The sequence below is a fragment of the Solanum dulcamara genome, chromosome 5 (assembly GCF_947179165.1).
Source record: "Solanum dulcamara chromosome 5, daSolDulc1.2, whole genome shotgun sequence".
Lineage (NCBI taxonomy): Eukaryota > Viridiplantae > Streptophyta > Magnoliopsida > Solanales > Solanaceae > Solanum > Solanum dulcamara.
Genome location: NC_077241.1, coordinates 67338775 through 67410863, shown reverse-complemented (window position 1 = coordinate 67410863; position 72089 = coordinate 67338775). Strand labels below are relative to the sequence as shown.

Here is a 72089-nt window from a genome sequence, read left to right as displayed (position 1 = left end):
AATATAGGAGGAGGAAATAATGTGAAAATGCTATTTCCTTCAAGAAAGAGTTTAATGGTTTGACAGTTTGCACATGATAAAAACGTTATATGTGATCAAATCTTTAAATAAGAAAAAAGAAAAGCAAAAAAAAAAAGGCATGGACAGTATTATACTTTCTCTGTTTCTTTTTATTTGTTAAATATTTTTTAATTTAATTTTTATTTTTACTTGTTATTTTTGACAGATTAAGGAAGAACTATTATATCCTTAATTTATTAATATTGAATTTAATATCTTTGAAAAATATAATGAGTAAATATGTTTGAGACCCTATCAATTAATAGAAATAAAATGATAAACTCATGTATCAATCATTATTTTCTTAATTAATATATCAAGTCAAAATTTGACAAGTAAATTGGAGCGAGGGAGTATTAATCAATCAATTACCAGTTAAAACTATAGCTTTGACATCGTTTCGTTCCACGGCCTCTTCATATTGCTCTCTCAAACCACCTATCACTGTTCCCAAAACACACAATGAAAAAAAAACATAGAATATTAATATTTGCACCACTTGCTTTTGACTATATCCTTTAACCTTTAAGAAATAGTTTATTTTAGTATTGTTCAATACTAAAAGAAAAAGGTTTTAAAATAAGAGTGTAATCATTTACAATTTATTGAATATAAATTTGTAGAATGGTTCAATTTATATTAAATTCAAGATATATTAGTCCAAATAAATATTTTGGATTAATAAAATTGGGTCAATTATTTAAGCCCAATAAATGTGGATTTAATTAAAAAAACTAAATCCATTGATTTGGGCTATAAAGATGACTCCACTTTGTTAAGCTCAATATCATCTCATCCTAGAGGCCCATTTTTATGCCACATATCAAAGTTAGGTGGCAATCCAAGTCAAATTAAATAAGCCACTAGAATTATGCCATGTGCCAAAGTTAGGTGGCAATCCAAGTCAAATTAAATAAGCCACTAAAATCATGCCACGTGTCAAAGTTAGGTGGCAATCCAGGTCAAATTAAATAAACCACTAAAATCATGTCACATGTCAAAGTTATGTGGCAATCTAAGTCAAATTAAATGAGCCACTAGAATAATGCCACGTGTCTATGTGACATGTTCTGACCAATCAAATTAAAACTCTTCAACAAAGAAATCTGATTGGTCAGTTCAAACCAACCAATCAAATCACACCCTCATACCACTCCCTACAACTATAAATAGGGGTCCTCATTATTCTGAAAGGAGGGGGGTTTTGGAAGAACAAGAAGCAAGAAGAGAGCTCGTGGATCAAAGGCCGCAAATTCTCTACAAAGCTACAAAGTTCAAGCAATCAAATTCAAGCTCAAGTTCAAGATCAAGAACGAAGACAAATATCAAAAAGTTCGAGATCAAGTTACTTGTTCATATTTATTGTTCGTCATAACCATACAAGTGTTCGTGACGAATAATTCAAATCCAAATTTGAAGACGAAGATTCAAGATCAAGCTATTCAAGCCCTTGACTCTAAATCAAATTCAAGTTCAACGTGTTTCATATTATTTGAAGAATCAGAGGATTATTATAGAGATTGTAACCGCATTACATTTTGAAATCAAATATTACACTTTGTTACTCCAATTTTCCAGTCTTGATTATTTATTTTTTTCGGCTCGAAAATTTGTTGTTTACAAATTTTGGCACGCCCAGTGGGACAATCTCTACCTCTCATCTCTTCACATCGATCATCAAACTTCAAGAACACTTAAATGGCATCTAAGAAGTTTGACTCCAGGACTATTATTGCTAAGGCTACTGATTCCAAGTTTTCCTCTGAGGTGGAGAACATACTGGATGCTACTATGGGAAGTTTGGGACCCATCACTAGGAACATAGCAAACTTGCTAGGACAACAAACACTTCAAGTGTCGTCCGCATCAGTTCCTATTTTTGATCTTCCATCTTCAAAGGGGGGAAGATTCTTTCCGAATGAATTGGAAGAAGGAGAGAATATAGCTGATATTGTTGAAAAGACATTGGCTCGACTTAGTCCTTTTAACAAGAGGAATTGCACTATTCAAGATGAAGATGATGTCTTGATCACTAGATCTGCCTCAGTCACTCCACGTAACTTATTTCAGACAGATTTCAGTTTGAGGGAAAATCCATGCTTTGCTCCATCATCCATAACGGCCATCCAAGCGATGATGACTAACACCTCAACTGTTGAAGAATAACTGGCGAGTTTGACGAAGGCAATTGAAGGTCTAACAAAATATGTGCAAGATCAGGATAATCGAATTGTCAAGTTGACGGACAGAGTTGAGAATGTTATGGAGGGGGACTCAAGTCATGCACCTGGAAAACGTCCGATGATACAAAAAAAGGGAGATTCAGTTACAAAGCAAATAAATGTGGGTGATGAGCTGCAAGTATCTGCTGAATGAGGAATTCCCATTCATCAACTGAAGGACTTCATTATGGGAACTATCAAAGATAAGTATGACGTGTCTTCAAAGTCATCATTCACGTATGCAAAGCCATACACTTCAAGAATCGATGTTTTGAAGATGCCTGCAGGTTATCAACCTCCAAAATTTCAACAATTTGATGGAAAGGGAAATCCAAAACAACACATTGCCCATTTTGTTGAAACCTGCAATAACGCTGGAATATATGGAGATTATCTGGTCAAGCAATTTGTGCGCTCCTTACAAGGAAATGCCTTTGACTGGTATACGGATCTCGAGGCAGGCTCTATTGATAGTTGGGAACAACTTAAGCATGAATTTCTTAATCGCTTCTATAGCACAAGGCGTACTGTGAGCATGGTTGAACTCACAAATACACGTCAATGGGAAGATGAACCCGTCATTGAGTTCATCAACCGATGGAGAAATGCAAGCCTCAATTGTAAGGATAGGCTTAGTGAAACTTCCGGAATAGAAATGTGTATTCAAGGAATGCGTTGGGGACTTCGTTATATCCTACAGGGTATTAAACCCAAATCATTTGAGGAACTAGCCACACGTGCTCATGATATGGAGTTGAGCATGTCTGCAAGCGGGATTGAAGGACCAATTATTTATGGGCCTCGCAAGGGAAAAGACAAGACGGAGGTAAAGAAAGGGGGAAAATCGGCACCTAAGTTTGGAAACAAGGAGTCGATGAGTGTTAATGCCGTACCTTTGAAAGTGGCTACAAATCTAAGCAAGAATCAAAGGGTGAAGACCACAACTTTTCAGAATAACGCTGGTAGAAAGTTGACTTTGAAGGAAATGCAGGCAAAAGAGTATCCTGTCTTGGACTCAGATGTTCCAGCAATTTTCGAAGAGCTTCTGGCGTTAAAACTCTTTGAGCTACCTGAAATGAAGCGTCCAGATGAGGCTGGGAGGACTAATGATCCAAATTACAGCAAATATCACTATTTGATGGGCCATCCTATTGAAAAGTGTTTTATCTTTAAGGAAAAGATTATGGACTTGGCCCGTGAAGGAAAGATATTGCTTGAAGATGAGAAGGAGAGTTCAAATCAAGTCTCTGTCACTTTTGCTTCACTTGACCCCATAGTTCTTTGCAACTTTGTCGAAATACATGATAGTGGTGATGACCTAGCCACATCACCATCAAAGATGATTAAATTTGGTGACTTCAAACCAATAAATGTTAACGTATCATCGCTTGTTTCTTTGATGAATGAAGTAATATGGGAAGATAAATCTCTAGAGGAAAACCAATTTTGCGGTGCTTATACTGATGATGAAGGATGGATTTTAGTGACACGACGAAGACGTCGTAAAATGAGCTTGCAAGGAGAACCAAATAAGCAAGTGACTAGAGCGAAGATAAGAATAAAGTGGTGCCATCCACCTACCCCTAAAACTCAAAGGGTAAAGAAGAATGTGAAGAAGTCAAGAGTCGAGGGAAATTACTATCAAAAGCAACGTCCTCCGGTGACATTAGAGGAATTCTTGCCAAGTTGGTTTCGTGAAAAGATTTCTCATCGTGACACCAAGGCCTCGTGTTGTAACATTGATAAAGAAAAGACGATGGTAGAAAGCTCATCACCATCATTACCTCCATCACATGAAGTCCCTATAAAGCCTCACTCTGAAGAAGTGGACACTTGTGATGCGAAGTTTACATTCACTAATGATGATCTTTTATTGGGTGAAGTATTGCATAATCGTCCTTTATATATGGTAGGTTTTGTGCGTGGACATAAAGTAAATAGGATCATGGTGGATGATGGATCTGGGGTCAATATTCTCCCTATTCGTACTGTGAAAGAACTTGGAATACCGATAAATGAACTGTCTAAAAGTCGTCTGATGATTCAAGGTTTTAACCAAGGGGGGCAGAGAGCCATTGGTGCTGTCAAATTAGATATAACGATGGGGGATATGCGTTCGAGTGCATGGATGCATGTTATTGACTCAAAGACCTCGTATAACATCTTGTTAGGAAGACCATGGATACATGAGAACAAAGTAGTACCGTCCACCTACCATCAATGTTTCAAATACTTTGAAAATGGGGTTCAAAAGAAGGTAGTTGCTGATGATGAACCTTTCACCGAGACAGAGGCGCACTTTGCTGATGCAAAATTCTACTTAAAGAATCATATTTCAAAAGAAGTTAAAGTTGATAACGTGATACCTGTTGATATCACGAAAAGGGTTGATGTAGCACCTGCTAATGCGAGGGTCATGATTGAAAAGGATAAAACGCTTTCAGATATGAGTAAAGTACCTAAGATAAGTGAGGCATCTTCAAGTAAGAGAATGACTCCTATTTCTCACTATGTCCCAAAGACAAACAAAGTCAAGATCCCACCCTCTAAGTTGCAGAGTAGTAAGTTGACATTTCCTATCAAGCAAATTGATGCAATCAAATCACCTTCAAAAATGATACAAGGATTTGTCAGACCATCGAATCATGATTCACATGAGTCACTCCCTAAAAATCGTACAAATGAGGGTTTTGACCCGAATGCATATAAGTTGTTGGTGAAAGCAGGAAACAATCCCAATGAAGCTTCTAAAGTAGGGAAGCTTCCAAATGAAGTTATTGAAAGGGCAAATCATGGCCTAAATCCAACTCAAAGGATGGTGATAGAGAAAGGGTATGATGTCAAGCAATCGCGCGAAGGCCTGGGTTACAAACAACCGTCACCAATCCGAATCTCTATAAAAAGGATGAGCATAAACTACATTACCCTTGTGGAAGAATCGATGATGTTCAACAAAAAGCCTTTTGTATTTGATCGACTTAGTGGCATGACTCCTAACGTTTCTGCATCTGATCGACTGATAGAATCAACTCAAAAAATTTCAGTATTTGATCGATTGGGACCAATGAAGAAGAAATACAAGCGCCAAGGAGATTATAGAACAATGGAAGAACGGGTATATGCTCGGGAGCATAATTCACCCAAGAATTGGCCCAGTTTAATCCCTTCTAGAATGAGGCGAGAAACAAAACTTGTAGTTTCATGTGGAGATGTTCTGAGAGCAAAAACTCATACCATAGTTCACACTAGGGAGCGAGATGAAGATGAAGAAAGTGTGGGATCATCAAATCACATCACAATTTGTGACGAAGAAAGTACTCCACTATATGCAAAAATTGATGATGGGTTTGTTGATATTCATGCATGCCATCACATATCTTTTAATGATGGTGATCCTTAAGAAGATGAGGATGCTGAAGATGCGCCACCTGAACTCGAGGAAGGGATAAAGAATACTATTGATGCATTGAAGGAAGTAAATCTTGGAGTTGATGATGATATAAGGCCTACATATGTGAGTGCTTCGCTGGATGACGATGGAGAGAAGAAATATATTGAGCTGTTTATGGAATTTAGGGATGTATTTGCTTGGAGTTACAAAGAGATGCCAGGGTTAGACCCTAAAGTTGCAGTTCATCGTCTTGCTGTAAAACGAGGTACTCGTCCTGTTAAACAAGCGCAACGTCGCTTTAGACCTGAATTGGTTCCTTTGATCGAAACTGAAGTTAACAAGCTCATTGAAGCAGGTTTTATTCGTGAAGTCAAATATCCTACATGGATTTCAAGCATTGTACCTATAAGAAAGAAGAATGGCCAAATACGAGTTTGTGTTGACTTTAGAGATCTTAATAATACATGCCCTAAGGATGAATTTCCTCTTCCAATCCCTGAGCTTATGATTGATGCTACAACTGGATACGAGGCAATGTCCTTCATGGATGGTTCATTTGGATACAATCAAATTCGCATGGCACCAAAGGATGAAGAACTTACTGCATTTCGCTCTCCTAAAGGTATATATTGCTACAAAGTGATGCCTTTTGGTTTAAAAAATGTTGGAGCCACTTATCAACGAGCCATGTAGAATATTTTTGATGACATGCTTCATAAAAATGTTGAGTGTTATGTCGATGACTTAGTAGTAAAATCAAAGAAGAGTGATGACCACTTGAAAGATTTGAGAATGGTGTTTGAACGGCTTCGAAGATACCAACTCAAAATGAATCCTTTAAAATGTGCCTTTGGAGTTACTTCGGGAAAGTTTCTCGGTTTTATTGTTCGATATCGAGGAATTGAGATTGATCAAGATAAGATAGATGCTATTTTGAAGATGCCTGAGCCAAAAAATATTCATGAGTTGAAAAGCTTACAAGGAAAATTAGCATATCTTAGGAGGTTTATCTCAAATCTTGCTAGGAGATGTCAACCATTCAGTCGCCTTATGAAGAAAGATGTTTCTTTTGAATGGGACCAAGCTTGTACCAATGCTTTTGAGAACATAAAGTCTTATCTAATGAAACCTCCAGTACTTGTAGCTCCTATACCTGGAAAACCATTGATTTTATACATTGCAGCACAAGAAAGGTCAGTAGGAGCACTTCTCGCACAAGAAAATGATGAAGGGAAAGAAAATGCCCTATATTACTTGAGTAGGATGATGACACAAAACGAGATCAAGTATTCACCTATTGAGAAGTTATATCTGGCACTCGTGTTCTCAATTCAGAAGATGAAGCATTACTTTCAGTCTCATATTATACAACTTGTCTCTAAAGCGAATCCTATCAAGTTTGTCATGTCCAAGCCTGTCTTAAGTGATAGGCTAGCAAGGTGGTACCTCCAGTTTCAACAATTTGAGATTGTGTATATATCTCAGAAGGCAGTGAAAGGATAAGTGCTAGCAGATTTCTTGGCCAATCATCCAATTCCGAATGATTGGGAGTTATCTGATGAATTACCTGATGAAGACGCAATGCTAGTAGAAATTCAGCCACCTTGAAAGATGTATTTTGATGGTGCTGCACATCGTGAATGAGCCGGTGTTGGAGTGGTATTTTTCACTTCCCATGGAGAAGTTTTGCCATACTCCTTCACTCTAACACAAAACTGCTCCAATAATGTTGCTGAATATCAAGCACTCTTACTTGGGCTTGAGATGGCCATTGATATGAAACAATTGCAACTACAAGTTTTTGGGGATTCCAAGTTAGTGATCAATCAAGTCTTGGGTAATTATGAAGTAAAGAAGCCTGAGTTAATCCCATACTACAATTACGCTCAAAAGATGATAGGGTGGCTTGGAGAGGTGACTATTCAACATATCCCAAGAAAGGAAAATAAAAAGGTTGATGCATTGGCAGCTTTAGCTTCTGCATTAGTATCTCCTGATGAAATACAAGTTGTGGTTTGCCAAAGATGGATAACTCCACCTCCAAATGAGCATGAAGAAGAATTTCAACAAGTTATCGCCACTTTGGAAGCTGAAATTGACGATTGGCGACAACCAATAATAGATTACTTGTGTTATGGAATATTGCCAGAAAACCTTCGAAAAAGAACAAAATCCGACGACGATCCCCTCGTTTTCTGTATTATAAAAATACACTTTACAGGCGATCGTTCGATGGAGTTCTCTTACGATGTTTGGGGGCAGATGAATCTACTCAAGCTATGCAAGAAGCGCATTCTGGAGTATGTAGAGCGCATCAGTCTGGACCAAAACTTCATTTTCACATAAAAAAAGATGGGATACTACTGGCAAACCATGGTGAAAGATTGCTTGGATTACGTCCGAAGATGTAAAGCTTGCCAATTCCATGCGAATTTTATATATCAACCCCCAGAAGTATTGCACCCAACTATTGCCTCATGGCCATTTGAAGCTTGGGTTTTGGATGTTGTTGGACCATTGCCTAAGTCCTCTGGTGGACATTTTTACATCCTGGCTGCAACTGACTACTTCTCAAAATGGGCAGATGTTGTTTCTCTTAGAGAAGTAAAGAAAGAGAATGTCGCCAACTTCATTCGAGTTAATATTATCTACCGTTTTGGTATTCCTCGATACATATTGACAGATAATGGCAAGCCATTTGATAACAAGTTAATGATGAAGATATGTGATCTTTTTAGCTTCAAGCAACGCAATTCCTCTATGTATTATGCGGCTGCTAATGGTCTCGCTGAAGCATTTAACAAGACACTCTGTAACTTGTTGAAAAAAGTTGTTTTCAAGTCTAAGAGAGATTGGCATGAAAGAATGGAAGAATCTCTTTGGGCATATAGGACTACATATCGCATGCCAACACAAGCGACTCCCTACTCTCTTGTTTATGGAGTTGAAGCAGTTCTTCCACTTGAACGTCAAATACCGTCATTACGCCTTGCCATTCAAGAAGGGCTCACTGATGAAGAAAATGCTCGGTTACGCCTTGAAGAATTTGAGGCTCTTGAGGAAAAACGACTAGAGGCCTAACAAAGTCTGCAATGTTATCAAGCTCGTCTAGCTCTATCTTTTAATAAGAAGGTTCGTCTTAGATGCTTCCAAGTGGGTGATCAAGTTCTTGTTGTAAGAAGACCCATTATTACTTCTCGTCGGTCTGGAAGCAAGTTCTCCGCCAAATGGGATGGACCATATGTGGTACAAGAAGTATACTCAAGTGGCGCTTACAAACTGGTTGACTCAGAAGGATTGCGCATTGGCCCCATTAACGGAAAGTTCATAAAGAGATACTATCCTTGAAGAAAAGAAACTCACTCCTTAAGGTACGAGTATAAACTGCATGATACTCCTGGCCCACAAGAGTATAAACTGTGCACGGCACCCCATAAAAAATGTCCGCTAGGTTGAAAATCTCGAAAGAGGCGGCCTAAGCAAAAGTTAGGACCAAAAAAAAAAATCTCAGAACTACGTTATGACTTGATCCTCTTCACTGAGGTACGTAGGCGCTTAGAATTACATTCTGAGTTCAGTCGCATGAGTATCCAAAGAATTCATAGTCTCTCTTGACCCTCTCCACCATAGTCCGTGAGTTACATCCTAATTTTAGTATCATAAGCTCAAAAGAAATGGGGCACACTATTATTTGAGCATCACAATGTTCTTGTATATTTTCATATATGACGTGTGAATTAAAAAGGGCCAATCAAGACAGAATTTGAATTGACTTCAAAAAAATATTCGTACAAATCCATAAAGCTATTAGCTGTGATTATTGTACATGTTATAGTTTTTTTGGATTCTCTACGCTAAGATACAAATATTTTCTTTTAATAAGATCATGCAAATGTGAACCTGTCAGCTTTTCTGTATGTGAAATTCATTTTTGAAGTTTGCTTAGAACTATCCTGCAGAACTTGAACTATAAATTTTGGATATGTTAAGAAGCTTGGTTTCTGATAAATTGAGCCTATCCTGGCTTGGTGCTCTCATACAATGATATATCTCTTGTACTATCGAAACATAAAAGGTATCGCAACTCTGAAGAAGAGAAAGTCAAATCTCTAAAGTAAATCATGATTCAATCTGTAAAAAATAAAATAAAAAATGTTAGCGCTTAAATTAGTAATTCAATAATCATGGTAATGAATCTCAATAATGGACGATTATATTCTTTGAGCAAAACCTATGTCTGACTCAGACGGTGTAAAGTCTTTGCCACAAATCATGTAAAGTCTTTGCCTCAGACGGTGTAAAGTTTTTAGCTTGGACTATGAAATGCCTCTGACTCAGACGGTGTAAAGTCTTTAGCTTAGACTATGAAATGCCTCTGACTCAGATGGTGTAAAGTCTTTGCCACAAATCATGTAAAGTCTTTGCCTTAGACGGTGTAAAGTCTTTAGCTTGGACTATGGAATGCCTTTGACTCAGACGGTGTAAAGTCTTTGCCATAAATCATATAAATTCTTTGCCTTAGACGGTGTAAAGTCTTTAGCTCGGACTATGGAATGCTTCTGACTCAGACAGTGTAAAGTCTTTGCCACAAAACATGTAAAGTTTTTGCCTTAGACGGTGTAAAGTCTTTAGCTCAGACTATGGAATGCCTTTTCTTTGCCACAAATCATGTAAAGTCTTTGCCTTAGACGGTGTAAAGTCTTTAGCTCAGACTATGGAATGCCTTTTCTTTGCCACAAATCATGTAAAGTCTTTGCCTCAGACGGTGTAAAGTCTTTGCCATAAATCATGTAAAGTCTTTGCCTTAGACGGTGTAAAGTCTTTAGCTCGGACTATGAATTGCCTTTTCCTTGCCACAAATTATGTAAAGTCTTTGTCTCAGACGGTGTAAAGTTTTTGACTTGGACCAATAGAATAAAAGTTTATTGCATATGAAGTAATATTTTCATTTTAAAAAAAAATAATATATATATATATATTTAAAAAAATGTACCTCATATGTTGATGAACTCAAGAGGATGTGCAAAAATGAGTATCAAAACTGTCAATACCAATGATGAAAATAAATAGAAGAAGAGAGTCTATTTATAGACAAATAGTGATGGTAAGAGAGTCCTTCTTCCAAAGTAATTGTAATTACTATTTTTGGTAGAACTCTAGTAAAATGATACAAATTTATTCTCTCCAAATCCTAATTGGATGTGAAATTGTGAAAATTTGGGCTATCCATATTCTAAAAGAAGTGTGTCCTTTCAGAATTCTAATTGGATTTGGAAGACAGAATAAAGGGTAGGCATTTGCAAAAAAAAAAACAAAAAAAAAACGTGAAAAAAAACGTGAAAAAAAAAATAAATAAATTATCTAGAACGGTCATGAAAGTATTAAATTCTCAATTTTGGATATGTTGTAAATCGAGAAGTCTAGTTTCTAGAAAATCACACCGTTCATGATTCTTACGTATCTACAATAAGATATGAATTTTCTACGACAGACAACGTTGTTGAAAATCAAAGAAAAGAAAGAAGAAAGTACCACGGCGCTGATCGTCAAGCCACATTGCTGCAAAACAATGAAGGTCAGATATCTATTTATAGAGGTTTATTAGCACCTATTATAATTAGATTCAAACTTGAATTAGGCTTCTACAAAATTGACTCCTAATCGGATTCCAATTAGTGGTGGAATCTTGCATGACAAGTAAACACCAAAAAAAAAACGTGAAAAAAAAAATGTGAGAAAAAAAAATCATTTTTTTTCTTCTCTTTCCTAATCCTCATTGGATATAACTAATTTGCTACATTCCTACTCCAACAATGATGAAGGGGTGCATCAATATAGTATGAATTCACGGTACATCTCAAAATAAATGGCATGTCATTATCCTACAAGTAATACTTCAAGCCTAGTCTTCAAAAGATAAAATATCTCGACAAGACTTGAAGTAGGGGGCATTTGTAATCATTTACAATTTATTGAATATAAATTTGTAGAATGGTTCAATTTATATTAAATTCAAGATATATTAGTCCAAATAAATATTTTGGATTAATAAAATTGGGTCAATTATTTAAGCCCAATAAATGTGGATTTAATTAAAAAAACTAAATCCATTGATTTGGGCTATAAAGATGACTCCACTTTGTTAAGCCCAATATCATCTCATCCTAGAGGCCCATTTTTATGCCACATATCAAAGTTAGGTGGCAATCCAAGTCAAATTAAATAAGCCACTAGAATTATGCCATGTGCCAAAGTTAGGTGGCAATCCAAGTCAAATTAAATAAGCCACTAAAATCATGCCACGTGTCAAAGTTAGGTGGCAATCCAGGTCAAATTAAATAAACCACTAAAATCATGTCACATGTCAAAGTTATGTGGCAATCTAAGTCAAATTAAATGAGCCACTAGAATAATGCCACGTGTCTATGTGACATGTTCTGACCAATCAAATTAAAACTCTTCAACAAAGAAATCTGATTGGTCAGTTCAAACCAACCAATCAAATCACACCCTCATACCACTCCCTACAACTATAAATAGGGGTCCTCATTATTCTGAAAGGAGGGGGGTTTTGGAAGAACAAGAAGCAAGAAGAGAGCTCGTGGATCAAAGGCCGCAAATTCTCTACAAAGCTACAAAGTTCAAGCAATCAAATTCAAGCTCAAGTTCAAGATCAAGAACGAAGACAAATATCAAAAAGTTCGAGATCAAGTTACTTGTTCATATTTATTGTTCGTCATAACCATACAAGTGTTCGTGACGAATAATTCAAATCCAAATTTGAAGACGAAGATTCAAGATCAAGCTATTCAAGCCCTTGACTCTAAATCAAATTCAAGTTCAACGTGTTTCATATTATTTGAAGAATCAGAGGATTATTATAGAGATTGTAACCGCATTACATTTTGAAATCAAATATTACACTTTGTTACTCCAGTTTTCCGGTCTTGATTATTTATTTTTTTCGGCTCGAAAATTTGTTGTTTACAAAGAGTAACTAAATAAATTATCTTTCTATTTATTATTTTTAAAATAAAGAAGAGAATTAAAATGATCGTTAAAATGAGACAGACACAGAAACGGACAGAGTATGCATGAGTTATATCAAAACTTTTAATCACACTAACATACGAAAGCATCGTTAATTTTTCTTCACTAAAAAAAGAAAAACAAATTATAAAGCATATCATTAACCCTCAACCAAAGTTGGCGTTAATAATATCGGATATATAAAATATAATTTTGGAAGGATTCAAAATCTAATTAAGTTTAAATGCAAATAATAAGAAAATATTAAATTAATTACGTACCTGAAATTGTCAATGCATTAACAGGAGGATTGCAAATTCTGATAATTGCAATTCCATCCTTTCCAATTTCCATGCTCACTAATTGGGAGTTTACAGCCATTTCTGCAAATTCTCAAACTCAAATATATGAATTTTTAATAAATACTACTTTATATATCCAAATAAAAAGACTAACTAATTATTACTATATCACAGAATTAATAATTTATAGGTACAGCTAGCTTGCCTATATTTTGCTAGAAGATAACCAAATGGATAAAATTGATTGTAGGTTTCTAACTTTTAGTAAAAAAAGAGTTTCAATAATAACTTATCTTTCCAAATTAAAAGTACAAACAAATTACCAAAGAATTTACAGCTAAAGCTTTGGTTTTCTTGAAAAGTATAAATTACTAAAATTGAATATATGTTGCTTTTCACGGTACTATTCATAGGGATAATTAGGATATTGCTCAATTTTTTTTAAAAAAAACTTCACTCTCCAGATGCTCTCACTGCACGTTAGTTAATGTGCGTAGAGGGGGTAGCTATGGCGAGGGAAAGAGGTAGAGGAAGAGGACATGGGCGTGGATAGAAAATACCATTACTAACACTAGGAAGCTCAGTGGGAGCGCGAGTTTGTAGAGAGGTGGAAGAAATACAGGCACAATCTAAACCCCCATCAGTAAATGAAGGGGAGATTGATGAAATAGGAACATCATTAAGGTCTGAGGTAGCTAGGAGGTTGAATCTGAATGTGACTCCTCCAACTACTACAGAACCACAAGGGCCTCCATATCCAAATTTGCTTGGAGGTAAGGAAGCTAAAACTAATGGAACAATAACTAGCAGATCTGTAGTAGCTGGAGTTAAACTAGCCAAGAGCGCGATTGAGGAAGAAGATCCTGGAGTTCTATGGCAAAACAAGGGAAAGGAGAAGATCAAGGATGCTGACAACAAGGAGCCTTTGACAAATATGTTCAGGAAAAATCGAGCAGCAAATAATGGTATGAACTTAGCCTATTTTCCTCCACATATTATTGATGGACAGACTATGGTTCAACTGTAAGAGGAGGATGTTCAAAATGAAGAGGAGAAGTGGAAGTGTGCCTTCATTGTGTATGTTGTTGGGGAGTGTCCTCGATACAACACAATGTACAGATACATTACATTGAATTGGACTACTGTGACTAAACCATATGTGTATCTGCATGAAAAGGGGTATTTCATAATAAAATTCCAATCTATTAGTGATATGAAGGATATATTATATACTGGACCATATACTATTAACCACAGTCCTATGATCTTGAAACAGTGGTGTCCTAATTTTGATTTTGGTAATGAATTCCTAGCTGAAATACCTTTGTGGGTGACATTTCCCAAACTCCCTCTTAACTGTTGGGGTGTGGGATCGTTAAGTAGAATAGGGAGTGCAATTGGAGTCCCATTGTTTGCAGATGAATGTACCACTAAGCAAACAAGAATTTCGTATACATGGATGCTTATTGAAGTGAATGTTTCTAAGGACATTCCGCTGCAAATAAATTTATGGATCCTAATGGGAAGATATTTCCCCAAGCAGTAAAGCTTGAATGGAGGCCTCAATACTGTGATAAATGTCAAAAAATTGGTCATTAATGTTCCAATTCTACAATAGCAAGGTAACACAGGCTTGGCAATACAAAGGTCCTATTCAGCCATAGGTGCAACCTATTGAGACTAATATAGAACCTGATCAACCAATTACAAGTCCTAGCCAGCATAATATCAATGAGTCGATAGGGCAACCAGAGAAGGAGAAAGTTGAAGCTGTACACACATCATGGGAGGCAAAGCAGTATAACTTTATACCAAATGCAGGAGGAGCTAGTACAGAATTTAATCTTGCTAATTTTCCTGTATTAATAGCTATCCCAACAAGGAATTGATTTCTAACAATATATTGAAAATTTATGGAAAATAGTAAGCATGCTTTTTAATACCATTATATGCTGAAATATTTATTAAAATGTTACGGGCGCGATTTCAATATAAAATAATATGATAAATAATTATTAAAATCCTATGAACATGATTTCTATGTATATTAACATGTTAAAAATATTAATTAAAATATATGTAGACATGATATATTAAAGTTATAAATCTTATGGGCATAATGCCTATATGAAATGGTACGTTAAAAAGTATTAATTAAAAATATAGACTTAAAATTACAAAATTTCATGGGCATAATGTCTATGTGAGATGATATTCAAAGTTAAATACGATTAAAACATCATAAACAAAATTATTTGATAGATCCTACATATATAATGTCTAAATAGTTAATATGGCAAAATCATTGTTTGAAATTATAAGCATGGTTTCAGTTTCTAAAGACATGCTATAATGTAAGATAGCCATCAAAACAATCACTCCAATGAGGTTTTTAAAAAAAAGATAGCACATATAAAATAGGCAAATTATTTTTAAACGTATATGATGATAAACGATATTTAATCAATTAACCTTAGATTTATTTTATTTTATTTTTATTAAAGCAAACATGTTGTAAAAAATAAAATACTTATATTGTGAATAAATAAGCATAAGCATGTGGATATGAGTATTATAGACAGGGTCAAGTAGACATGCTTTCCAATCATACATATAGATATCGATAAAATAAATAAAATAAACAAGTAGCAAGTATGTCCCCTCCCCCCTATATTTTCCCCTTTTTTATTATATACGAAGTTCATTATTACATGTCAAAAGTTAACTAAAAAAAAATTAATAGACAAATAGAAATAATAAAACAAGAATTATTTCAAAATCGTGCACCAAATCAAGCGTCTCGAACTACAGGTGACCTAAATTCTCATGTAACCTCAGATATGTAGGAGACTCGATACCAGAGTTCGGCCATATTTCTCAAAGTCCGTACCAAACCTCCTTTCAGAAAGAGGAAGATGTGGTCGGTCTAAAATTTGACGTGTCAATTTTCTTTGTCCAAGATCTTTTTCATCGATACTACTCAAAGAAAAGGACAGTTGTTGACATCCAATTTTGACCAACCCATAACTACTTTTCGAATTACTATCTTAATAAATAGACATTTTTTAAAATTATTTTTTATTAAATAAATAAATTTATATTTAGTTTACCCAATAAATCGTATATTTTGACATTCATAATTTATAATATTTTGCTATTTATTAATATTATTACTATTATCTTTATTATTTTTATTTTATAAATAATAAGCTTAATACATTTAAATATTCTTACGTATCGATTTAGTATATATTATGTATGTGTGAGTATTTTCTTTATATAAAAAATATTTCTTAACTAAGTTTATTTTATAATTTACTTATTCATATTAACATGCACATATTACATATCTATTTTAATACGTCCTATATACATGTGTTTATAAAGTTATTACTTAATTAAGTTTATTATATATTTTGGTTAACTATATTAATTATAGCTCTATTTTAGTACGTACTATATACATACGTACATTATATATACACACATATATTTACATAGTATATACATAATTAGCTACTTTATGTATAAAAATATTACTACTGGATAAAGTTTATGATTTTGCTTATTTAATATATATATTATGGTTATTAATTAGATAGCAATTTATTCAATTTTTCTCCATTTTATTTTTAAGCATAGTCTTTTTCATTCAATTCATTTTAATTTTAGACTAGATTAAATTCAATATGATCCAAATTCAAATCTTAAATCCGTATTTTAATCACACCCATCCATCTCATCTTTATCAAATATCAAGATCCAATCCCAACCACTCATCAAAAATGATGAACGGCTAAGATTACAACTCCTATTTCTAACTACCCACATCCTAAACATAAAAGGATTTTTTTTCCTTTTTTCATTTTCTAGTCATCTTCTCCAAAGGAGAAGAACAAGATCCGCCGCCTCTCTTTCAATCTCTCTCCTTTACCGTCAAAACCAACCACCAACTTGCCGTTCTTCATCTCCACACGAGCTGCTGTCCGGAGAAGACAGCAGCAACCACCGGAAAAACCTCTAGCACACCCTCACCTCTCTCGCCAGAAAACAAAACAAGCAGTCACCACCGAACGACCCCTCGAGCCGCTGCTGCCCCACCTCCCAGCCACCACGCACCTCTCTTCTCCTCCATTTGAATTGCTCCTCCTCTCTGCTGCCCCGCGAACAGCCGCATCAACAGCTGCAAAGGCGGACAGCAGCTCCTCTGCAGCAACATCACCAACAGCTGCAGCAACGAGACAGCCACCAGCAGCAACATCGACGGCAGCAGCTCTTCAACTGACAGCAACCACCAACTGCAGCCTCTCTCCATCAGCAGCTCCGGACAGTGATGAAGGTGAGGCGCAGACCATCGAACTCCAGTCCGAAGCAACAGTGAGGACGATCTCCTTTGATACAGCTAGATCGATTGGAAACTATAGAGGTCAACTATATTGTTTATCAAAGACGGATCTGTTCAAGATCCGTCTGGGTACGTTCTAATTCAAACTCTAAGTCTATATTTCAACTCTTTGTTCTCTGCTAGATGTGTTGTTGGTTTGATTTTGTAAGAATTTTGATCAATACTTATCCATTAATGTTCTTCTAAGCTTAGCCTTCCTTTGTTAATTGAGTTACATGCTTAGTATTTTCCTACCAAGTTTAAGCTTTGTGCCTATACATCTCTATTGTCAACACATCATACACTTTTGCTTTTAAATCATGTTTTCTTTTAAGGCAATTGATCAAGTTAATATCTTAATAATTTCGATTAACCTATTTCACTCCTTATATGATTTCATCATGTTATTTATGATAAGACTGAAACATTTTGTCTAGCTCAGTCCCTTGAATTTAGATTGTGACAGCCCTTGTGAGTTATTTCATAGCTTGATATGTTGTAAAGGCCTTAGTATTTGAATATTTTCCCAAAATTTTCCTTTTTCTCTTATTTTGTGGCAGCTTTGTTACTTGTTTGTTATGGTAAGTTTTACACTAATTATGGTATACGGTTAAAATAACAACTTGCAGTATCCTTGAGGGTGAAAAATTTTGGTATTCTCATATTTATGGTAATCTGATTCTTTTCCATTTTTAGTTTGATTTGTATAAATTAAGTTGCATAATTTTTCTACAATTATTGGCAATGGGTCTCTCTTAGCATGATTTTTGGTCTTTGTTAACTGTTTTTCTGACTTTTTTCACCAAATTTTGAAATAATGCTTGATCAAATTTGACCAAATCACAATAATTGATTTGGTTGTTGAATCTGTCATTGTTGAAATATTATTTGATTTTGTTGTTGAAATTTGGTAACCCTTTTTGAAATATTGGCTCATTTATTTGAATTATTGGAGAAAAAGTCTAACTAAGAATAGTGGTCAGTCACTTTTGTTGATTTTCTTTTTTTTGCTTGCTTGTCTTTCACCACTATAAGAAGAGTCGCCACTTAATTTTTTTAAAAAATTAAGAAAAGTTGATTTAAAAGACCTTAACAAATTTAAATCATAAAAATTCAGAGAAAAGGGTATGATGTTCTTATTACTATTTTAAGAAGGTTAAAGCACTTAAAATAGCTGTTAACATGCAGTTGCCCGACAATTTGAAAATTATTTGACTAACTTTGAAAAAATGTGTTTTAACAATAATCGAAGCATTAAACATTTTGAAAGAAATATAAATTTAAAGCATTTAGGATAATTTATAAGAGTAATAGACATGGTATAAAATGATTCAATAAAAGAGAGATAATTTAAATAAATTATTTAAATGAAACAAACGATCATAAAAAAAAATATTTCTCTTCAAGGGATTTAATTAAGTTAAACTAAACAATTAATATTTGAATTAATACAGGATAAATAAATATTATTAACTAATTAAATAAGAGTAAAGGCAATAGAAATTAGTGATGCCTACAAGAAAATATTTAAGTTTTTAACGTTAAACTACCCCAAATATATACAAACTAAAAAAATATTTTAAAATAGACGGGATAAAAATATTCATGTATTCATATTTTTCGGATCAGCGTCGGCTTATTAATCCGAAGACAAAAATATAGTATTTTATCATTTTTCTGTTCCGGTCGATTTCCATCATTTCCGAAGGACCTATATACCCCTACCCCTCTTAAGTTTATTTATTTTTATAATCTTAAAGCGATCTAAAAGAAATAATAAAAACTAACGTCCTAAAAGGTGTCTAACGTCCAACTTATTATCCAAGAGGCACTGGACATACTATTAGGGTAGGTGTTAAACTAAAGAAAATATAGGTATCCTAATTAGACACATCGTCAAACAAAACAAATAAGATGATATTTAGCACGTAAAACCTCAAGTAAGCCTCTAGATTAATTAATTAACATGCTTGAAAGGAAGTCATAAAAATTACCATATGTACGTACACAATTAGTCGTATGTATCATAAATATAGAACTTGAATAACATGGAGGCAAATTTAATTATTTAAACATATGAGGGTAATTTCGATTACTAAGGTGATTGTAATAAAAGAAGGCATGCTTGATAATTTTAATTATTAACTAATAATAAATGAATTTCGCAATAAAGGAGGTCTTTATTTAAATCAAAATAAATACAAATTTTGGCCATGACCGTGGGTTAATCTGCCTTTTTTCAAACATCACAAAGGTAATTTAAAGTATAACCAAATAGAAACAACATAAAGGGTAGGTCTCGGGCCTGCTCTAGACTACCGCCGATTTAAAAGTAAGTAGATAATATGTCTTTATCTACCAAGACGAGTGAGGGACTAAGAGCGGTGTGGACGTTCAACTAGTTAATTGCTCTTCTAGCTCAGCATCACGGATGACTGATGTCCCCGTTTCTTCCTCCGAGATTGTGTCAACTTCCTTAAAAAGATTCCAGATTCCTTCCCCAAGACCGCCATCGTTCACATATTTTCGCACGGAAAATGACAGATACAAGTGAGGTATTGGCCTAGCCAACACCCGATCAATACTCCTGTTTGTCACATCTATCTCATCGTCTTCTATGGGGACATATCTCAAACCATACTTCAATCCTCTATCGGGAATCTGAATAGGCTCGATGAATCCTTGGAAATGCTTCCCCAATTCGAATCCTGGCTCAAAACCGCTTCGAAGCATGACAGCGGCTATTATTTTATGGACAGAAGGCATAGGAGGCTGTGAAGCCAAATCATTGCCAGTGGCATTTACCAGCTCCACTGTGTAGAAGTCGGTATCTCTAGTAATATCATCAACATTTTGCGTGCAACCGTTTGAATGACTTCCTTCACCATAAATGACCACATCACGGTCATTCTTCACGAACTTTATCATCTGTTGGAGAATAGAGGGCACGGCTCTAGCCATATGGATCCATGATCTTCCTAATAGCAGGTTGTAGCTAGTGGATGTCTATCACCTGGCACTCTACAACGAAATCAGCAGGACATACATGAATACCCAAGTTCACAGCCCTTAATGCATCTCTTTGACCCCCATCGAAAGCTCTAAACCATAATTTGTGATTTTGACACCTAAAAAAGTTGTTTCTTTGGTACCGAGAGAAATTCCTAACCAAAAGAAGTTTGTGATCAAGACTGCAACAACTCAGGGAATGACAAGGTCTGGTAGGTGTTATACCCTAGAAGAATTGGCTCAAGGATGGCATAAGAGAGACCAACAAAAGAGACCGATTAGTGAAGCTGAGGCTGAAGAGTTTTGGCGAAAAATGTAGCCAAAAGAGTATTCTATAATGAAACATCTGGAGAAAATACCTGCCCAAATCTTAGTGTAGGCATTGTTGATGAGCTCGCAGCAGCACAGACATGCTTTGATGAAAGCTTTGGATGACACTTACGTACCCGTAGGTACAGATGGAGATAATTTGGCTGCTATGGTGAGTCCAGTTGTTCAAGGACACTGCATCAGTTTTAGCGATGAAGAGTTGCCTCTTGAAGGTATGATGCATAACAAAGCTCTTCATGTCTCTATTAAGTGTGGGGATAAGATCATGAATCGTGTATTGATCGATGATGGATCGGGTCTTAACATTTGTCCTTTGTCGACTCTCAAACAGCTGAACTTTGATTTGGGAAAAGTCCGACAGAACCAAGTTAAGGTTAAAGCTTTCGATGGGGGTCAAAGAGATATAATAGGAGCTGCGAACTTGGATATTCAGGTAGGTTTTGCTGATTTCGTTGTAGAGTGCAAGGTGATGGACATCACTAGCAACTACAACCTACTATTAGGAAGACCAGGATCCATATGGCTAGAGTCGTGCCCTCTACTCTCCATCAGATGATAAAGTTCGTGAAGAATGACCGTGATGTGGTCATTTATAGTGAAAGAAGTCATTCAAACAGTTGCACGCCAATTGTTGATGATATTACTAAAGGTACCGACTTCTACAGAGTGGAGCTGGTAAATGCCACTGGCGATGATTTGGCTCCACTGCCTTCTGCCCATAAAATGATAGTCACTGTCATGCTCCGAAGCGATTTTGAGCTAGGATTCGGATTGGGGAAGCATTTTCAAGGAATCGTCGAGCCTATTCAGATTCCCGATAGAGGATTGAAGTATGGTTTGGGATATGTCCCCACAAAAGATAACAAGATAGATGTGAAAAGCAGGAGTGTTGATCGGGTGTTGGCTAGGCCAATACCTCACTTGTATCGTTCATTTCACGTGCGAAAACATGTGAACGATGGCGGTCCTGGGGAAGGAGTTTGGAATCTTTTTAAGGAAGTTGACACAATCTCAAAAAAAGAAACGGGGACATCAGGCATCCGTGATGCTGAGCCAGAAGAGCAATTAACTAATTGGACGTCCACACCGCTCTTAGTCCCTCACTCGTCTTGGTAGATACAAGACATAATATCTACTTACTTTTAAATCGGTGGTAGTACAGAGCAGGCCTGAGACCTGCCCTTTATGTTGTTTTTATTTGGTTATGCTTTAAATTACCTTTGTGATGTTTGAAAAAAGGCAGATTGACCCACGGTCATGGCCAAAATTTGTATTTATTTTGATTAAATAAAGACCTCCTTTATTTTTAAACGTATATGATGATAAACGATATTTAATCAATTAACCTTAGATTTATTTTTATTTTTTTATTAAAGCAAACATCTTGTAAAAAATAAAATACTTATGTCGTGAATAAATAAGCTTAAGCATGTGGATATGAGTATTATAGATAGGGTCAGGTAGACGTGCTTTTCAATCATACATATAGATATTGATGAAATAAGTAGCAAGTATGTCCCCTCTCCTCTATATTTTCCCACTTTTATTATATACGAAGTTCATTATTACATGTCAAAAGTTAATTAAAAATAAAGAATAATAGACAAATAGAAATAATAAAACAAGAACTAAAATTATCTGAATCCTAGTCCAAGTGGACTCTTCATGTCTTGAACTTTGAAGATCAAACTCTGCTAAACCATAAAAATACAAGCAATATACGAATAATACAGAGGTATATCCTGATTATATAATTTTACTTCAATAAAGCAAACAAACAAAACAAGAACTTGTTTCAAAATAATAAAACAATATATAAATAAAGGTTGGGACTAACCTGGATGCTTCGGTTAGAAAGAATAAGCAAATAAAATCTTAACTGCTATGTCAAGAACTAAAAAAGGAATATTAAAGTATGTAAGAAAAAAAAACCTTTTTTTGTTGTTTTTATTTTCGTTTGAGGTATAAGAAATGTAAAGTAACTGTTCTTTTCTTTTGTTTTTTGTTCATCTTTTTTGTCTGTCTGTGTGTTTATGTGTCTCTCTTTCCGTTTGTGTGTATCTCCTTCCTATCAAATGAGGATGGTCTTATAGTGGTGAAAGACAATCAAGAAAAAATAAGAAAATCAACCAAAGTGACTGGCCACTATTCTTAGTCAGCCTTTTCTCCAATGATTCAAATAAAGGAGCCAATATTTAAAAAAGGGATACCAAATTTCAATAACAAAATCAAACAATATTTCAACAATGACAGATTCAACAACCAAATCAATTATTGTGATTTGGTCAAATTTGATCAAGCATTATTTCAAAATTTGGTGAAAAAATTTAGAAAAACAACTAACAAAGTCCAAAAATTATGCTAAGGACCCATTGTCAATAATTGTAGAAAAATTATGCAACTCAATTTATACAAATCAAACTAAAATGGAAAAAAATCAGATTACCATTAATATGAGAGTACCAAAATTTTCACTCTCAAGGATACTGCAAGTTGTTATTATTAACTGTATACCATAATTAGTGTAAAACTTACCATAACAAACAATTAACAAAGTTGTCACAAAATAAGAGAAAAGGGAAAATTTTGGAAAAATATTCAAATAGTAAGGCCTTTACAACATACCAAGCTATGAAATAACTCACGAGGGCTGTCACAATCCAAAAAGAAACTGAGCAAGACAAAATGTTTCAGCCTTATCGTAAACAACATGATGAAATCATATAAGGAGTGGAATAGGTTAATCGAAATTATTAAGATATTAACTTGATTAATTGTCTGAAAAGAAAACTTGATTTAAAAGCAAAAGTGTATGATGTGTTGACAATAGAGATGTATAGGGACAAAGCTTAAACTTGGTAGGGAAATACTAAGCATGTAACTCAATTAACAAAGGAAAACTAAAATGTGTTGTGTATAACAGTGTCCAAGCTTAGAAGTACATTAATGGACAAGTATTGATCAAAATTCTTACAAAATCAAACCAACAACACATCTCGCAGAGAACAAAGAATTGAAATATAGACTTAGAGTTTGAATTAGAATGTACCCGGACGGATCTTGAATAGATCCGTCTTTGATAAACAATACACTTGACCTCTATAGTTTCCAATCAATCTAGCTGTATCAAAGGAGATCGTCCTCACTGTTGCTTCGGACTGGAGTTCGATGGTCTGCGCCTCACCTTCATCACTGTCCGGAGCTGCTGATGGAGAGAGGCTGCGGTTGGTGGTTGCTGTCAGTTGAAGAGCTGCTGCCGTCGATGTTGCTGCTGCTGGTGGCTGTCTCGTTGCTGCAGAGGAGCTGCTGTCCGCCGTTGCAGCTGTTGATGCGGCTGTTCGCGGGGCAGCGGAGAGGAGGAACGATTGAAATGGAGGAGAAGAGAGGTGCGTGGTGGCTGGGAGGCGGAGCAGCAGCGGCTCGAGGGGTCGTTCGGTGGTGACTGCTTGTTGTGTTTTCCGGCGAGAGAGGTGAGGGTGTGCTAGAGGTTTTTCCGGTGGTTGCTGCTGTCTTCTCCGGACAGCAGCTCGTGCGGAGATGAAGAACGGCAAGTTGGTGGTTGGTTTTGATGGTAAAGGAGAGAGATTGAAAGAGAGGCGGCTGATCTTGTTCTTCTCCTTTGGAGAAGATGACTAGAAAATGAAAAAAGAAAAAAAAATCCTTTTATGTTTAGGATGTGGGTAGTTAGAAATAGGAGTTGTAATCTTAGTCGTTCATCAATTTTGATGAGTGGTTTGGATTGGATTTTGGTATTTGATAAAGATGAGATGGATGGGTGTGATTAAAATACGGATTTAAGATTTGAATTTGGATCATATTGATTTTAATCTAGGCTAAAATTAAAATGAATTGAATAAAAAGAACTATGTTTAAAAATAAAATGGAGAAAAATTGAATAAATTGCTATCTAATTAATAACCATAATATATATGTTAAATAAGTAAAATCATAAACTTTATCCAGTAGTAATATTTTTATACATAAAGTAACTAATTATGTATATACTATGTAAATATATGTGTTTATATATAATGTACGTATGTATATAGTACGTACTAAAATAGAGCTATAATTAATATAGTTAACCAAAATATATAATAAACTTAATTAAGTAATAACTTTATAAACACATGTATATAGGACGTATTAAAATAGATATGTAATATGTGCATGTTAATATGAATAAGTAAATTATAAAATAAACTTAGTTAAGAAATATTTTTATATAAAGAAAATACTCACACATACATAATATATACTAAATCTATACGTAAGAATATTTGAATGTATTAAGCTTATTATTTATAAAATAAAAATAATAAAGATAATAGTAATAATATTAATAAATAGCAAAATATTATAAATTATGAATGTCAAAATATACGATTTATTGGGTAAAACTAAATATAAATTTATTTATTTAATAAAAAATAATTTTAAAAAATATCTATTTATTAATATAGTAATTCAAAAAATAGTTATGGGTTGGTCAAAATTGGGTGTCAACACTCTGTATTTCACTTTTTCATTATTTTTATATTATTTCTATTATGTAAGACCACTAATTAAGTATTTACTATTTGTAATTATTTTCCAAATCTAGTATAACATTTAAAAATATATTATCGACAAGTATATTACTTTCATCCCGAATTAATAATTTTTCTACTTTATTTCATTTTAAAAAAAATTGTCACTTTAAATATGTAATTTAAAATTATTTTAATATTATTTATATTATATAGGACCATTAAATTAGTCTTCAATAATTGTAATTATTTTCTAATGTAATAAAACATCTAAAAATATAATTATTGACTTTCATTCCTAATTAATAATTTTTTTACTTTTTCTTAAATTTTCGTTCAAAATGAAATAGGGGTAGCAAATTTTAGTACACGAAGTAAATTTTACGATGATATAATATTTACTATGTAATTGTATTTCATCAATGATATCACTTTTATTTGAATTATCCATTAATATGTCTAATTTATAATATTTGCTTGCAATTTATGTTATTTAGAAATTTAGAATAAAATTAATTTTATATTAAATGAAGAATTTGAAAAGAACAAAATTTATATTACATGAAGATTATATAGGGTGATTATTTGAAAAAAGAAGAAAGAATTTATAGTATGAAATAAGGAAATAGAAATAATAATATAATATTGAGGAGAGAGAGAAAAATTCCTTTTTAGAGAGTAATATAGAGAATTGGGTTGGAGTTGATTGTTTGCAAATAATCTCTATTCTCTATATTTGGAGAGTAAAATAGAAAGTGGGTTGGGCATGTGGATAACGACTTGGATTGTGTAACTTTCATATTGCATGTTTCTTTTAAATATTTACATGATATTATGTGGTGGATTCAGATCAACACATGATGCCTACTAGTACGTGTTGTTTGTATTGATATTATTCTTATTATGTCATTTGATATAGTCTAGTTGCAGGATCAATGATTTTTTTGGGTGAAGACAATTGTGATCTCTGATAGCTTTTACTCCTCTCTGCCTATGGTGGAAGTTGTGTCTATTTTTATATTATTTCATATTCTTAGAAGTTCTTGTACATGTTTAAACTAGTTCCTAGGGATCAGAGTTTTCATTGTATTTACAAAAGTTTTCTATTGAAACTAAGGTTGAAATTGATCCCTTCATTTTATTAATGTGATATATCATGTTTCACGTCTTACTTTTGCATTATCTGTTTTAAATGAGATGGTAAGAATTCGCATATCTAAGCGTTAGAGTAAGTGGTCACACGATCCAATAATTGAATCATGACATGCAGTGTGCAATCAAATTTATGCGGGGGTCTAATGCGGTCTCCCAAGGCAAATGGGAAACAAAAAGAATATAGCATAAGGAAATTTTTTTGCAATGTTTTCTTATTAAGTTGTCTGAAATGACTAAATTCTTGAAAGGTGCATATGATTTTTTAAAAGGAGACTACATATATAACTCGTTTACATATATAATTTCTTCTTTTTTAAAAGAGTAATTAACTTATTAGAGTTATGTAGAAATATAGTCACTCTATTATGTATTTGGAAGCATATTTATTACATATTTTTTTAAAAAAATAAATAAATAAAGAATGAATAAACTGAAGCAATTAAAAAAATTGATTTGATTTTAGAAAAAAATAGCATTTTTAATTTATATGTTAGTGCTATATTCTGATTTTGGTCCTTGTGTTATCCAACTTAGCACTATTATCCTTCAATTATATCATGTGAGTGATTTTTATTCTTCAACTAACATACAAAAAAAATTAAAGAATCGAGAGTTCATTCTGAAAAGGGTAATTCAAGTATTTAAAAATTGTTGTTTGTCTCGTCTAGCAAAAATTAATTGAGCTACGTTTGATTTTTGATAAGTGAAAGGTGAATCAATTGCTAAAAGTGGATTACGATCCACCCCCTCATGTGAGTACTCTTTGAGTTAAATAGTTTATCTAAGAAAAATGTCACAGCATACATACTGAAATACTTAGAATTATTGTTCCTTGATGGTGCGTAAATTATATATATGAAAATGTGATTCTCAGTAAATTGATCTTACATTTTCTTATATCTTGTCTAAATAAAAGAATATGGAGAGTGAATTTTTTGCTTGAGATATGAACAATAAACTGAATTTAAAAAATATCATATTTCTATCGATTTCTTTATCTTAATTAGCAAACAAATTATATGAGATAATAGAAAATAATTTTATATATATAAAGATGTGCATGGTGCCTATAAATGACACATTCGTTTTTGTCTAATAGTCAAAGGAAAAAAAATTGTTTATCGGAGTCGGACCAATATCAAAAGGGACGACTCTCAAAGTATCGAAATACCTAAAATGCCCTTGTGAAGATTCTCTTATAAATAGTAGTAATATTTAGCGTAAATTTATAAACAACATCGGTTGTAGTCTAGTTGGTTAGGATACTCGGCTCTCACCCGAGAGACCCACAGCTTCAAGTCCCGAAAACGGAATTACTTCAAATTTTTCTATTTGAACACACAAAACTATGCACCTAAAAGATGCACACAAATATCAGATTAAGTTAATTCAATATTTAAAAAATTAAAATTTAGATATTCAAACATATATGAAAAGTATAATTTTTCTCATATCAATATGATAAAAAAATATATCTATATTGATCTTAGTACATAAATAAAAGTATCAAAAATGTTTTTTTGTCTCTCTTCCGTTTTTTCTTTTCTTTTTCTCTTTTCTCTCTCTTCCGTTTTTTCTTTCTTTTTTTCTCTCTCTTTCTTCCTCTCTCTCCTTTCTCTCTCTTTTAAAAATAATAATCAATTATTCTAATTTAAAACTTAATTTTGAATTAAATATTATAAAAATGATGTTTTTACTATTTTTTAAATTAAATAATTTTTTATATAAATACATATATAATGCATTTCTAACACAATAAAATAAATAAATATAAATAAAAGCGTAATACATTTTAAATTCAATATATTATATATATTATAGACATATTTCAATGAACATTGTGAATATATAACTAAAACATTTTTAATACAAATATGTTATAAATATTATGTGTGAATTTTAAACATTCTAGTATTATTCAAATTAATTTACGCTGTTAAAAATATATCATATTTGTTGAAATAACAACAATTGAATTCATAATAATGTATAATATTGAATTTTAATTGTATACATTTTAAATTTAATATATTATACATATTATAGAGACGTTTCAATGGACATGGTGAATACATAACTAAAATACTTTTAATACAATAATATATTCCGTTAATAAGAGAAAAAATAAAAAATAATTATAATAGACTTTGAATTCAATATATTATATGCATATTTCAATGCACGTGGTGAATATATAACTAAAATATTTTTAATACAATAATATATCATGTTGATTAGAGAAAAAAATAAAAAATAATTATAATAGATTTTGAATTCAATATATTATAAGCATGTTTCAATGCACATGGTAAATATATAACTAAAATATTTATAATACAATAATATATTTTAGCACTATTAATAAGAGAAAAAATAAACAATAATTATAATACATTTTAAAATCAATTTATGATACATATTATAGGCATCTTTTAATAAATGTGGTGAATATATAATTAAAATACTTTTAATATAAATATATGATAAGTATTATATGTGAATTTCAAACATTTCGATACTATTTAAATTAGTTTTAAATTAGGATAATTAATTATTTTTAAAAAAAAATGGAGAAAGAGAAAGAGAAAAAACAAATAGAAAAAAAAGAAGAAACATGCAGGAAGAGGGGGGGAGGAGAGGGTAATTTTAACTATTAATTAAGATAAATATGTTGTAAACCGTAATTAAAAAAAAGTACCATAAAAAAAATTATTAATCTAAAAAAATTCATTTACGTAAAAATTTCATAAATTAACACCGACAAGAAGGACATCAATTCCTAATTCATGTAGTACTGCGAGCGCAGCAAAAGGTTGAAATAGCAGCAGCGCGACACAGAAAGTTTGAAACTTCAAAGTTCAACACATGCATTCAGTTTGCCAAAAAGTTTTCATCCGTTACATCCGTAAAAATAAGGACAAGTTAATATGAAATGTTCAATGCTTTTGTTAGTACATAAATTGACTACACAGTCGGTTTATATACATGTATGTATTCAGTTTTCTTTTTAATTTTCAATAACGGATTACTCCTATTCATTTTTCCCCATAAATAAAAGTAATATTGTCAACATTAATATAAAAATATGTATAAAGACCTACTTTGTATTTTTCTTTCATTTTAAGGAGATTAATTAGATATATGACACAGGGAAATTGCAGTCTGAGTCTACTCACAAATTCCCCAGTAGAACGTCTATGAATAGTCAATTGGGAGAAGAAAACATCCGCCAGCATGGTAAAATCCGGGGAACATCTTTGCAGCTCCAAACCACTATCATCTTCATCCTCCACATCATGCCGGCATATTTTCCACAAATGAGTTATACTACAGTCCTACAAACCAGAAGAAATACACCCTTAAGATGTCTTAATGCACCTAAGGGAAGTATGAATGGCTGATAGAACCACCTGGTGATATCTCACTTCAGAAGGATGAAGAGTCAACCAACCAGTTTACACACTGCAGTATAATATCTTCATCTTCCATTCAAAGCAAAGGAATCGAGTATAAAGAAACAAATACCAAAACATAAAACAGCGAAGACAATGTAAAACCTAACTTTACCCGTTGTAGCTCAGCAAACAATGAATTATCTTACAATTTCAATTCCTTCAGGTGAGGCATTGGTGTAATATTTCCCTAGTGAGCCACAAAGCTCTTACCAGTGTAGGAGTTCACATCGCTTGTAAAAACTTCTAGGTAAAAGCACAAATAACTGCATGACCAGTTATAACAGCACCAAGCTGCACAAAAAAGCTATAAATGAAGACATTCTATACATATTCAAGCTGGCAAAAAAAGGAAGTTCCTCAACTTTCTTTGTGATCTAGCTTTTACTCTCTACAAGAAATGTACACAAACTCACAAAGAACCATTAAATGCGTATGGACCAAAAGGAACAATATGTGAAAATTAAGTATTGAGGGAAAAATCAGCAAGCAACACAAGCTTGATTACTAAATAGATGTGAGAATCATATTGAAGAAAAGAAGGAAGGTGCAGAAACCAGTCACTGTCACATGCTCCCAGCTCTGCCAGGAGTAGTTTTGGATGATTTGAACTTTGAAATGTCAACAAGGTCTCCAAATAGTTTATCCTCCGGCTTTGAGGGTTTTCCAGATGGTATGTACGAAGGAGTTGAAACTGGATAGGATGAATTATTTAGGACACCATCATCCCTCACGGAGAGCCCAGACATTCTCTGATTAAGAAATTGTGTGTTATGTGGTTGGGCATAACCATAGCCATAACCAGCCATTTGGTTGCCATACATTTGTTGTTGGGCATACATATAAGCCATGTGCCCAGGTGGCATTTGTTGTGGAAACATACCCATTGATTGACCACCTTGGATTGGTTGAGGAAGCAACCCTACCATCTGATTGTTTTGCATAGCCTGGTTCATCATGGCAGGCTGTCCACCAGTGATCGGTTGTGCATACATACCATGGACATGTGAACCACCAGCCAATTGCTGGCTGTTAGCTGCCATCAGCTGATTATTTTGCATTGATAAAGCATTTGGACTACCAGACATTAGCTGATTGTTGTGCATTGGTAGAGCATGTGGACTACCTGGCAACAACTGATTATTTTGCATCAGTTGAGCATGAGGATTCCCCACTATTTGGCCGTTCTCTGCTGCCTCAGCTTCCCATGGAGGTGGTGGAAAAGAACTGCTTTGACCACCTAATCAGATATTAGACAAGCACTATGTGAGTAATAATTCAGAAACTCGATGAGCAAGAGATCGTAGAATTCAGGCAATACATAAGACCTGTACAGAAGTTGGGTTACACATGAGGCATACCAACTTCAAACACCCGCTATATTTCAGCATATCCCTGTTTAACTCTTAAGTAATATATCTAATGGCTGCCAGGTCTTTTCAGGTAATAGGGAATAATACTGAGGATGAATTCGACCTATAGCTAACAGAGTACACATTTATACTCAAACAGAATGCATGCAATTTTTTTCTGGTTGAGATAAAACAGAATGCATGCGGGATGACAAAGAAACGCACCATAAACTGGAGAAGCTGACTGCTGTTGCTGTGATATCTGTTCGTTCCAGGCCGTGTTAGAGCCTTGTGTATATGTTGTTCCAGGCACACTTCCATTTGGGTACAAAGTTGGCTGGGTAGAAGTGAAGCTCTGTTGTTGAATTTGAGGGGACGAAGCATGAGTCTGCCCAGCTGAATATGGAGATTGTGAGTTGCTGGGTGATGAAAACATGTCAACAAGAGCAAGGGCATTCTGCTGTGAAACAGGACTTGCAGGCTGCGGTTCTCCACCAACAGGAACAAGGGCCAGAACATTCTCAGTTGTAGGTGAGCTGAAGTCATCTCCACTTAGAAGATCAATTTTCGGGTCAACTTTTGTTGTTGTTGATGGACTGCTAGCTGATGGAGGAGCAAGAAGAAGCAACTGTGTCCCTAGGCTAGCATTTGATGTAGGTCTGAAAAATACACCAAGCGACTTATACAAAAAGATTTGTGTCACATCTTACAACTCAAAAGCTAAAATGAATACCCAGAATTTCTATCATATTCCCCTTTTCTTTGGGGGAAGGGGAAGGGATAGCTTATTTGAAGTACAACAACCTAGCACTGAATAGGAAAATTCTACATCGCAAAGAAAAAAAGGCACATATTTACATCAATCTTGTAACAGCAGAGGACTTTTGAACCTTGATAATAGCTTTAAAGCATATCAGGAAATTAACAATTTAACATTTCAATCTAGAAAAGCCATGTATACTATTTAAGCTATGAGTTCGCTCAAAAAGAATCTAACAATCAAAACATATTGGGTTTAGTGTGTGTGTTTTTTTTTGGGGGGGGAGGGGGGGGGGTGAAGTTTGGATACAGAGGTCAAATAAGGATAATAGCTATTTACCCTTGGTCTGACAGTTTGCGGTCTCCGGTATCAATAAGTGGAGCATCAACATTTACAAGAGGTTGAGGTGGTTCAGATTTTGGTTTTTCCACTTGAACAGAAGTTCCGGAAGCAATAGCTTCATGCTTGGCCAATACACGCTGCAACTCATCATTCAGCGCTAGCCCTTGGCAGAGCAGTGATTCATCCCTGCATCAGGTAAATGTAAGGATCCCACGGGAATCACAACCAAATGGTGCATAATAAATATGGCAGAGCAGAGAGAAAACATAGAAAAGACTCAGAAAAAGAATAAAGAGATTAGATTGAAGTTCTAATATCATGGCGAGTCCAGCATATTTGTATAGCTTGATAAAATATTGTTGTCCTAACTGAATTACTAGAACTTCTACTGCAAAAATAAGGACAGGAGATGGCATTAAAAATGGTTAGCCTTTACTTCTCTTCCTGACAATGACTTATAAATATGTTATAAATTAGAAGCTTCAACTAATTATTTTGACTACTTGGAGTGTCCACGTCAACAGGGCTCAGGCGTTCCTACACCTCTTTAAAGAGCACCATGCTATAGAGTGTTAATGAGAATGTCCATCTCACTTACCGAAATAATAGTTAAAACCTTCCAGGTTTCAATTAGAACCATCCAATAAATCCGAAAATCATTTATCAAGAATAATTTTGAGAGGATTGTCAACCAAACTACATACTTTTTAACACAAACCTGAAATGTTGAAATCAGAAGAAAAAAATCCAAAAGGTTGTTGTCCTGAGAAGCTTCTAAGCTCCTGCTGTAGAATTCTAAGCATAGATTTGGAGTACGGCCCTAGTCTTGAACTTTTTCTTTCCATTTTAAAGATAAGTAGATTACATACTTCCATCTTCTGCTCCTTCTGCTGACATCATTCACATTCGGACACTATCTAAAGAAACTGCAACTGCTTCCACTCCTAGCTTCAGAAGAGACATCATTTACCAACTTTCACTTACAAAGCCGGATAAAAGAATAAAGGTTCTCGATCCTACCATTTAAGAAGGTCAGCATCATTACAGAAATAATGTCTCCTAGATCATCAATGGAACACCTATGCTGTTGTTATTACTAGAAGAGTGCAACTACATTGGGCTGACGAAACATTCAAACCATTAAACACAAGTTCAATCACTGAAAAATTTCACAGGAAAAGGCGAGCCATTGACAACGACACAATCTCACACCATAATGCAAGCAGATTTTGGGCTCCAGAGAATATGCTTATTATTTGTACTTCTATCTCAACGTCTTCAAAAACTAACACATACAACAGCAGAGGGAAGAAGGCTGCTTAGAGATGGCAAAAATCAATTCATTCTTAGTGCTAATAGCTTGAAGGACAATTTAGTCATTTTAATACAAAATAGTGTTTATTAGAACATATTTACCAAACACACCAACGGCTTATTTTCAGCTTCAGCATTTCTATCCAATCATGTAACTACATCTTTTTTAAATTCAGCTCCAATACTTCAAAAGTGCTTGAAATCTATTCTTATTCCACTAATCCAAAAGGGCTCTAAGCAATTAGAAATTTTGTAAAGGAAAGGTTAAGTCATTGAAAACTTGAAACATGGTCTTATTATCTAATCAAATACTTCAAATGGTTTTGAACTTGATTGACACAATTTTGTTTCAAAGGTTTCACTTAGTTATAGCATTTTAAATCTTCATCCAAAAATTATTGTTCGAGTTTAGAGTTACATTTTCTTGCATTACATATATAATTTCTGTTTTCATCATTAGCTCCTTTCATCACAAACCCTCATGCTTTGATTGCTATTTGTGCTTAAAGTCCCATCAGGCCTTGGGACATTTTCTATACTTTGACAATCAAAACCACTAAATTTATCAAGAAGCCATGAAATAATTGCTACAAAACCTGCTTCACCACTTCTACCTCCCACCTGTTGGATTCATGGTGACGTGACTGTCAAATTCGAGAATCCATAACCATGTATGTCAAACTAATTGTGATACCAACATCTATGTCCTAGCAAGTGTGTTTCCCTTGTTTGTTTAAACTTTAAAAATTGAATTAACTGACACCCTGTTAGAGAGCCCATTTCCTCCTTGAGAGGATGCTGTGGACTAGTGGTACTCAATAGGGAGATATAATAACAAGTCAACATGAGATAGGGGTTTCTCTGCTTCAAAAACATCTGAAAGGTCATCCTGACCTAACCAAGTGTGTTTTGCTTTATTTGGTTCAGTTAACACAATTTTCCCAGACTTGATTTTGAAGGTTTATTTTTTTAGAGCTTCTGTTGAGCCCACAGTATTCAGAAATCTAGGTAGGCATTTGGATATGAATTGGATGATATTTGAAAAAAAAGTAGCCTTTGAAGTTAAGTTGAAAAGGGGTATTTGAAAATTGAAGCTGCATTTGGACAGGTATTTCATTTGAAGAAATGTTGAAGTTTTGAGAATGAAAAAAAAAATTACTTCAAAAAGTTGGTTTGCGTGTTATTCAAACTTGAAACCAACTTCAAGTTGGAGTTGGAAAATTGTAGCAGCAACAATTTGTTAACCAAACATTGATTTGGAAATATATTTTGGAAAAAAGGAAAAATTCTAATGTCTGAATGGGACCCTAATTTCCTCATCAGTCCACTTCATCAATACGGATATAGTACCAACAAAAACTAAATTTTGACAAATCTGTCAAGATTTTATAGGAAAAGCACTTAAAGAGAAGTAGTCTGCGTAATACAAGGCCTTACGTAGTCGAGTTTACAAGGTGTACTACTCTTTGCTTGTAGGTACGACATTGTTCCACCAAATCAACAATCACCTCTTGTTTCAGCCCCTGTAAGCCAACAAGCAAATACATTATCGCATTGAACAAAGACCATCAACTCAGCAAAATAACAGATAAGATTTCGACACAAAAGAAAAACTAAAACAAATTTAGGAAATTTCAACACCAAGTATCCACCGTTCTTCTTAGAGATGAATATTTCCCTAAGAAGCAACTACATGAGTTGACAACAATACACCGCAACATTTTTAGCCTGCCCAATTTGCATTAGAGTAAGAATATCTTAATGTTGAATAATACCCCCAATAGATGTTATAAGCAAGATATACCTCTTTGTTTTCAGGATCTAATGCACTCAGCATTTCAGCAAGGACATCCATGATACCACGTGCATTCTGGATCTCTGTCAAGCTAGCAACACAAAAAGAAGAAAATGAGCCTAACAGCCGAAAGATGCTGCGGTACAGGTATTAAATGACATTCACCAGCAGCTGCAAATCATTCATCTTGCTTCCCTTTACAAACAGAAATGCATTGTCCACCATAATAATATAATATGGCGGAAGGGATAACAAAAAAGTCTGTGTGAAGATTGGCATATAGAGTTCAGATTCAGAAGTTTAGCAGTAGAGAACCGTAAACGAAATCCAAATTTATTATCGACAGGTCTAAATATTTTGTTTTTCTACTGGGGATCCTACATGGGATCACTTCAAAGATCTCCGGACCACATTGTAAAATTGGATGGTAGACTCATAAGATCTTACCAGAAACAGCTTATAACAATTACAATGTATTAACACTAGAAGGACAACATAGATGAGTTCAAATTAGTCTAAACAAGTAACATCAAGTCTAGATATGATAATGCATCTCAGAAAAGAGATATCAACACAATCATAGACATATAATATACAGTGTGAAGCAAAAAAGCGGCAAAAAAGGTCCGTTGGGGCTTTATGCGCAAACCGCAAATAAAGCGTGAGCTTTAATGGAAAAAAGCACAAAGGGAGACAAAATACAAATATATATGTTTAGTCCAAGACTAATAATTTATAAGCATGAATGAAAAATATACGAACAAAGAAATTAAAAAATAATTACGGTAAAGTAAAAATATCAATTGTTTAGTATCATCTCTTCAGAAGAGGTTCATTGGCAAGGAAAAGTATGTCTTAGAACCTTGATGACGACGTTGAAGCAACACATTAAGTGAAGCAAAGCGCTCAACACGTTGAGCCTCGCTTTAGGGCTTAAGCGCGCTTTAAGCAGTATAAGCATGCCTTTGATAACACTGATAATATACCAAAGATAACTGCTGAAATAAAAAGAAGACGCAAGAATGGATATTCATATATTATTATTTCTATTTACAGCTGAGCAGATTAATCTTGGACTGCGTAACCTAACATCTGGATGTCACAACTCACAAAATACATCAAAATGAAGTAAACTAGTATAATTGGTGAAGTAGTAGGAGACTACTGATCCTAAAAATCCATTAGAGATCCTACAGTGTACCTGCTATGATCCTACCACTTTTCAATTCTCCAGATATTTGGGTAGACTCAATGAACTTGGATCAATCCTTGGCAATTCAAGCAGATATAGCACAAAAAGGAAGATATATACCAGCAACAAGTCCTAAGGTTATTCAACAGTAACATTTTGTCAATAAGAGAGTATCATTGCTGATGGAGGAAACTAATCCTAAGTTCTCTTCGATTCTTTATTCAATGTAATCAAAGTGATGGTTTTCCATTGACTTTAAACACTTGTATTTGTATCACCTGCCTAAATTTACATTTGGTTGAGGCACTGAGCTCAACCATCAAAATATGCCAAGGCATGCACTAAGAAACTAGCCATCAAAAAAGTTGTTCAAGGACAAGTAGGAGAAGTATTCTCCAAGACTGGCTCTCCATTCTCGCTTTTGACTATCAATTATACCAAGTGCACCAGCTGAAAGCTCCGCAACAGGACAAGAAACAAGAGAGAGAAATCACAGTAAATGACTTAAAAGTCTTAACTTCTTTCAAGAGTTAGAAGTGAAAGATTCACCTCAAGGCTGGATATTCAGCCTCTGCAGAAGACTCAGCCGCTTCCTGACCGGATTCAGGATTCCGGAGATTCTGTGGGTATGAAGCCAGCGGATGTGTTTGGGGGGGTGTGAACACGGGGGCTGATTTCTCAGCTCTCTGAGGGAATACAGCTCCAATGCGCTGAAACGTCAAGCAGCATGTTTTAAAACTCCATTTTGAGAAGCAACAAAATGCTAAAGGAATGACATGACAACTGTGAATGAACAAAATACGTGTGGTAGAAGCTGGTCAATAAGCGTCTTAATTGAAATTTTAGCAACCATTGAATTGTTTGGTGATATGCATTCCTCCAACAACTTCTATGTTGCAACTGGACCCTATACTAATTAGTGCTCCCTCCGTTTCAATTTGCTTGACCTACTTTCCTTTTTAGTCCATTTCAAAAAGAATGACTCTTTCTTTTTTTGGCAACTTTTTAATTTCAACTTTCCACATGGCATGTTTAAGACCACAAGATTAAAGGGCATTTTGGTACATTTGACATATCTTTAATTTTAGACCACAAGTTTCAAAAGTATTTACTTTCTTAAACTCCGTGCCAAGTCAAAATAGGCCAAATTGAAACGGAGGGAGTAGCTGATTTTGGATGATATGTTAGAAAACTGAACTATCACAAATTGACCCAGTTTCTTTTATTAATTGTTTTGATTACTAAAGACATGAATAACTATCACATGCAGATACACAAATTAAAACCAGTAGAAAGATTTACCAGCAACTCCTGGTATGCGCCATAAAATTGTGGATATCTTGCCCTTGGTCCTCCAAATGCTTCTTGCCACGTGTCTATCAAAATTAATACTTTTTCCTTGACATGCAAGTCAGGTTGCTGTTACAAAACAGTACATAAAGATGCCTTAACTTTGTGAAGAAAGAAAAAAAGGTTCAAAGAAGAAGTAAAGGAGTTTGAGAGTCAGCAAGAAATCACCTTCTTTTTTACAATTTTCACCATCTCATGAAGTAGATCTTTCTCAGCAACATGCATATGGACAATATCCCCACAATTCTTGACAATTGTTTCCAACAGCTGAAAAATAGAAACTCAAATTATAATGTCCAATCAACTTATTGATTTGACACACTGGAGTTCTGAGTTAAAAAAAATGTTAAAGAAAAATCAATCAGTGTTCCTTCATGAATTTTAGAATCTTACAGATAACATCAAAAATTTCAGTCTTTATCATAAGGTCACACTGCTAATGAAGGGGCATTTAGGCAATTAAAGACTCTTAAAGGTTACAGATTGATAGAGCGAAAATATTCATCTATTTGAATACCAAGATATACCTACTTTGATATACAGCTCTTTTATGAATATTCAATATGTTGTCCAACTCTTATAGGAGTTGATGAGAAGTGAACTTCTAGATTTTCCATATGAATCTACTAAATCATGATTTCCCTGCCCACTAGATCTCAACAGAAAGAGGAAAAGTGTAAGAATCTAATAGCGGGAGTAAAGATAACTAAAAGGAGACCTGTACAATTCTAGAAACCCAACCAAATGGTAAGGCTTTCTTTATTTTAATGCATCATAAAAGTTCAACAAGATGCATAACAGCAAGGAATGCATTTAATTAGATAACTTGTAATAGTTGAACATGATTGAGAGGGGCATTCATATCAAAGTAAGAATGATAAAAGTGTGGAAAATTAAGTTACTTGACCTTAGTTTCAAACATCAAGTGAAACCAAGATCCCAGCCTTATCTTCATCAATCAATTATTTCTTATTGCTGAAACTTTTCTTTCCAAGTATTATATTGGCTTAGAAAATTTTGTCTAGTTGTAGAAAATGACCAGCTTCAATCAATTTCTCATATAGTGGTTTCTGAACTATTTTGTTCAGCAAAGAAGTCAACCCCCATGGAATGAACCATTTTTTACTATAATTTGACTTCTTGTTGTGAAAGAATTTAGAGCCTGTTTGGATTGGCTTTTATCTATGACTTACTTTTGTTATTTTGGCTTAAAAACAAGTGCTTATAAGCACTCTTTTATTTTACCCAAACACTACAAATCTGTTTAAAAGCTATTTTGGCTTAAAAGCACCTAAAATAAGCTAATCCAAACATGCTCTAAATCATCTAACCCAAAGCTTTAAGGAGATGGGTCAAGTAGCTTGAAATCATATTGGAAATCCTTACACAACCAATGAGATACAAGTACAGCTTCAACACCTTCTGCACGTGGATTTTTGTCCCCTTTTCTGAAAGGAGGTTCAATAGTAGCAGCCCTAATATCGAGGGAGACAGATTAGGCTCAATAGGTAATGAGTGGACCTGAAGTAATGTTAGTGGATAGACGGACTAAATTGAGAAGGTATAAACCTTGAGAAGCTCCATGAGCTGAGTTGAGGGAAGGAAAAGCCTAGACTTATCGAACTAGAGAGAGAAAGCAATTGTGGCAACGGGCTCACCAAAGTTTCACTCTATTACCAGGCGAAAGAATCTAAACATTCAACTTAAAACCTAAAAGCAATGCGTAAAGTAACTCAGGATAATTATAAACCTTTTTGGAAGGTGGAAACCCTAACACAACCTATGAGGGACAACTGAAGCATTCTCTAACTGTTGTGAGTTCATTGCAAGTTTGGCTAGGTACATCTATTAGGTAAACAACCAAATAAAGCAACAGAATTCTCAAGGACAAGGACAAAGACTTAGTACTGATAGAGTACTCTAGAGCCAGAATGTACAACAATATAAATAATATATTTAACCGTTCAAATTGTAGATGAGCATTGTCATTTAACATCCTTTTGTAACTTCTTTACAAGAACCATACATCTTTTTTAATACGGTAGTATTCGGGGCAGCTTGTGTACACCCGACTAATTTCATGGGGTACCTGTGTAACTCTGTCCACTAAGGTTTAGGCAGATGAGAAGAAATCATCTAGTGCTTTTTGCCTCCACTAAATTTGAACTAAGGCCTCATGGTTCTCCATTTTATTGACCACTAGGCAACATCTTTGGGGGTAAGAACTATTTATTAAACATCCATATTTTCAAAGAGATTATCTAATCAACTACAAAATAAAGAAAGCACTTAGCATTAAGAAAGCAAAGGAAAAAACAGTTTTGGGAAATGCACCCTTATGTGTCACCAGAAAGACTAGACATTCAAACTAATAGCTGGGGGGGTTTCAATAAGCTACATGCTAAGAGCTGATTAGAGATTGCTTGAGATGCACAGTGGCCAGTGCCATATATCACCACTCCACCTCAAGGATACTCCATGATAATGTAGCTGCGGTTTTCTTAAAAAGTAAAGATCATATAGCATACATAACCGTATCTGCAATTAATGAGAGAGAAAACAAATAATGAACATGAAACAGTTGACGAAAAGAGGTAGCATAAATTTAACACCTGAACATCTCCTACACAAAAGAAAGAATGACAAAGTAACACAAAAATTGGAGAGTTAACAGTCCATATGAATGAAATAATAAAGCATCAATTTTGACGGATTTAGAAGCTTACTGTCAGAGCAAGAAGTTGGACTTTGGGATTCTTACTACCAAGACGTCTTTTTATTCCCTTCACGACATCTTTGGCTTGCCTGGTAAACCAAAAAGGAACATAAATATCAATAATAAATTTAAACAATCTTCCACCAACGGTAAAAGCAGACATCCATATTTACAAGCCAATAACACGAGAGAAAATTTACAGAGAAAAAGAGAAGAGGAAAAGGGAGATTTTAGTGAGCACGACTACATGATGCAATTACAGTCTAGTTCATTGGATTTCTATTTAATGTTTTTCTTTTCAGGGAAAGGTAAGGCTATATATTTTTATAATACTCAGAAGAACCACAGATATGAAATATTACAGAAATTATTTACAAAAGGTCTAAAGATAACACTGCCAGTTAATCAGAAGAGCTAAGAACATATACTATTTGTCTTTTACCATTTAAGGGTTCTTATTAAGTTATTTTGACCAACAAAACAAAAATAATTAAGAACCAGAACTTCAATTGACACACAGAAAGTCATCGTTTCCAAAACGTCTTCAATTCCTTTTTCCACAATATCCAGATGTCCATTTAATGGACGTAAAATTTATCCTCAATTGTAGTGATAAAATTATTAACTGCAGATACAGCTTAAGGACAGACTTAAAATCATTTGAACAGGCTGCACTGTCAGATGCAATCAAGATTCTTTTTTTTGTTTGGGATGGTAAGTTTGTCAGGTGCACTCACAGTTAAATGGGTGAACCTAAGATCAAACCAATGCTCTTCTATAAGTTAGTCCACCTAGTTTAGGTAAGGTATAAAAAAAAACTTGTTGAGAGTGCGAGTGATTTGAAGTAAATTGTTGATACCAACCAAACTCATAAGAAACTTGAGTGCTTAATGTGTAAAATTTTCTTATTATTTTGTTTTGTTTGAGGATAAGCAGAAGTTTAAGCTTGAGGGAGTTGATAAGTTGGGAACTAACATCTTTTACTTGAATTGTAGCTTCTCTAAGAAAAGGTCATTGTAGCTTCCCTAAGTAAAGGTCTAACAGCATAACTAACTTATTTTGTTGGTTTCAGGTCTATGAACACAAAAGGAAACAAAGGGAAGAAATGTATCAAAAAGATTGAAGGAAGACCAAGTTTGGAGCAAAAAGCTGAAAAATCAGAGAATTGAAAAATGTGCTAAAGGGCAAAACATGGAGACGATTTCTGTTCATCTCCACGATTTGAAGGAATCACACAGGAACAACATGCTGATCCATTCCACAATTCCAATCGTGTGGTTGATGAAGACATGAAGTACTGAATCTAAGACAAAATGGACAAACGTGGAGATGATTGCCAAACGCAATTGGTCTTAAATCCTCAGAGAAAAATCACATATTAATTCCTCGTAGAAAAAAATATGTATATAAACCAGCAAGGTACAAATAAAAGTAAGTTTAGCATTCATTTCTCAAAAAAAAAAAAGTTTAGCATCTGCAAAAATCAGGGACTTGGCAGAGATTTATTGGTTTCAGGCATTTCTTAAGGATTAATACCACGCTCTGTTTTGGCCATATTTATTATCCACTGCCATCTTTTCCAAGTCAGAACTCAAGTAACTTCAAAAATTAATTGTGCTCTCAAACAAAACATTGGTTGGTTTGCTTTTGCTAAGATGCATGTGCCACTGGCATTTTCACTGAAGCACCATCTTAGAGTTTGCTACATTAGGGCTCAAACACCACCTTTGACAACACAGTCAGAAACATAGTTAAAAAAGATTCCTTTTTTGGGGTTTGATGAGTAAAACTGATTAAACTTTTAGGATATTGGGAGTACCATTTGACACAAGGCAATAATCATAAGAATTCAATGGGCTGGTAAGCCAACCATTACCAGCCCATTTCAGTTTATGACTTTATGGATCAGCTATCTCCTTGTACACATCCTTGGCACAAGGAGAGGATGAATTTGATGCTACACAATACATATGAACAACAGATTATACAACACTATTTGCAAACTCAATCGACAAAGAGAAGTCATAGACTCAAGAATTATCATTGATATTCGGAGGAGTAGCTCATCAGAGTTTTTAAGAAAAACAATGCATTAGATAGCATAACATACAAAGTAAAATGAACTTAAGACTAAGAAGGTTCATTTCGCTCATCATGACAACAGCTAATAACTCACAAGGATATTTTACCCACATAAAATGAAATGCAAACCCTAAACAAGACTACAACTACCCAAAGAGACCCATCCCCAATTAACAAGCATGACAGTAAAGCTCACTGGTACGCAGTGCAAAAGTAATTTCATATCTAGCAGGAGCTGACAACAGAATCATTCACTTCCTTTTTGCATAATGTCACTTGTACTTCCTAAGCAAACAGGATTTAGTCTAATCAATCACCTCATCGAATTAACAGTTTTTTCAAGAAATTCTCAACAGAGGTACTATTAGTTTTCTTTTTGTAAATAGGACAATTGCCACTATACTATACATTCATCTAAAGTTTCGTAAGCCATCAACAACTTAACGAGCAACTACTTAAGTGCTACATGTAACTTGGAAATCCAGTTCTAAACTCAGTCTGAATCAAAAACACTCTCAAGTCACCTAAACCAAAAAATAAAAGAGAAAAAGCGGCACAAGTTTAACATACTTAAAAAAAATGATTAAAAAGAGCAAGGAAAGGAAGCATACGCGGGATCGTGATTGCAAATATCGCAGATCTCGAGATTCATAGCCCAATCAGGACCTATGAGCATATCGCTCGTTGCTCTTTCCACCATTGAATTCACCATCCTTATATTTTTTTACTTCTGTTCACCTCCGATAGAAAATCTCCAGCTTTCTCCGATCAAAACCACCGGTCAACTCCCCGGCGATATCAAAGGAAAGATTCGCCGGCGAGATTTTCAATCTTCACGAGAATCCCTGAACTTACGAATCAAACAGTTTTGTAGAATCACACGGCTCTCTTTCTCTCTCTTATCTGCGATCGCACCTTTTTCTTTTTCTTCCTAGCTTAATTTTTCATCGACGAATATGAATATTTTAGTCCCTCCATTTTAATTCAATTGGGCTTCCTTTTTTTTTTTAATCCATTTCCAAAAGACCAAAGGGTATTTTCTATATTGAAAGGCAAATTATTTATTTGCATTCCTTTTTTGACTCAAGGAAGTCTAGAGATGACTTGTGTGAACCCTACAATTAATTTATTTTTTACATTTTTATATAAATAAACATGATAAAAACAACATATATATATTGGACGGGGCCCGGAGATACAAGTATGTCTGCATATACGCAATATTTATTAATGTTTGACTTAAATCTTTATTTATATTTAAAACTTATTTAAGTATAATAAAATAAGTTATTTAGAATTCGTTAAATTCTCTTTATATAAAATTCAAAAATTTTAACGTCATCTTTATAAAATTTATGTATATTTTATTATTTTCAAATCCCAATATATAAAATTACATTGTTATTCTACTAAGTGGTATCAAATAAATTAAGATGACAAAAAATTATTAACAATACAAAAAAATGATGATTTTAAAATTTTTATGTGTAAAATAAAATTTCTTATAAAAAATATGTAAATTAAAACAAAAAAATTATAAATTAACTACAAAATCAATTCTCAAAGAGGAATGGAAGAGGGCGAATGGGAGGAAAAGCCTGTAAAGTGAAAGAAAGTCAAAAACAGGGGCTGCAGAAAGTAAAGGTTGGCAAAGGTTAGCAACCAGCCTTTACTCATTTTCAACACAGGAACGTGTAAACTCTTTTCGTTTACGCGTTTTCATCCTCCTATAAATATAGGGCCGTGTGCCCTCATTTGATTCATTCAGAAAAAGATAGAGTAAGAATACAAAGAGAGTTATACACCAAGATAAATATTATAGTCTTGACTATCCTCTTTAGTAGTTGTTCCTTTTATAAGAGAAAAGTGTTTATTGTTGTTTTCTCTTTGTATTTGAGAGCAGTGTACTCCCTGTAATGACCCGTTAGGTCATTTTGAGAACGAGTCTTCTTTCCTTCATAAAAGACTCATTCCGTATATTTAAATTGTAAATTTTAGACTATTCGATAACTTCATTTAATTAATTGATGGGTGATTTTAAATAATTAATTTAATTGATGGGCTAAAGTGTTAATTTATTTAATATCATATACCACTTTTCTTATATTTATTAAAATAGGTTAGTAGGGTTTGTAAATTTTAAAACATAATTAGTTTGGAAAAGGAAAAAAAAATAATAAAAGAAAAGATTTTATATATATATATATATATATAATCTGATGGCATTACCATCAGATACAACGAAAACAAAGAAAAGAGAGAACAGCGGCTCATCGAAAAAAAAAAACTGGGAGAAAAAAATATGGAGGAAGAAAGAAAAGAAAGGGGAAAAGAAAAATAAAGGAGAAGAGAAAAATAGGGATTTTCATTCCAAAACGTCAAGGTAATTATTCTCATCCTTTCCATTAAATTTTCATATGATTATGAATATATTTTTAGGGTATATTGGTGGAGAAACAATGTTGAAATAAGAAAATATGACCCTAGGGTTCTTCATATAAAATCTTGATTTGGGGGTCGAATAACGATCCGTTTTAGCTGAAATTTGACATGTGAGTTTATTTTATCATGAGTGAACATAATCGGAAAGAAAATTTCAGATTTGATTTCAATGACATAGAATGAGTTAGTTCCTGAATTTTGATATATTAAAATAGATAATTAAATATTAGGTATATTATATTTTATGAATTACATTAAATTTATGATATTAGGGAAATTAGAACCTAACCCTAGGCTTAAAATTTGGAAATATGAGAGTTGACATGTTATTTGACGTCAACATTAAGAATTTGATTATAGATTTGGATAGGTTTTTGATCTAGGCTAGACATATAATAATATGGGTGTTGTTAGATTCGAAATCTTATTGTGGTTATTTATTTGATTAGATTACATTGATTTGGAGACCCAACGAAAAAGGAAGGCTCAAGTACCGGTGTAATTGCTTGATTAATTAAGGCAAGTGAATTTCTAAACCTCAGTTTAAGCTTGTAGATGCTTGTATTTCCGTGTTATGTGTACAAGGGAGTAATGAGAATTAGACTGGGTTATTGACTATATGATTGGCCAAAAAAAAATAGAGATGAGGGGTATAAAATGGTGATCTAATGACATGTATTGGTGGAATTGATATGTTGTGATTGTGGATTTATTTTGGACATGTAAAATGGCTATTGGTGATGTGGGATAGGAAAAAATATTGTTATTGTCATGTTATTATCGTGAATTATATGAACATGAATTGATTGCATTGGTTCTGACATATTGTGTTGAGACTGAAAATGATATGAAACAAAGGGGTCGGGCCACACGCTCCGTGGCAGGTATTATGAAACAAAGGAGTCGGGCCACACGCTCCGTGGCAGGTATTATGAAACAAAGGGGTCGGGCCACACGCTCCGTGGCAGGTATTATGAAACAAAGGGGTTGGGCCACACGCTCCGTGGCAGGTATTATGAAATAAAGGGGTCGGGCCACACGCTCCGTGGCAAGTATTATGAAACAAAGGGGTCGGGCCACACGCTCCGTGGCAGGTTACATGGACAGAAATGTCCCCCATGGGTTCCGAACTGTGATTCAGCGGATGTGTACCGATAGGACAGACATGCATCATTTCATTGCACTGCATTGCACCTTTCTGATATTTATGACTTTGTGTTTACCCCCATATTGCTCTGTATGCTGAACTTGACTTGGTATGATTTATTGACAAGACTATTGATGAGTATTTGTGGACTGTATTACTGTTGTTATTGTACAAGTGTAGAGTTGGGCTGATTTTATGCAGGTTGTAGTTAAGGAGGTTCGGTTGGGAGGACAGGAGTACTTGTATCTATTAAGCTTTGCTTAGTTTTAGCTATCCACTTGCTGAGTACCGTGTTGTTTGGTACTCACCCCTTGCTTCCACACTTGTGTAGGTTGTGAGCCCGGATCTGCTTGATCTTATACTGTTTTCCACTACAGCCGAGGTTATCAATTTTGAGTGTTGAGGTAGCTGTTACATCCATCTAGCGGACACCTCTTACTCTTTTATTATGTTTTAGTCCTACTTTAGAGACAAAGACATTGTGACTGTATTTCTTTCGTACTTCGATAATTTATTAGTGGCTTGTACACGTGACAACCAGTCTTGGGAGATTTTGAGATTATTTATTTATTTTTGACTAAGTTAAATCTTTCTTTATCTCAATTACTTCCGCATTTACTTTTTGTTGAGTTTTAGGCTGACTTATCTCGGTGGATTGAGATGAGTGCCATCACACCTAGATTCGGGTCGTGACACTCCCATATTATCATAGTAAAATTCTTCTACCCCGTGGTTTTTTCCCCTCTATCTGTTTGAGAGGTTTCCACATAAAATTCTGGTGTCCAATTTATTTTTACTATTTATTATCATATCAAACTTTAGTTGTAGTGCTTCCTCTCCCCAACAGTGGTATCAGAGACCTCGGTTATTATGTCTATTTTATGCGAAGGTAATAGCTGTGAATAGTAAAATTTAGTGAAAAGTACTATTCACGTGAATAGTAAATTTTGATGATTATATATTTTGTCACGATTGTTCGCAAAAATATTCAGAAATAATCTAGAAGGGTGTGAAATAAATAACAATATCGAATACAACAAAGTTTGACGTTAAAAAATTCAATGGGACTAATTTCTCGTTGTGAAAAATGAAAATAAAAGCGATATTGAGAAAGGACAATTGTTTAGCTGCAATTGAAGGTAGACTCACAAACTTCACTGATGATAGCAAGTGGAACGACATAGACAGCAATGCAGTTGCTGATCTACACTTGGCACTAGTTAATCAAGTGTTATCTAGTGTTGCTGAAAAATGGACTATGAAGGAAATATGGGATACTCTTACAAAATTGTATAAGGCCAAGTCTTTGCATAATAAAATCTTTTAAAAAAGAAGACTGTATACTCTTCGAATGGCAAAGTCCATGTCAGTTACTGAACACATCAATACTTTGAATACTTTGTTTTCGCAACTTACAATAATGGGTTGCAAAATAGAGGGGACTGAACGTGCTGATCTTCTACTTCAAAGTCTGCCTGACTCGTATGATCAACTCATCATCAACCTGATGAACAATACAGACAGTCTAGTTTTTGATGAAATTGCAGCCGTTGTCTTAGAAGAAGAAAATCGGCGCAAAAATAAAAAAAACAGACAAGCAAATTCGCAGGAAGCTGAATCTTTGATTATGTCGTAGGGCTGGACGTTCAAAATTCGGTTTGGTATTTTTAAAGTTCGGGTTTGATAATTCAGTAATCGGTAATTTAAAGTATATACCAAATACCGAACTTTCAAACTTCAATTTGATAATTCATTAATCGGTAAAATCAAACTTCGGTTCGATATGGTATTCGGTAATACCATATGTTTTTAATAGTTAATGTACAGTAAAAATTTATTCGCATTTAATATTTACATTAACCTAAAGAATACATATCTTAACTTATATTTTTATTACTACACCATAATTAAGTAATATATGCATTTTAACTTATTGAATACCGAAACTGAAATTGCTCTGAAGCCACATTTTACGGAGGAGAAATGATACATCGTAAACATAGAGAAAATAATTTATGAATAGATACAGAATAAAAAAATATTACCATGTAATAAAAATGATGAAAAAGAGTGAAAACAAAAATCTCTAATATATCACACATAATTTTTATACATATATTTTTCTTTGAATTATCCAAAAACTCTACATCACTGCACTAATTATTAATTAGTTCCTAAAAAGATATGAAAGAGTTGGAATTTTTTGTTTTCAATGTAACTACCAAACAGTTTATGTATATAACTCATGTGGTGAATCATGTAAAGTGAAATTAGAATTCTTAACCAATTGCATAAATTTGAAATTAGAATTTATAATTTTTACATGTACATGAATTTAAATTTTAGCAGTTATTCATAATGTACGTGTTTGAAAGTGTGCATATAGTGTGCTGTAAACGTGAAAAAGTTGAAATGAAATGGTAAGAAAAATGAAAAAATGGGATAGTTTCCTCTTACTAAACTCTTCTCTTTTTTGTAATTTTTCTTCTTATTTTTCCAGTTTTTTTTTTGTAAAAAAAATTTAAAAAATTGGTATTCAGTATTTCTTGAATACCAAAACCAAAATATCGAATACCAAAATTGAAATATCGAATTTTATATTTCAGTACCGAATACTGAATTAAATTATCGAATTACCGAATACCGAAATACTGAAATAGTCGATTAGGTTCGGTAATTTGGTTTTCAGTATTTTATGCCCAGTCCTATATGATGGTGAGAGGAAGACCAACGGAACGTGGCTCCAGTGGAAGTCACAATCATGGTAGATCTCAATCAAGAAGTAAGAAGAATATCAAGTGTTACAACTGTGACAAGAAAGGGCACTTCTAAAAAGATTATCGGTTCAAAAAAAAGAATGAACACCGTAAGCCATCAAATGCTCAAGGGAATGTTGCAAGTACCTTAGATGATGAAGATATTTTATGTAGTGAAGCAATATCAAATAATGAAGGCATAAAACGTCTCACTGATGTCTGGATCATGGATACAGGAGCAACATGGCACATGACTTTCCAAAGAGAATGGTTCCATCAATATATAATCCTTTCTCAGGAGGGTCTGTGTTCATGGGAGACGATCATGCTTTGAATGTTATTGGTATTGGATCCATCAAAATAAAGATGTATGATGGCATGATACGCACCATTCAGGAGGTACAACATGTAAAAGATTTGAGAAAGAATCTATTGTCTTTCGGACAATTAGATGATAATGGATGTTCATATAAGACTCATGGTGGAGTCATGAAAATATCCAAAGGAGCGCTTGTAGTGATGAAAGCAAAAAAACTTGATGCAAATCTATATGTGCTTAAAGGTGAAACACACCAAGAAGGAGAAGCATCAACCGCGTCAGCAAGTTTATTTGAAGAATTAATGATGATATGGCATCATAAACTTGGCCATATGTCGGAATGAGGTTTGAAGATTCTTGCTGAGCAAAAGCTTCTTTCAGGGCTCAAAAAGATTTCACTACCCTTTTGTGAGCATTGTGTTACCAGTAAGCAAAATAGACTAAAATTTAGCAGTTCCTCTGCTAAAAGTAAGGAAATATTAGATCTGGTTCACTCTGATATCTGGCAAGCACCGGTGAAGTCCCTAGGAAGAGCGAAATATTTTATGTCATTTATCGATAATTACTCCAAAAAAAAGTTGGGTGTATCCAATTAAGAAAAAGGCAGATGTTTTTTCAGTTTTCAAAGAATTCAAAGCGCGGGTGGAACTTGAATCTGAGAAAAAGATCAAGTGTTTGAGGACAAATAATAGAGGAGAATACACTGGTGATGAATTTGATAATTTATGTAAACAAGAAGGTATTAAACGGCAGTTTACGGTGGCATATACTCCACAATAAAATAGAGTAGCAAAGAGGATGAACAGAACCTTGTTGAAACAGACAAGAGCTATGTTGGCAACTGCAGGGTTGGAAAAAACATTCTGAGCAGAAGTAGTCAAAACCGTCTGTTATGTGATCAATCGGTCACCATCAACCGCAATTAATTTGAAAATGCCAATGGAGATGTGGACAGGAAAACCAGCTGATTATTTCCGCTTACATATATTTGGAAGTCCTGTTTATGTTATGTACAACACCCAAAAAAAATCAAAGTTAGATCCAAAATCCAGAAAATGCATTTTCTTAGGGTATACTGATTGAGTCAAGGGGTATCTTGTTATAACCCGCACTTTGCACATAAGGACATATTGGGAATATTTGTAATAAGTCAAGGGTAAAATTGTAATTTTGAAGGTGGAATTATTAGAAAAGGTTAGGGGCAAAATTATAATTTTGAAGGTGAAATTATTAGAAAAGGCTAAGGGTAAAATTGAAATTTCACATGTGGAAATACTATAAAAGGTTAAGGGCAAAAGTTGAATTTCAACTTGGAAATATTAGAAAATGTGTGGGGCAAAATGGTAATTTCACATGGGAGTCTTTAAGTCATCTAACTCCTAGAGATTTCTAGACATTTTGAGAGAGTTGGAAGCAAGAAAAACTTAAGGAAAAACAAGAGACAAGTTCGGCCAAGAGAGGGAGTAAATTAACCCTTCAAATTTCATCCCCAAAAATTATAGTTTCCTAGTATTCCTACTAAATCAAGGGTGCTCTACAACATGGTGTAGTTGTTTTGGAAGTTTGAAGACTTGTTTAGTTGATTTGGAGATTTGGAGAAGTGAAAGAAAAGGTAAGAATTAATCTAATTTCTTTGTGTTATGAAGTTTGTTGATGTTGTAGTATGTGGAGGTGTGTGGAATTTATGGAAATATGAAAGTTTATATGGTAATATGGTGCCATGTATACATGTTCTTATATGAGTAAGAATTATTTAATTTTTGTGTAGTATTTTTGTGTAGTATCTTTGTGTAGTATTTGAATGGTAGTTATGTTAATTATTTGATGTTGAAAATGAAAGTGGGATGAAATTAATTGAAGTTGGAAATATGAGTTAGGTGATGAGATGGAAAAAAATTAAGGTTGCATAGCTTGTTAGTTGTTGTTGTAATTCTTGGAATATAAGGAAACTTAAATGGTGTAAGTTGATATTAAAATAGTTTGTAGGAATTATGTAATTTGAGTATGACATTATAAGAATATGGAGGTAAGTTATTAAAAGTATGGATTGTTGTTGTTGATTATGAAGTTGAAAGAAGGAAATGAATTTGATTATGAAGTTGAAGGAAGAAAATGAATTATAATATTTTTGTTGTATTTATGGAATTTTAGAGTGAAATATGGAATTGATAAAAATTGGATAGCTTACTTGGAATATTTTTCACTTATGTTGGAATGAGTTGAAATTAATTATGGATATGAGATATTCATATTTATTTGGAAATGCAAAGTTTGGTTAAAAGTTGTTGCATTAATTGGAAAATTACACCAATTTATGTTATGGTGTGTTTAAATTGATTATCGATGGAATTAGTGTTGTTGTTGGCTTGGTTGTTGATATTGTGGCCGAGTTGTAATCTTGAGGTTGTCATATATATAGGGGAGATGCTGCCGAAATTTTTGTAGACAAGTATTGGAAAAAAATTGAATTCTTAAAGTCTTATGAATAGTAATTGGTAAATATGACCAATTGTAGATTTTGGAGGAAACGGGAATTGAACTTGGACAACCGTAAAAGGCCAAAAAGGTATGTAAAGATTTACCTTTTCTTCTCTTGGCATGTCCTAGATGTAATAGGAGTGAATACGAATCTCGGGGATCTCTCTACTCTCCTGAATCGACGCTCGAAATTTTCCCTTTTCTATTCAATAGAATTGAATTAGGTAATTATGAACAGTTTTGGAAAAATTGTCTAAACTTCTATATTTTGCACAAATGAATTCCGAATACCTTGAAACTCTTTGCTATGCTTCCTAATATTATATAAATAATTATTCCGTTAATTCCCATAATATATTTGGAAGTACGGAGATGATTCGAAAAATACTATTTTTACATAGACTATTGTGATATTGGAAGTATTTGTATTATTATTACTATTCAAGTTTCCTTTTATGATTTGTTATCGAAATTATGCCATCGAGTCTGTATAAATATTTTGTAATTTAAATTGCATTTAGTTTCTCACTACTCTATTCGTGTATACGGTAACCACTCTTTCACTGAGCCTGAGCCTGGATATGTTTTCGTGCGTATTTCTCTGCATTGTTCGTCGTGTCCCAACGTGAGGGGGCAGGTATGACATGTACATGGGGTGGTAAATGTTATGCCATGGAGTTATGTTGTGCCATGTACATATATGTTTGTGATATGATATGATATGATATGATTTGATATGGCCATCTGATATGATATGATTTGTTACGGAGATATTCCCTACTCTGGTGTTATGCTGTGCCGTGGTGCCGATGATTGGAGGGCAACCACACTTTGTTCACCGAGTCCATAATGGGGCCAGATATGGTATATGTCTGTGCATATATGGTTTGAGATTTTTATAAGCATTTTGAAATTCTAAACGTTGATTTCATGTTTTGCACATACTATTCAGATTATGATTTTATATATTACAGTGCATGCTTTACATATTCGGTACATTTTTTGTACTGACCCCCTTTCTTCGGGGGATGCGTTACATGCCCGCAGGTACCGAAGTTTGATTTGTTGATCTGTCGGTTTAGGACATTTGCTGTGTTATTGACAGTTCTCCCTTGTTCGGAGCTTGTATTTTGGTACTGACTCTATCTCTGTATATTTGGATATGTTGGTCAGGGGTACGACGGGGCCCTGTCCCGTCTTATGACTATGCTATCATCTATAGAGGTCTGTAGACAGAGTTATGTTGTGGGTTTTGTATATATGGTTTGGATTTTGTGTGTTTTGTGACGGTCTATCAACCCTCGTGCCTATATCTACTTTTATGATTTATTTAGCAATTTCTACTAATCACTACATTTGTTTATTCAGATAAAAAAAAGCTAATTTGGGATTAGGGTACGTTTGAGTGCCCAACTCGGATACCAATCGCGGCCTACGGGGTTGGGTCGTGACATATCTCTTCTGGGATTTCACTGCCCGCACGGTGGTAATCAGCAGGGATATTGTATTTATTGAGAACAAGATACAAGTAAATGAAGGTAACACTTTAAAAGAAAAATCAAAGATTACTACAGTTGAAGTTGAAGAAATAAAAGAAGCTTCAGTGTCTTCTGAAGAAGTATCAGAGCACGAAGAACAAGAGAAAGCTGAGATCGAAACTCCACAAGTTCGATGGTCAACTAGGGAGAGAAGAGAACCAGCTTGGCACTCGAATTATTCTATAGAGGGCAATGTTGCATACTGTCTATTAACAGAAGATGGAGGGCCTTTAACTTTTCACGAGACTATGAAAGGCCAAGAATCATCTCAGTGGATGGTAGCAATGCAAGAAGAAATTGAAGTTCTTCATAAAAATAAATTATGGGATCTTGTTCAATTACCACAAGGAAGGAAGGCCATTGAAAACAAATGGGTCTACAAGATCAAACGCAATGGTAATGAGCAAGTGGAGAAGTATCGTGCAAGATTGGTGGTAAAAGAATTCGCTTAAAAAGAAGGTATAAACTTCAATGAGATATTTTCTCCGGTGGTTTGACTCACAACAATTCGAGTGGTCCTAGCGATGTGTGCTATATTTGACATGTACTTAGAGCAGTTAGATGTCAAAACTGAATTTCTTCATGGAGAACTTGAAGAAGAAATTTACATGCTCCAACTAGAAGGTTTTGAAGAAGAGGGAAAAAAGAACTCGATTTGCAGGTTAAACAAATCTCTATATGATCTCAAACAGGCGCCGAAGTGTTGGTATAAGAGATTTGATTCCTTCATTATAGGCCTTGGATACAACAGACATAGTTCAGATCCTTGTGTTTATTACAAGAGATTTGGTGATGATGATTTTGTTATTTTGCTGTTGTATGTTGATGACATGTTGGTAGCAGGCCACAACAAAGATCGTCTCATAAATTTAAAAGCACAGTTAGCTAGGGAGTTTGAAATGAAGGACTTGGGACCAGCAAACAAGATTCTAGGAATGTAAATTCACCAAGACAGAAATAATAGGAAGATTTGACTTTCTCAAAAGAACTATTTGAAGAAAATCTTGAGATGCTTCCAGATGCAAGACTGTAAGTCAATTTCTACCCCACTTCCTATTAATTTCAAGTTATCCTCAAGTATGAGTCCTAGCAATGAAGCAGAGAGGATGGAGATGTCTCGAGTACCGTATGCATTAGCAGTGGAAAGTTTAATGTTTGCCATGGTATGTACAAGACCTGATATTGCACAAGCAGTGAGAGTGGTTAGTCGATACATGGCTATCCTGGTAGAGAGCATTGGAATACTGTTAAGAGGATCCTGAGATATATCAAGGGTACCTCATATGTTGCAATGTGTTATGGAGGATCATACTTTACTGTTAAAGGTTATATTGATTTAGATTATGCAGGTAATCTTGATAAAAGCAAGTCCACCACAGGTTATGTGTTTAATCTTGCTGGAGGAGCTGTAAGCTGGATTTCAAAACTGCAATCTATCGTGCCTACATCTACGACAGAAACAGAATATGTAGCAGTTACACAAGCTAGCAAAGAGGCAATATGGATGCAAATGCTACTGGAAAAGCTCGGGCACAAACAAGAGAAGATTGTTCTGTTTTGTGACAGTCAGAGCGATTTGCATCTTGCAAAGAATTCGATATTTCATTCAAGGACAAAACGCATACGAGTTCTGTATCACTTTGTTCGTGAGAAGGTGGAAGAAGACAGTGTGGATATTCAGAAAATTCACACTAATGACAACCTAGCAGATATATTTACGAAGCCGATCAACAGTAACAAATTTATATGGTGTCGATCTTCTATTGGCCTAGCAGAAACATAACATTGCAATAATTAGGTAGAAAAGATGGTGTAAAGACTTAATTGATTCACAATTAAATCTTCAAGTGGGAGAATGAAAAAAAGTCAAAAACAGGGGCTGCAGAAAGTAAAGGTTGGGAAATGAAAGAAAGTCAAAAACAGGGGCTGCAGAAAGTAAAGGTTGGCAACCAGCCTTTACTCGTTTTCAATACGGAAATGCGTAAACTCTTTCCGTTTACGCGTTTTCATCCTCCTATAAATATAGGGCCTTGTGCCCTCATTTGATTTATTCAGAAAAAGAGAGAGAGTAAGAATACAAAGAGAGTTATACACCAAGATAAATATTATAGTCTTGAGTGTCCTCTTTAGTAGTTGTTTATTTTATAAGAGAGAAATGTTTATTGTTGTTTTCTCGTTGTATTTGAGAGCAGTGTACTCCCATATTATCATAGTAAAATCCTTCTACCCCGTGATTTTCCCCCTCTATCTGTTTGAGGGGTTTCCACGTAAAATTCTGGTGTCCAATTTATTTTCACTATTTATTATCATATCAAACTTTAGTTATGGTACTTCCTCCTCCCAATATAAAGTCCTCTCTGTCATGGAATTGTCGATCACGTTGATCACCGTAAATTGGCCGACATTTATTAACGAACGGCGGGGATTTGTTTAATAAAGATTCTTCATTGAAAGTAGTTGTGTCACCGTGCACTATACAGGCAGCCGATTTTACAATAATGGGAATTTTAAAATGTGTGTTTGGATGGTTGTTAAATATTGTTTCATGATGTAGTATTGTGTTGTATTATAATTAATTATATTATTTTAATAAATATAATATTTGAACAGTTTATTTTATTTTTTATTATTATATAATGTCATATATCAATATTTAGAATGATAAATCTATAAGAAAAGTAGGATATGAGGTAGAACTACTATAAAAATATTTAATAAAGGATAAAATTGAATTATTAAATAATAAGTAAAGACAAAAGGTGAAGAAAATATTAAGATAACGACACAATTACACAAAATCGATCGTTACACAAAATGACATTTTCGTTCTTGAGAATGGTCGCCACTTCTATCAGGACCGGAATGATTATCCCTGCCCGATGGGTCTACATCCAACCATGAATGTCGTCGTTACTTAAGCGTGACTTTAAATGATACGTTACAATAGAATTTAATTAACAATCAAAATAAATACAGTATTTAAGCTAATAATACAGTATAATTCAACGAGTGTCAATTATCCAAACAAGATATTAACTAACTTATATAATTGTTTAGACACTTTACAATTTGAACCTTAAAAAAATTAAACAGAATTTCTTTTCTTTTCTTTTTTGTTCCTTTTTTTCGATCTAGTTCCTTCATCAATACGAATGAATACGGATTTTGCATGTAGATTGAACGATCCTCACAGATTGCGAATATTAATTTGTTAAGAATTAATTGAAGCAAGTATATGACGTCATTATTAGCTATAAATTAAAATATTTGGGAGATTGAGGTCATAATTTGTAGTATTAGTTAAACAAATTATTGAAATATATGCTTCGTGTTATGCTTTTTAAATGACACAAATCATGGAATGTGGAAAAGATCCAAAAATTGAAATTGAGGAAATATATCAGTCTTTAATAGTTTGACTTAAATATGTCCTCCTCATTAAATAGTTGGTCCAAATATATTTTTCTCTTTTAATTTAATGGAAGCTCTCAAATAATCTATCTTATTAGTAAGCAGAAAAAGTCAGACATGTCCTTAACATGCAAATTTAAATAAATGTATCATTCGTTAGTAGTTTAACATTTCTTAGCATGTATAAATTTAACATTTCTTTTCTACTCAGATTTATGTAATAATTAAAATCACTTATCAATTTCTAAGTCTGAATATAAATAGTTTAGCTTAAGTCAATATTATTTTTTTTTACATACTAACGATTAAATAATATATCGATGCAACAAATATTCCTATTTTTACTCATGAAAATTGTAATTTATAAATATTAGTGAATTTATTTGCGCTTCCTACGTTACTTTAGAAATATTAAAATTTAGCTAGAGAAATGTTGCTAATTTTTTAAATCTAAAAATCGTCTATCAATCAATATCTTCTCTGTATTCTCAAATCGCAACACTATGATGAATTGTTCTCAATATATTATTAATACATAATAGGGAATAAAAAACACATGTTAACAAATTCAATATTGAACAAACGAGAGAAAGTGCATTCTTAAGCAATAAGGCATAATATATATTTTTAGAGGGAGATAAGTGACAAAAACACATCTGAAAGATTAAACTCTTCCTCTTTTTTGAGTTTTATACTTAAACTATTGAGAGTATAAGTTTCATATCTAAACTATCACTAATTAGTTTGAGAAACACACATCTTTCTATTATTTCACTCTCATCATAGTGTGTGCACTATACTCTCTATTTCATTTTAAAAAATTTGTCACTTCACACTCCACATGGACAAAACATTTTACATTAATAAAAATTAAATAAATTATTAGAATTAGTTAAAATTAAAGATTAAAGTATTACTATTTTCTGACCAAAAAAATTTATAAAATATAAAATATTTTTCTTATCTCACTCCACCACTTTCTCTCACCATATCCCCCACCCCCACCCCATCCCACCCCATTTTTTTAGTTTTATTTTTATTTATTAAATTTCTTTTATAATTTTTTTAATAAAATTTCTTACTTCATCTCCCCTCTCCTCCTTCCCTTCAAATAACAATTTAGATATATTTTTTTTTTAAAAAAAATAATTTACCCACCCACCTAACCCTCCGCTCTTAAAAAAAAATTCGTTTGTGTTAGATATATGCATATGATTTTAAGAAAGTATATGTACATATCTAACACAAAACAAAAATAAATAATAAAATAAATATAAATTAAGAGCGTAAGGTTCGATGAGATGGTATAATTTTATTTTTTAAAAAAATAAAATAATAACATTTTTTAGAAAGGAGTGAGGAAATGGGTGAAGTGTGAATTTTTTAAAAATATTTTATAAAAGAAATTTAAAATTTTTGAAATTTTTTTAAAAAATAAAAGGATGAGGATTGTTGTGGGGGGCAGAGGTGGTGGAGTGCGTGAACAAAATATTTTAGATTTTACAAAAAAATAAAAATTGTTTTATAAAAAAAAGTTCTTTTGGGGGGAGAAATACTTTAGTCTTTAACTTTTAACTAATATTAATAGTTTATTTAATTTTTGTCAAGGTGAAATATTTTTATTTATGTGGAATGCTATGTGCTAAGATTTTTTTCAAAAACTAGAAAAAGTGTATTACACACACCACTGAGGCATGTTTCTCAAACTAATAAGTGATAGTTTAGGTATGAAACTTACACTTTCAATAGTTTGTGTATGAAACTAAAAAAAAGGATATAGTTTAGGTGTGTTTTGACATTTATTTCTTTAGTGGGCAGCTGATTTCTCATAGTAAAATAAAAGATTGTGCAATTTAATTAGAAAACAAAACAAAATAAATCTTTAACTTTTGAAACAATGTAATTCTAAAGTAGTAATCTTCAATCATTCTTCTGATAATTGATTTGATAAAGTCCTTTATATATTTTTGTTACTTGTTGACTTTCAAATCTCCCTCTATATATATATAATAGGTGATGTGACACCTTTTTAGTTTTTATGGACTCCATTTTTATTTAATTTTTTCTCATTTTTTTAGATTTTTTTGGAATTTTTAAATTCACAATTCACGAACCAAATGACTTAAAAGATGCTCACATAACAAATGTATCAGCCCACGTAGCTTGTGTAGTGGATATCAACAATAGCTTAGACAACTATGTATTGATTTCGTTTTTCCTTCTATTTTTTAATGATTAAAATTACAATGATATGCGTATTATATTACTTTTTCCTTTCTTTCTCTTTTTCTTATGTATCTCTATGATGCCTCTTAAGATTAATTTTTATGTGAAAAAGCTCTTGAAAAGTGATAACTGATAAGTTTGTGAAGTGGATATCAATAAGAGTGATGCCTCATATGCTTTTATTTGACTTGAAAAAAAGAAGAAGAAAGCTCTTGAATAGTGATAGGCTTGTGAAGTTGATAGACAATTATGTATTGATTTTATTTTTCTTCTATTCTTTAATGATTAAAGTCGCAATGATATGTATATTGTATTATTTCTTTCTTTTTTCTTATGTATCTCTATGACGCCTCTTAAGCTTAATTTTCATATGAACTTCTAATTGTTGTAATTAAGTTTATAATTTCTCAAATTAGTACTAAATAAATCTTAAAGAGATATCACTTCCTCACGAATTTATCTTAATTATAGTTGAAATTCGGCTATAAGTACTAATTGAGTTTAAAATTTATAAATATTTTCTTTTGATTCAAATTAGTAACTTAATTGTGTTAGGAAGTCTGTTAATTACTAATAAAATTTTAAAATTTATAATTGATTAGAATTGAGACATAATCGTTGTTATTGATATTATAAGAAAGAGTATAACTTACTTTTTCATCATAGGATCAAGTTGTATTAATTTTCTAGACTCCACAATAATTATTTATTATTTTTCTACAAAATTCAATTTAATAGGCATAATTACGATTCATGTTTGTTTAGAGGAGGATGAAAAAGATCGAAATGAACAGAGTCAAATTCAACCACAAAAATAAATAGTAAAAAGTATTCACTAATATTAGTTAGTTTTGTACTCGAAAGATTATAAATCGGTGCTAGATTTATCACTAAAATTAAAAATAAGAAGATGATGTATGTTTATATAGTCAAATATATATCAGCCTAAATATAGAATGAATAGCCTAAATCTATCCATCCTTGCACAAGTCTTTCTAACCCATTTATTCTCTATTTCTGTCACTTCGAATACAATTCATCATGTTTAGTGAAAGGTACAAAAATTGAAATTGCCTTTGAATAAATCATTTTGGATTTAATAAATTGAAATTCATTTATTATTGGAATTTTAACAATATTTTTACGTAGGCTTTTCAATGCATTTGTGGGGAAAAAAGTAACTTTTAAATTAGAGTAAATAAATTAGATGTTCTTGAACTTGACAGCAAAATTTACTTAACTTTATGTATATATTATTAAAAATAAATAAAAAAATTAAAAACCCACCCTGTCCCACCTTTTTTTCCTTCTTCTTCCCCATCCTTTTTTTCCTTCTTCAAAATATCCCACCCACCCACCCCATTTCTCCTTGTTCGATCCTCTTCCCCACCCATCCCCACCACACCCACATACTTTTTCTCTTTCTTCAAAGCCTAAGCCCAATGCAGTTATTATTTCTCCTACCACCCCTCCTCTCACCCCTTTCTGCACCTTCATCCTCATCTATTTTTTTTCTTATATAAACTTACGATAGTAAAATAATTAATAGAAATCATCAAAATTTATCGTTATTATCCCCAAATTGAAGTTAATTTTCTTCAATAATGATAGTTAAAATAAAAATTGAAGCTAATTTTTTCAATAATACCGGTCAAAAGTTGAAGCTAATTCCTTTTAATAATGACATATTCAGTTATATCCTCAAGTTCAACACCTTTCATTAACAAAATTCATGCATTACATCAAAAGTAAAAATTTAATGCAACTTTTTTTTTATTTTTGGGTGATTAATTCATTATTTGATGTTTTATAATTGTGGTGAAAAAAAGATCTTACAATAATAACAACAACAACATACCTAGTGGAATCCCTCTAAGTGGAGTTTGGGAGGGTAGATTGTACGTATAACTTGCCGCCACTACCTCGAGGAGGTAGAAATATTGTTTCCGAAAGACCCTCAATTTGATACATAATACAATACGCTGATCCTCCACTACGTCCCTCATCCCTCTACTAACCTTCTACCCTAATACGCGTCATCCGCTCCTTCCTATCTAGGGTCAAGTCCTTGATAATGTGGAGTTGCGCCAAATCCTGTATAATCACTTCTCCCCAATACTTTTTCGGCCTACCTCTACCCCTCTGATTCCCCGCTACAACCATCATCTCGTACCTCCTCACTGGGGCGTCAACACACCTCCTTCGCATATGTCCAAACCATCTCAGTCTCGTTTCCCTCATTTTGTCTATTATAGGAGCCGCTTCTACCTTCTTCCGAATAACCTCATTTCTAATCATATCGCTCCTAGTATGACCACATCCATCTCAATATTTTTATCTCTGCAACATGCATCTTCTAAACATGAGAGTTTTTGACTGACAAACATTCTACCCTATACAATAAGGATAGTCTAAGCACCACTCTGTAAAACTTCCATTTAAGTTTGAGCAGTACCTTCTTATCGCACAGGACTCCAGATGCAAGCCTCCATTTCATCCATGCCACCCTAATGCGATGTGTGACATCACTATCGATGTCTCCACCATCCTGGATTACGGACCCAAGATACTTAAAACTTTCTCTATTGGGAAAAGTTGTGTGGCAAGCCTCACTTTTGTGTCTGCTTCATCTACCACACCACCAAATTTGCACTCCAACTACTATGTTTGGTCTTGCTCAACTTGAACCCTTTGGACTTCAGAGTTTGTCTCCAAACCTTCAACCTAACATTAACTTTGTCCCGTGTCTCATCAACCAATACTATGTCATCTGAAAATAACATACACCGAGGAATCTCCTCCTGAATAGATCGCGTCAACTCATCCATCACCAAGGCAAATAAGAAAGGACTAAGGATCGATCCCTGGTGTAGACCCATCTTCACAGGCTCCGAGTTTCATCCCACCGTTATCACTCGAGTCTTAGCTCCATCATACATGTCCTTTATTGCTCTAATATACACCATCGGGACACTCTTAGCCTCCAAACGCCTCCATAGAACATCCCTCGGTACTTTGTCATACGTTTTTTCAAGGTCAATGAACACCTTATGAAGATCCTTCTTCCTTTTCCTATACTTCTTCATCAATCTCTGCATAAGGCGGATAGCTTCACTAATCAAACGTCCTAACATGAATTCAAATTGATTCTCAAAAATAGCCACCCACTTTCTCACCCTCAGCTACACCACTCTTTCCCAAATCTTCATAGTATGGCTTGTCAATTTTATACCCTTGTAATTATTACAGGTTTGGATGTCACATTTGTTCTTGTACAATGAAACCATTATACTCCACCTCCATTCGTCGGGCATTCTTGTCGTCTTAAGCATAACACTGAATAATCTAGTCAACCACTCTACACCTGTCTTGTCTGTGCTCTTCCAAAAATCCACCAAGATCTCATCGGGACCAGTCGCTCCTCCCCTTCTCATCTTGCTAATAGCGCATCTAACCTCCTCAACCCTGATACACCTACAGTACCCTAAGTTCCGTAGTCTATCAGAATGCGCCAAATCACCCAACACAATGTCTCTGTCTCCATTTTCGTTTAAGAGTTTGTGAAAGTAAGTTTGCCATCTTTACTTAATAGATGTCTTTGTCACCAACAGCTTGTCGTCCTCGTCCTTAATGCACTTCACTTGATCATAATTTTTACGTGGCTCTGACGTGACATTAATGTGGTGTTGAAGTGGCATTGACGAGGCGTGTGTGTGATGCACTTTTCATTGTGTAAGTCGTATTGTAGTGTTAGGGTGAGATTAAATTCACTTGGAAGTTGTTGATGGTATTTAAATGTCCGTGTAGTTAAAATGCTAAAGTAAATTTTGCTACCAAATTTAGAAGAATTTGATGTATTTACTCTTTAAATTATTACTAAGTGGTCTGTATGCTTCATTACTTTCAATAGCCTAATCGTAATTGACGACAAATAATTAACCTTCATTTAAAATTTTATTCAACCTTCATATATAAACCTTGTTATATATCATAAGTAGGGGTGTACATAAGTTGATTTGGTTTGATTTTTCATGAAAAAATAACCAAATCAATTATATCGGTTTATTAAACTTATAAACCAAATCAAACCAATCTAATGTCTTTTTTTCAATTTTAGTTTTAGTCAATTTTTTCAGTTTTCTCGATTTTTTTAAATTACAATCACACTGTGATTGAAAAAAAGATTAAATTGAAGAGGTTGTTTTCTTGATCGTGAGATTTAATCCCACACTTGAAGTTCTCAAATGAAGGTTGTTCCCTTGATCGTGTGATTATATTGCTTAACAACATTTTAAAGACACTGAAATAAATAAAATTGAAAAAAATAAGATGTACAATGACATCTTCAAAACAATGTCTTAGAAAAACATATCAAAAATCACGAAAAGACACAACACATGTCAATTTTTTAGTCATATTACAACCCCAAATATGAAATAATATAGGTAAACATTGAAAGTTATAAACTAATTTTTAAAATATCTCTATGTATAAAAATAAATAAATTATATATGTATTATGTCTGCTAATGATTGATTTTTTTTTTAACACCAAACCAACTAAATTAATCACAAGACAATTTTTTTGTCAATTTAATTTAATTCATCTATTTGATTTTACTTCACGATTTGATGTGTACCATTGTATATCTCTATTCATAAGAGTTGGTCAGAATATGTCCATTTTAATTATTAATAACAATAAGGGCGATCCTAGCTGTCAATGAAAATATTAACCTTTTGCCAAATTTAAAATTAATTTTGATAATTTTTTTTTCTTCTAGAAACACAATAAAAGCATTTCTAGTTTGGGAAACATAGGGAATTCTTCACGCATAAGATCACATATTGCCATGATGATATAAATACAAAAATTATAAAAAAAAAAAAAAATAGAGACGCGTGACGGTGCTAAATCTGAAAGCTGGTAAAAGCACCAACTAGCATTTCCATTATTTCACCCTTCAAACCCCATTCGGATTCCATAATTTTCTTCTCCCACTATCTCTCTAATTTCTCCTTCCCCTTCACAACTCCTCATACATACACATATACATGCCTTTCTACAGTTGTTGAAGGAAAAAAAAAAACTATGGAGATTATCGGAGATGCACTCCGGCAAGCGTTCATGCCGAAACACGAATACGAGTGTCTCCGTGAGGAAGACAAGGCATTCAATCGTCTACAAAGGCCATTTGTGATCTGCACTTTAACCCTAATATCACTTGCTATTATTGTCTGTACTGTTATCAGCTTGAAAATAGTGTTTCCTGTCGATCCTGCTCGCCGCCCCTTCTGTGGTGATTATCGTATTCAGCCGCTTTCGATTAATTTCACTAACATAGCTGCTAGTGGTTCCGGCGAAGGTGGTACTGGTACTGCTGTTGATTCGGATAGTTATCCTGGTGCGTTTTACCTAACGAATCAGGAGACCGTGGATTACTATTGGATGGTTGTGTTCATTCCTTCTACGTTCATATTCGCGGTCTCGGCAGTGTATCTAATTGCAGGTGAGTAGATGTGAGAAATATTTTATGTTTGAAAATGTGATAGCACATAGTTTATATGTCTTCATATTTGAATAAGAAGTAAACCTAACTAATTTTGATTTTTGTTATTGAATTCGAAAAGAGCTTGCCTGTTTCATACTTTTGGCCTCTTCGGTGCATCTAATTGCTCGGTTTACTTGTACTTTATGCGTATTAGTATCAATTTTTTTCAGCAAAAGAGATGTAAAATGAATGAATCTTCTTTTGACTTTTCTTATTGCATTCAAAGAGTACAATGTGTGTTTTCGCTGCCTTAGTAGTTTAACTAATTGCACGGGAGGGCATCGGAACATTATATGGTAAATGTGTTTGTGTATCTTTGTATAATAGTACCAACTTCAAATCTGTTTATTTTTTTAGGGCAAGTAAGAAGTAATTTTTGCTTAAATCTAGTTTTGAAGTTGTTATTACATTCGAAGAGTAGAATGTGTATTTAAGTGATGCTATGACAGCTACACAGATAAGATAGTGATTTTATTATTTTATTGTCTCTTCCACCTGAGTTAGGCCTAGAATTAGTTCCTCCGACATTTTCTCTTAGTCTTTCGAAATGTGATTCCCCTATATGTTGTATGTTCACTAGAAAATGAAAAGGATGGACTGGACTCTCAAATGATTTGAAGGTTCAAGATGCGTGGAAATATTTATGTAGAAAGACATCTCTGGTTGTAATACACTGCAATATGCATGTGAAATGGAAAAAGAATGTTTAGAAGCTATGAATGAGGACGTAACTATCAGGCTGCACATGAGTACAGATAATTGATGGTTAACTCTGATTGAAGTTCTTTTTGATCATATAATCTGTAGTCTATGATGTATTGGAATTTCAATGTCTCTGAAAAAGTACCTGGGCCTAGGCTCTTTGGGAGGCCAAGTTTATGAACATAGAGATGAAAAAAGGTTTATTTTTAGATTATTTAAAGGGTGTATCCTCAATATTCCCTGATGAGCATAGTTTTTGGAGGCTAAAACTTAACTATTTTTGTTCAAGCCGGTGTTTCAGATTCGAAAACTATCCAAATTTGAATCCCTCCTCATACTTTGAAATGATTAAGTCATATAGTTGTCCGTCCTTTTACATATAAGAATGATCTCAACTCTTCTCATCTTGTAAATGTCGGCGATAAGTGAATCCTCTCTCGGTGCAATGATCAGTGAATAGGAAGGGAAGGATAGGAATTGATGAGAATGAACAATTTATTACACACACGTGCCTAACGTGTACAACATAAATGCCTTGTCAATTCTACTGCCTTTTTCTTTCCCCCGTTGTTTCTTTGCATCCAATTATAAGTTAACTTGGGGTGCAAATAACAGGATTATGCATCTGGACTCAAAGTGTGAATCTACCAGTTTTAATTGTTTAATCGTATACAACTAGAACTGACTTATCTGGAAAAAAAAGGACGCAAATTACAGCTGTCACAGTTTTTGCTTTATGAAGTGACTTCAAAATTTGCAGGTATTATGGTCGCGTACACTGCTCCGATGAGACATGGATGCTTGAAGGTTGTTGAGAATAACTATTGTGCTTCCAGAAGGGGTATGTTTCTTAAATTGCACGTTCTCCTATGGTTCATGTTACCTCCAATAAGGGTAGTACTCTAGTTGTAACAACTGATGGGGAAGTAAAGGCATTTACTTTCTTGTCCTTCCAAAAAATGTCTGACGTTGAAGGGGTCGCATTCCCTTCTGATTTACCTCCCTTTCCTTTCTAAGCTCTATGCATCAACCGTATTATATTGTTTTCCCCTGAAACCAAGCCACTTTTCATTGCATTTAAGTATGACACTAGTTGAGTGAATACTAGTTATTGTATTTTCCCTTAGAAAGGTGGCAAATAAATGCTGCTCTTATAAATAACACCATTTTGGATATCAGCTATTTTGGGTGGAGAATCCAGCAGATCTGTTTCTGATCATACATTTCAAATTTTCAAGTGCTGTGTACTTACAATGCGGGTGATATCATGTTCTCCTTCAGGAATAAGACTTCGTAATTATTGGTGTGTAAAACAGATATCTTGTCGGGAATGGTTTCTGCTTGTAATGTTAGTGTATAAAATAATATTCAAGAGGTTAAAGGGGCATTTGGCCTTGAAAATTGTGAGTATTTGAAAAAAGTAGTTTTTGTTTTCAAAGTGAAAATGATATTTGAAAATTGGAGTTGTGTTTGGCCATGAATACAAATTGGAGTTGTTTTTGAAGTTTTGTGAGTAATTTATAGTGAAAAAAGTGAAAACAACTTTTTCTTGTTTCTCATATTCCTGAAATTCCAGAATTTTATGGCCAAAAGTGTTTTCCGGAGTTCAAAGCCAAATACCCCCAAGTACCAAAGCTTCATGTGCAAAATCTAGCTGAGCTTGTTCTCATACCTGCAGAAATCAGGTCATTTGGCTGATGTTCTTGTGCATCGATTAACAGAACAGATTCAATTGTTTTTCTGTCCGTTTGTTTTCTCTACTTGTTGTGTTTTTGGTATGTATGTCCATGTTCTAGCTGGTTTTAGGAAGAAAAAAAATAATATTCTAAAGAGTTTGGTAGGAGAAACATTGATTCCTTTTCAGTAGTTTTCTTCCTTAACGGACTGGGGTTATTTAAGTTTGTTATACGAAATAAGGAGCTATCGGCAGTAGTACAAATCAAGGCTAAGTAACCCACTGTTATAGCAAGTTTGTAACAGCTTAAAATTGGAAGGTACAAAAGCAACAAGCTCTCAACGATGTCATAGTGAAGAGAAGTTGGCCACACTTCCTGTGATTGAAAAATATTGTAATAACTATCAAACCTTTGCCGTGCTAGTGTTTAGATGTTAACCAGAGAAATGTAGATCTAGATTGTGTCTAAACCACATTAAAATTATGAGAGACCTAGTTCTTTCTGTGTACTGGAACTTACAACTGCTCATTTTTCATGTATTCATGGAAGTCTAATTAGCACTTGATGCTTTTTTTTCTCGTCTAAAGTAATTACTATGACTACAGAGGAGACATGTTTGGTTTACTTCACTTTGTGAATTTGGAGTAATTTATGAATCATAATTCTTTTTCTCAAATATGACAATACCAAGGTATTTGAATATCTCAGATATCTAAGGAATGCAATTGTCTGTCTCTATCAGAAATTTTGCTAAGTAAGCTGGCGTCTTTTTCTATGAGGTGGATCATGCTTAGACTTGTTTCATCTTGTGAAGAGTTTTAGAATCTCGTGGTAAAGGGAAAGGTCTGGTTACTACAATCTAAACGTTGAGCAAAGCTAGAAGTGCAGAGAAAAAGTAATGTTGTGGGCACAGAATGCCTAATTCAAATTGAAATGTACAATGATCTGGAAATAAGAGTTTCCTTTTCTTAAAAGAGTAAAAAACGAAATAGATCCATTTTCTGGATTATTGCGATGGAACAAGGCGAGAAAAATGTCTTTAGACACTTTTGAGAAATTAGAGCAAAATATAATGAAGCAATACATAACCTTGCAGTAGTCTTTAGTGTGTGGTTAATAATTTACTCCCTTTGTCTCAATTTATGTGACACACTTTCCATTTTAGTTTGTCCCAAAAAGAATGACACCTTTTTATAATTAGAAACAACATAACTTTAAAATTCTCTTTTTACCGTTAATGAAATTATTTATAGCCCACAAATATCTAGGGGTGGAGCTATAGTCAAGTAAGGGTGGTCAACTGAACACCCTTCGTCAAAAAATTAGACCGTGTATAGGTAAAATATTCTCTATTATTGGGTTATATTGATAATGCACACCCTTACATACAATTGAGGTTGGTAGTCCAGCGGTAAGCATGTTCGTTAAGTCTTCGATGCCGGCAGTTCGATTCTTGGTGTAGCGATTTTTTAGCAACCTCGGTAGTTTTTTAACGAAAAAGAAAGGAAATAAACAGAAATAGCCAGCCCAGTGACCGTATCTTATAACCTAATAAGATTCACACCTCTTCATCCGAGTTATTCAAACCCATTTAATGCTTTGTTTTTCCTAATACCATGTAAGTTTGTGTCATTATCACAATGAAATCCACATTAAAATGATACACATTCCAATTTTTTTTTTAAAATTTATTGTTTCTTTATATAATTCAACTATTTCCTTTGTCCATCTTCACTTGTCCAGTATATAAAAATAGTTGTTCAACTTTATTTAATCCAGTTCAGAAAATCAAGAGATAATTTATTATATTGTGTCTATTTTATCCTTGCTATTAAATATTATTCATTTTCCAACATTTAAATAATTTATAATTATTAATAGGGGTGTTATAGTAAAATTACCCTTCTAATTATTGTTTCTTAAGGGGTATGCCAAGTCAAATAGACAAGTAAAGATGAACGAGGAAGTGGTAGCTAAATTATTATTTTTTTGACTTTACTCTCTTAGTTTTGATTTATACCATTGATAGTTTTATAATGATAAGTTTTCATATGATTTAGTTAAATGATAAGTAATTTAATTTTAAATCAGGGTGCGCCCACTCATCAGTAATAAAAAAATGTTTTGAGCACCCTTGATAAAATCCCTGGCCACTACAAATATCTAAGGTTTGTTTTAGACCACAAATTTCAAAAGTCTTCCTTTCTTTCTTAAACTTTGTGCCAAGTCAAACGGTGTCACATAAATTGGTACGGGGGGAGTAATATTATATATCAGGTGTACACCTTGCTATGAGCTTTCAAATGAGTTTTTGATCATATAAGAAGGAATTCTTAACTTTGACCTGTTAGGACTATCTTTATCGCATAAATGTTCTTACACCCTATAGGTAAAGCTAAAAATGAGTCGAGCTAAGGAGAGCCTTGGAGGTTAGATCTAGGTTATTTATACAAGCTGAGCTTGATTGTCAACGCGAGCCAAGAGTCTTCTTGAACTAGGCCGGCTTAAATTTTTATTGGAAACTGGTTTGTCAGCTCAACTCAGTGTGTTCATTTTGGGCTTGAGTTCATTCCTGGAGATAATTAACTTTGGGATTGTCCTCCAACTTGTCTCTGTCCTTTTTCTGGTTTACTCTTTTGAATACAAACAATGTGTTCATAATAAATCTTAGTTATTTGAGTTTGGGGAATCGAAACTGTTAGGTCAGGAATAACTTACCTTTTATACCTATGGAGGAAATTGTTGGGTGGTGGATGTTTGTTTTTAAACTCTAAATGAGTCGATCTGAGCTTTCAGAGTCTAGCCCATTAAATTATTGAGAGACATGGAGTGCTAGATTTGCTTAGTTTAATAACTAAAGGAGTTGAGCTCGTGTATTTAACATGGGAGGAAGGTAGAGGGGTGGGTCCATACTCCTGGGAGGTACAAACCTAAGTCGAGTTGAGTACATAAAGTCGAGTTGAGCTTTGATCATGAACTTGTTGATTCATTTACAATCTCCCAATTATTGGTGTTTCATGAGCTTGCTAATTATATTAATAAAGGAGTATGAGGTCCGAAAAATGTGAGATGGCAATTTCAGAAGGAATTCCATTTCTTTAATGCATTTTGAAGGTAAAACCAACTTGAACAGTATTACTGGATAGGATTCAGGTTCGAAAAATTAGGATATTTGAGCTACAGTGTATCTATTTAAGGAGAATTTCCTAAGATTATTAACATGCGTGATAGAAGCTTTTGAATTTCGTAGCAGAGACAGTTTAATACATTGGTTAGATATCTGGGTTTTGTCCGTCTGACTTCTTACCATATCGCCTTGGGAGGAAGAGTGCTCTTGTTTCCCTGCCTATTTGCACATGTGCTGATTGGAAATAATGATGGATTGATTTACTTATTCCCTTTCCTTTTTTTATAACTGTGTGTTCGGGCCAACTTGTCCGCTAATTCCACAGGATACCTGCTACTTCCCACCATCACAAGTACCGGGTAACTCTATCCACCAATCCACCTAGGCTTGGATAGATGGGAAGAAGCCACCTAGTGTTGTTTTTTGCCTCCATTGAGAAGATTGATTTATTCATTTCATCTCCTATTCTTGTGTGTCTAGCAACTCACCATTGCGTAATTGTGTTTAACAGGTGGAGTCCGCTGTCTATCAATTCTCAATGTTGCTTTTGCTATCGTATTTGGTCTGCTTGCTCTGTTTCTTGGTTCAACTCTTCTCACTTTAGGAAGCAGCTGCTCAGCGCCCTTGTTTTGGTGCTACGAGGTTGCTTCATGGGGGCTGGTGATTCTATATGGAGGGACTGCTTTCTTTCTAAGAAGAAAAGCTGCTGTAATTCTTGATGAAAGTGACTTCAGTGGGCGCAATCTTGGAGTAGAAATGCTTGAAGCAAATCCAATGGAGGTCACACCAGATGTAGAGAGACGTGTGAATGAAAGTTTCAAGGCATGGATGGGTCCTTCTTTCTTGTCCTCGGACGAGGAGGATGAATCTGACAACTACCAGGAAGTTCCAGCTTTATCTCGTACCAACTCTAGCCGGCTAAGACAATAATATGAAGTTTCCTCCAGGTTCTCCACTTTCAGCCCTCCTATTGGATGCCCCGAGCACTGATTGATATATTGTGGTGAACCTGTTTTGCGCAAAGGTCTAACTTGTGATATCTGACCCAATCACTTGCATAGCAAAACTTTTTAACTGAACATGAGTGCTACAGCCATTGGTTCATTTTGGTAGAGTTTCAGGTTTTGTATAGTTAGCATGAGGGACATTGATTTTCTTGGGTGGTGGAAGGCTGGTAGAGTTGGAAGGAGAAGCATATGTAGGAACCTCTCAGTAATTGATTTGGAGTAGACTAACTAATGCCATGATTCATAGAGTTCCTATGAGCGTTGCATAGTTGTTGATATTGAATTTTGGAGTAGTTCCTTATAGTTAGTCTTGTCCCCGTACCACTTGCTATATAAGTGTTGAAATCTAGAACGAGCACAATTAGTGTATAACATCTATTTTTGGATGATATACGACACAGCTAAATAGATACAAAATATTTCATGTTTTGGTGATTTTGCTAACGTGAAAATAAACATAGGTGACAAGCTATTCCAGAAAATATGTGGAGTCACTTCAAAGATTACTCTTCCATGTAGAACATAAATTACAAAGCCACTGGAAATGTAATGCCAAGTGTTCCAGGTTTGCATTTCTAATTCAAATGCGGTTACACTATTTGGAGAAGTCACCATATTCCCAACTTGCAGCTATCTTACTAGTTTGGAGAATAATGCCAATTTAAGATAAGCTCGATCGTTAAAGTTGGATTCTTTGGCACTTCACTGATTCTTCAACTTCATTATCTTACTAGTTGCTATTATTGGAATCAGATAAGCACCTTTAACACAAGTAACCGGATAAAATCAAAGAATAGAAGAACTCAAGTAAAAAGAAAAGGTGAAAACTGACCATCCATTAATCTTTTACCTAAATTTAATAGGTATAAAGTTAAGACTCAAGTTTTGCTACAACAAAACAAATAAGAAAAAGGTGAGGAGGAGGATTTGCATATTTGTCTAA

The 72089-nt window shown here is 33.9% G+C and overlaps 2 protein-coding genes and 1 pseudogene across 6 annotated transcripts; 1 reads left to right on the top strand and 2 right to left on the bottom strand.

Annotated features, from left to right (window-relative positions):
• The window catches only part of LOC129889438 (peroxisomal fatty acid beta-oxidation multifunctional protein AIM1-like), a 75213-nt pseudogene extending 62147 nt beyond the window's left edge, over positions 1–13066 (bottom strand).
• A 16267-nt stretch (positions 13067–29333) lies between these two features.
• Positions 29334–43800, bottom strand: LOC129889437 (TOM1-like protein 9). 5 transcript variants are annotated; one of them, XR_008766911.1, is made up of 12 exons: positions 43378–43800; positions 40695–40773; positions 38137–38235; positions 37921–38037; positions 37168–37328; positions 35436–35517; positions 35069–35154; positions 32315–32503; positions 31441–31874; positions 30421–31103; positions 29822–30157; positions 29334–29746 (listed from the first exon to the last, which is right to left on the bottom strand). XR_008766911.1 is itself a non-coding variant. In XM_055964728.1 (11 exons), exons 1-10 carry the CDS (start codon positions 43476–43478, stop codon positions 30430–30432), a joined length of 2022 nt encoding a protein of 673 aa, XP_055820703.1. In that variant the 5' UTR covers positions 43479–43800; the 3' UTR covers positions 29334–29746; positions 30421–30429. The 5 variants fall into 5 exon arrangements, 3 of the variants coding, with proteins under 3 accessions (XP_055820703.1, XP_055820702.1, XP_055820701.1); XR_008766912.1 differs by having other exon boundaries at positions 30077–30157; XM_055964728.1 differs by lacking the exon at positions 29822–30157.
• Positions 43801–63961: 20161 nt separating this feature from the next.
• LOC129889436 (uncharacterized) lies at positions 63962–71501 on the top strand. The gene is made up of 3 exons (XM_055964725.1): positions 63962–64592; positions 66097–66177; positions 70651–71501. The coding sequence occupies exons 1-3, from the start codon at positions 64175–64177 to the stop codon at positions 71067–71069; spliced, it is 918 nt and encodes a 305-aa protein (XP_055820700.1). The 5' UTR covers positions 63962–64174; the 3' UTR covers positions 71070–71501.
• Positions 71502–72089: the final 588 nt, after the last annotated feature.

Excerpts from the sequence above, each read along its gene's own strand:
- LOC129889437 (XM_055964728.1), bottom strand. The coding sequence starts at position 43,478 with ATGGTGAATTCAATGGTGGAAAGAGCAACGAGCGATATGCTCATAGGT. Across the intron at positions 37,329-37,920 it reads GCGCATACCAGGAGTTGCTG|CGCATTGGAGCTGTATTCCC; the intron begins GTAAATCTTTCT and ends TTGACGTTTCAG. Across the intron at positions 31,875-32,314 it reads CGCAAACTGTCAGACCAAGG|ACCTACATCAAATGCTAGCC; the intron begins GTAAATAGCTAT and ends TGTATTTTTCAG.
- LOC129889436 (XM_055964725.1), top strand. The coding sequence starts at position 64,175 with ATGGAGATTATCGGAGATGCACTCCGGCAAGCGTTCATGCCGAAACAC. Across the intron at positions 64,593-66,096 it reads GGCAGTGTATCTAATTGCAG|GTATTATGGTCGCGTACACT; the intron begins GTGAGTAGATGT and ends CAAAATTTGCAG. Across the intron at positions 66,178-70,650 it reads CTATTGTGCTTCCAGAAGGG|GTGGAGTCCGCTGTCTATCA; the intron begins GTATGTTTCTTA and ends TGTGTTTAACAG.